The sequence below is a fragment of the Cavia porcellus genome, unplaced genomic scaffold (assembly GCF_034190915.1).
Source record: "Cavia porcellus strain 051 isolate PalLab524CR breed Dunkin Hartley unplaced genomic scaffold, mCavPor4.1 scaffold_20, whole genome shotgun sequence".
Taxonomy (NCBI): Eukaryota; Metazoa; Chordata; class Mammalia; order Rodentia; family Caviidae; genus Cavia; species Cavia porcellus.
The window spans coordinates 50611494-50683582 of NW_026947503.1; the positions used below are offsets into that span (position 1 = coordinate 50611494).

General features: G+C 37.9%; 1 protein-coding gene across 3 annotated transcripts; it reads left to right on the top strand.

Annotated features, from left to right (window-relative positions):
- The first annotated feature begins 3762 nt into the window (after positions 1-3762).
- Positions 3763-53667, top strand: Dsc3 (desmocollin 3). Of its 3 annotated transcripts, XM_063231809.1 has the most exons (17): positions 3763-4283; positions 12709-12793; positions 15150-15349; positions 16528-16647; positions 21143-21298; positions 22075-22219; positions 24178-24344; positions 26636-26770; positions 27454-27639; positions 37910-38166; positions 38273-38415; positions 39431-39655; positions 41796-42020; positions 44127-44248; positions 48128-48385; positions 50275-50317; positions 50401-50587. In XM_063231809.1, exons 1-16 carry the CDS (start codon positions 4215-4217, stop codon positions 50299-50301), a joined length of 2520 nt encoding a protein of 839 aa, XP_063087879.1. In that variant the 5' UTR covers positions 3763-4214; the 3' UTR covers positions 50302-50317; positions 50401-50587. The 3 variants fall into 3 exon arrangements, with proteins under 3 accessions (XP_063087879.1, XP_003474066.2, XP_063087880.1); XM_003474018.4 differs by lacking the exon at positions 50275-50317 and having other exon boundaries at positions 3766-4283; positions 50401-53667; XM_063231810.1 differs by lacking the exons at positions 3763-4283; positions 50275-50317 and adding an exon at positions 13853-14056 and having other exon boundaries at positions 12715-12793; positions 50401-53667.
- Positions 53668-72089: the final 18422 nt, after the last annotated feature.

Below are 72089 nucleotides of genomic sequence, written 5' to 3' on the forward strand. Positions count from 1 at the left end.
TCTCACACAATGGGGTTTTGTTGTCTGTGTGAATGTTACCATTCCTTCCAGCCCAGTAAGGAGTCACTGGAACACTGTTCCTCCCTCCATAAAAGGAGTATTCACAGAAGAGCATGTTCCTAAGGGAGTCCAAGACTTCAGTGGAGGAAGAGGAAAGCCATTGTAAGAGTTCTTGACTCATTCATTAATAAAAGGAAACAAACAGGCACCTTCCTGAGCTTGGTGTGCCTTACCTGGATTGGATTCACTGTCATGCTGTCACCTAGGCTTGATGATGGTGTGAGGCCGATATGATAATCACTACATGACGGAAACCTGCTCACTAATCGTGAATTAGAGAAATGTGCAATTGTCAGACATCTGTATGGTTGTTGCCAAAGCTGTGATGAGAAGCCACTCCTCTGTAGGTAGAAGTGCTTCCTGTAGATGAGAATAGTCCTGCTGTCAATCATTCTGGAGCGAAGCTGATCCTAGAGGATGTGAAGAGACCTGCCCCGTAATAAGGGGGAAGGAGAATCTGTTCACTGGAGGTCAGGGATCACTTTGATCTAGAATAGAGGCTGTCTTTGCTACCAGAAGAGTTTCATGGGGGCGGAGTTAGAGCTGGGGAGAGGGTGCTTGTAGAGCAAAGATTGGAGAGGAAGGAGGCAGAGAGCAACTCTACAGAGGTTCTTGTACTGACAGCAGTACAATATTTACAGGTTGCTCTTGACTTAAGCATTCCAGTTTTCCAATGCTCCAGCAGTTTTTTGGAATGATTATAGTTGAGGTTGTTCTCAGTGGAGCTGTGGCAATTTAATGGGAGGCATCTAGTCATACTGTGACATCTTATTCTAAATAATACTCCCAAAACGCTTGTGAGCCAACATTCCAAGATTAAGTTTGTTTTGTGTCACAAGCACTATTCAAACCCATCTCGTAATTGGTTTCCATGTAAAGTTAGTGGGTTGTTTTTGGTATAGTTTGCTATTTTTTTCCTGGAAAATTTGTTTTAGACATCATAAGGTTGTCCCACAGTCAATCTTTCCAAAAGTGTTTGAGGTGAGCCATGCTTGTCACATCATGACCATGTAAGCCACTAAGGTCAGTGGATGTGTGCCAACTATTGGGACTGAGTTGCATGGCTTTGTGGCCAGAGCTCAGTTCTCAACTCCAAACACAAGTTACCTGCTCCATGGTCAGAAACTCCTCGACGACCCTCCTTAATTTTGTGAAGTTTGCTTTTTGCTGAAAATGTTAAGCAATCCACCAAGATTCCTTAAGCTTTGCACAGTCATCTAAAATCTCTATTTTTGATTCATTTTGCTGCTTTCAAAGTAGGAGTGTCACAAAGAAAACTATACTTCTCTTTCTGTATTTTGGTCCATTATTCTTTTAGTATGGACTTTGAACTGACTTTACAGCCTAAGTGATAGGATAGTAAAATAAATACAAGTCAGAAAAGCTTTTTATCCTTTATGATATCTCATGGTGATTTAAAAATTAATTTTGCACAGAGTTGTCACTATAGGCAAACTCCTATTTTAAATAGATTTTCAACAATATCATTTTAAAGTATAATTCACATAAGAAATTTATTTTCAAGTCATCTCTGTTGTCATTATAACTATCTTCAAAGATTTTTTTAAAAATTGTAAACATATTTTATTTTAGGACTTAGACCAATATACTTATGCTATACTAAAACAGGAATTTCCAATACAGTTATGAATATTACATCTAGTTATTATTATTATTATTTGGTACCAGGGATTGAGCTCACGACCTCGTGGTTACAAGGCAGGCACTTATACCACTGGGCTAAATCCCTCAGTTATTATTTAGTGTTTATATTACACCTATAATTTTGCCATATAAATTGAATGTATTACAGCATTTCTGGAGTAGATTATTACAACTTTTCTTTTGTAGAGAATGAAAGTGGAAGTTTAAAGCAGTTTTTAGTTAGTAGACTTAACAATATCCTCCTCCGTACAATACAGCCGAACCAAATAGTGGTTCTATAGTTTTCAGTACTTGAAAGATAGTTATAATCAGATCAAAATCTGAAGATAAAAGGTGAAATCACAGACAACCCATGATCATAGAATAAAGTCTCTCTTCTGTCTCTGTCTCTGTCTCTCTCTGTCTCTCTGTCTCTCTGTCTCTCTCTCTGTGTCCAATAGGCATTAAGTCATCTCAAGGGATAAACAGATTCATTATGAACTCTCCAAAGGTGATAATTCTGTAAGAATATTTAATAGCCATTTTTTCCCTTCCTATGGTACTAGGTATTGAATCTAGGACACTCCCATCTAGCTGTAATTCCAGATCTATCTTTTTAAACATTATTTTGAGGTAGGGTCTGCTAAATCATTATGTAATCCTTCTGCCTCAGCCTCTCAGAGTGTGCCACAGTGCCCAGGTTAGTAACCCCCCCCCCTTTTTTTTCCACACAGAACGAATTGTTCTTCACTTCTTCCAGGATGAAATCCAACCCTCCAGGCAGGATTCATCATGATCCTGTCTTTCGAGCTTCATTCCCAGCCACAGGCATTCTAAAGGAACAACTCCTTTCTGCCTCCTAGACCCTAGAAGCTGTCTCCCCTGAGCTCCTCCTGTCCTGTTGATGCTGCTGTCACCTGGAACATTCTCCTGCACTTTCCCTGTTAAACTCTGCTCTTATCTCAAGCATCTTTTTTGCAGCCCGATTTCCACCTTAATTCTTCAACCTTTCATGCTAGCAGTGAATCCACAGCGGTGCAGGGAGGGAGACTGAAATTGGCATCTTCTTCAGAACACCAATTCCACTGGCGTTTCCAAAGACTGGCCACGCTTGGAGGAGACTGTGAGACATTTTTCCTGGGGCCATGAACAAGGCCAAAGGTTTCCGGGCACCAGACAAAGGAAAACAAAGCCTAGACAACTGTGGAGCTTTCTACACAGACTCTGAGGCCTCAGAGGAGACTAGGGAATTGAACTTCTGTGTGAGTCCTGAGATCTGAGGCTCAGGAATTCCAGGGAAGCTCCAGCTTTCTGCTTAGACAAGCAATGTGACCTAAAGGGTCACATTCGTTCAGGCGCTGCTTTGAAGGATTTTGAGGAGTAATAACACATTTCAGAGAGTTTCTTCCTGAATCCAGCCTTTGGAAACTTGGAAAAATAAAATCCAGTTTAGAGAGAAGTAGGGGAATATGCCCTGTTATGAATGTCTGCAGTGGACTATGATAATAGCTTTTCTTCTCTCTCAGGGCAGGAAAACAATTCTATCTTTTTATGTGTGGTGAGGAGGGACGGAGGTAGGTGAGCATTTCCTTTCCTCCAACCCTTGAGTAATATTTGATAGACTTTGGAACCTGATAAATGTTGAAAGACATTGAATTTGTTTGCCTGGTTTGTAGAGTAGATGATTTTGTGCAGTAGATTTTCCTTTAACCACAAACTGAAAAGTTTCATCTTACTACAATTACCACATAAATAATTGATCAAAACGTAAGAACAAACTCTTAGGAGGCTCATATAAAATCAGAAAAGTTGGCAATTTAAACTCTTAGTACAATCATTCCCCTTTTTGGATAGAAAAACGGTCAAATTAGCATTTGTTTTGCTCTTTTTTAATTTCTGGCACAGCAAACGCCAGTTAATTTATGCTGTCCGGACTAATTTTCCTTCCGTGGTTTAATCACATTGCTCTGAAAACATGCGTTTTGTTTCAACCTGAAGACACTGCCTAGAATTGGTTCAGGCGCTGCAGGGAGGATCCGCTGATTCGATCCCAAGGGTGTTCCTGGCACCCAGAAGGCCCGAGCTGGGGCAGACGGCTCCGGGTTTGCAGTGGGAACGCGCTGCACAGCGTCAGCGGCCGGGGCGCCCCGGGCGGGCATCCGGCGGGACGGGCGAGGGGCGTGGGCGCGGCGCAGGGCGCGCCCGGGACCGCTCTGCAGAGCGCAGCGCGAGCTTCCCGGCGGCCGCGGGGAGCGCAGGGGCAGGCTCGGGCAGCTCCCGGGCTCCTCCAGCGGTGGTAAAACTTAGGAAATAACTAGGAGGGGCTGCTCGGCGTCTCCGGAGTCCAATCCGGTTTCAAGAAAGAACACGCTCCTGGGCAGACGAGCCCGACAGAGGCCAAAGCGACTTCGGGGCGAGCAGCGGCGAGAGGAGAAGCGCACAGAAGACCGGAGCCCAGAGGAGACGTGCACCTCTGAGCCCGCGCCCCGCGCCCCGCGCCCCGCGCCCCGATGGCCGACGCCGCGCCCCCCAGCCCGCAGCTCGGAGCCCGCTGCGCGCGGCTGCTGCTGAGCCTCCTGGTGAGCCCGCCGGCCTGGGAGCGGGCACGGCGCGGGGTGGATGCAGCGGCAGCGGTGGGGGGCCCGGCGGGCCGAAAAGTGACCCTCGCGCTTGGGCTCGATCCTGCGGGCGGGTCCGGGGCCCAAGGGCGTCGGGGGAAGGAGGGAGGGGGCGCAGAGCGAGCCAGACCTTCAAGGACCTCGCGAGCCCCGTCGTTTAGTTTGGGGACCCTGCACGCAGTTGTTTGGATTAAGCGTCGAGCTCGGCTTTGCTGCGCTTTGGCCGGAGCTGCCCTTCCATGGCCCCGGGGCTGGGCTTGCGATGGGTACTGGGTGGTCTTTGGGTGGCGAATAAAGAAGAATGTTCAGTTACTTAGGCTCAGTCATCAGCATCCTGGAGGATGAAAACACGGACTTGAGTCGGGGCTCAAGCGAGCCTCCCTTGACCTTGGATGGGGCCGTGAGTGGGTGGCGAGGTCGGAGCTGTGGCCCTGGGGGCCCGCGTGGAGACGCCTCTGAGAAACGGGTTTCCTGGCTGTAGTTCCTTAAGGGATCCAGGATCCTAGTGGAACCAATACTCTGCGCCCAGTGGGCTGTGGCGTGGGCCCAGGAACCAGAGGGTGATCCGGGGAACAGAGCTGAGTGGGCCGCACAGGTCAGGATGCTTTTGGATCCCATTTCCTCCGACTCTGGAGAATACTGTGAGAGCACAGAGCCTGTGCCGGAAATCCTGAGGCTGAGCAAGGGGTGGGCCTGGAGTGGACATCAGGTACAGTGACCTGAGAAGCCAGGGGATTTGAACCAGAAAATTGGAAATTCTGACAGCACAGTACCGCGAAGCTTAGGACCCAATCCGGTGTTAGCCTGGGGACCTAGTAGGAAGGACCCCTACTTGATCTCCAGAAATGGCCCTGGGGTCCATTTAGGCCACTTTGTCTAATCCGGCTCTTGGGATTCCCTTGAACCCAAGGAGGGCCAGGCTTCATGCTGCCTTTAAATCAGCACTTAGGAATATTTAGGTAGCAAGTATGGTCTAAAATATATTTATGGACAAGAATTTGTCCCAGAGAAATATCTGAGTTGATGAAATGACTCTGGAGAAGTGGAAACTGTGCCCCAAGTATGTTCTATGGTTTGGTGGAAAACATTTCCACCCTTCTATGTAGAAATAAGGATTTGGAGTTTGATGTATCCTGCAGAAAAGACGAGGGGATGGGAAAAAAGACATTTCTGGTGTCGTGTTCCCCAGATTTCTAGCATTTGCTGGAGGGGAGGGCAGGCTGCAGATCCTGAGGAGCCCTGCCTGAGAGTCGGGGTGCGGTGCAGTTGGTCAAGGTGAGATCTGCTTAGATCTGGAAGGGGAACACTGCTGCTCAGTCTGCTACATTCCCCTGGGAGAATTCTTTTCAAGAATTTCATAGCATTTAGATGAAATACTATCAGTGGAGAGTAGACTGCTGGGGAATGCACCAAGAATGGTAATTTCTTTCATCTGTAACCCCCAGTTTACATACCCTTTGAATTTCAGGCTGGGTGGGTAAGTAAAGATCTCTTTTGATTCTCTCAGGTCTGTCTGCGTGACTCACACAGATGTCAACTCTTCAGTGTATGAATGACGTGGAGTGGTAGAAACACTTCATTTTGTAGAGCACATTGGATCTTTTCCAGAGTAACTGCTCCTTCTAAGGAGAGAGCTTTTCTAAGCAGGTCTTTAATGCTAACTTGTGACTCTCCCTGAGCTGGGGGTGGGTGGGAATCGCCCCACTTTGCACTTTTCCTACTTCTTTCCATTGTCTTTGACTCAGCTAGACCCCGAACTGCTGCCACATACATTTTCTGCTAAACACACAAAGAAAAGAAACCTGGAAAGAAACCCATCAGACCACTTGACGATTGTTGAAAGGTTTTAAGTATGTTTCAGGTTTTTTTCCCTTTAATGTGAAAATTACTAGGAGGTAGTGAAAGTAATTTGCATTGATCAGTTTCCTTTTGCATGTTACAAATGAGAGTCTGTGAAATATGCAATTAGCCCTGTTCTCGTACCCACATTGGGGACTGTGTGTAGCTGCTGGAACACAGTCATCGGGTGCTAAGAAAGCGTTCCTTCCAAAGCAACTAAAGCAGAAGCATTTGCCAGCTTCCCCTCTTGCATTCTGTACTTTTGCCCCTTGGAGCGTATAAACTCTTACCTCTAACGAAGTTGACAAGTGTGTACATGTCATCTTTTCATCTTTTATAACCTTAATTAATGAGAAGGTGACTGCTCCCCCCACTTGTTTTCCCTTTTTTGGTTCTTGGTAACATTTGACAGTAATTTTTTTTGAGCACAAGAGACTGTAGCTATTTATATTAACTTTTGTGTTCATGAAACTTAGATTAAAACAAAGAAAATAAGGAACTGAGAAATGGTTTGCTGTAAATCCAAAACCACAAGAAAATAAGTTTTGGTACCTAATTAGATTCAGGCATTGTAACTTTTTAAAAAGAAGGTTGTTGATGTTCACACTGAGATATAGCTAGATTCAGAAAGAACTGAGTAAGCAAGCGTTCTTCTTCTTCTCTTCTTCTTCATCTTTCCTCCTCTTCCTCCTCTTTTTCTTCTTCTTCCTGTTCTTCTTCTTCTTTCTCTCTTCTTCTTCTTCTTCTTCTTCTTCTTCTTCTTCTTCTTCTTCTTCTTCTTCTTCTTCTTCTTCCTCTTTTTCTTCTTCTTCCTCTTCTTCTTCTTCATGCTGGGGATTGAATCCAAGTCCTAGAGCATGGTAGGCCCTTTTAAAAATTTTATTTTGAGTCATGTTCTCAATATGTTACTCAGGCTGGTCTCAAACTTGTGATCCTCTTGCCTCAGCCTCCTGAGTAGCTGGAATTATAACTGGGTACCACACTAACCAGGGTCCATTTATAACTCAAATTGAAAATCAAGTTTCTTGTATGTTGCATTTTTTATGTGGCAGGCTTCTATAAAGAACCTATTTATTATGTATTTATTTGTCTTTTTGGGACAGGATCTCACTGTGCAGTTCAGACTGGTGTTGAACTCTGTAGCCCATACTGGCCTTGAACCAGCAAGGATCTTCTTGCCTCAGCCTCCTGAGTGCTGGAATTACAGGGGTGCAGCATCATGCCTGGCAAGAAGTGATTTTTAAGATGTCTTCAAAGATATTAGTTTGTTTTGTGAATACAATTGTGCCTTTGCATTTTATTTTCAATAATTTATACAACCTACACAAAATATAGTATCTAATTTCTAATTTTCAGAAGAACACTTTAGTTTCGAGAAGCATCAGATAACTCAAATTATGCTAATCATTTCACTACATGTTCTTTCCCATGATATACTGTGGAGCAACACAGTAAATAAATTATATCTATTCATTATGAGTATTTGACAGATATTATCTTAAGCAAAGTAAGCAAGTTACATGCAAATAGCATGGCTATGGATTTAAAAGATAAAATTTGGCAAAATATAATTGTTTTCTTTGGGTAAACAGATACATGGGATAAATATAAGCAGAAGCAGGGGAACAAAATGCATAAGACAAAAATCAGCCATTAGTGGTTATCTAGGATTTGGGAGTTTAGAGAAGGAAGAAAATAGAAATGGAAAGCAGGGCTTCAATGTGTAGGACTTCAACAGGAATGTTCTGGGTTTTCTCACCTGAGAGTGAGCCTGTTTTATTACAATACATTAAAACACGTGCTATAGGTAATGTATCGCATTTACAGTGGTCTTTTGAAGGACATTTTAAAAAAGAAACAAGCAGTAGAGGGAATCAAGTAAACCAAAACCTGTTATATAGATAAGACAGGGTTAGAATAAAAATAAGGCACCATGGTGACGGGGAAGACACATACAGGATGATTTAATAGGTTATTACAGTTAATTTGAAATATTAAAAATCTAAATAGATTTATAGCCATTAAAGAGATTGAATTAAAAGTCAAATATCTCCATGTACCTTTTCCTTCACATCCATCCTTCACAACTATCTATAGTAAATGAATTATTCCATAATTACATAAAACAGGTGATCTCTGTCTTGTATGGATTGTTTCAGAGAACTGGAAGAGTGGAACTTTCCTCAACTTTGCGAAGATCGCATAAATTTTAAGAGAATATATTAATTTCATCTGTGAGAATCATGTATATGAAATACTAAGGAGACAGGAGCACATCAAATCAATAGTATATTTAAAAAACCATCCTGTCAGCTGGACACGGTGGCCACTCTTATAATCCCAACACTTTGGGAGGCTGAGGCAGGAGGATCACAAGTTCAAACCTAATCTGGGCAATTAAATGACTGTCTCAAAATAAAAAAAAAAATAAAAAGTTCTGGAATTGAGCACGTGGCAAAGCCCTAGTTGCAGTTCCCAGTATTATAAAATAAACAAGCAGTCATATCCACATAAAGTTTGTCCCAGAGAAGTTCAGATGGTTTCATGTTAGAAAATCTATTGCTATATTTTAACAGAGTAGTATACTAAGAGACCAAGACTGGTCATTTCAAAGTAAGTAGAAACATTTTATTTAGTATTTGAAGAGTTATTGGCAAACTAGGAATATAAGAAATGAGCTTCCTTCATCTATAAGGAACTGACTGAATGAATGTCATAAAGTAAAATAGTCAGAACATGCTCTTTAAAGTGTCATTATGGCCACTAGAAGTGTTTATATTCAGTATTGTATTGGAGATTCAAACAAACCCAGAAGATCAAAAATATAATAGCAATAATGAAAGGGGTGTAAGACTTAAAGGAAAGAAATGTAATTTTCATTTTACCATCTAAAGGATTGGCGCCATGACAGATACAGTACTCTCTAGATACGCATACTGCAATCCATAGAATTTCTCAGATTTCCAGACTGTAAGACCAGCCTTCAGAAATTATTTCTATAGGCTGTCAACAGTTAGAAAATACAGGTTGAGAAGAATCTCAGTCAAAGGAAAACTAAATTTAAAAAGGACAGAATTAGTGGAGAGATAACTAAAGGATATGAATAGCAAATTTAGAGAAGATGAGTGGAAAATAGCACACCATGTTCAATCTCACTAGATATTAAAATAAAATCATTAGATTGACAAAATTTTTATTTTTGTTTTTATTTTTAAATTCTTTGTGTGTTTTCTCGAGACAGGGTCTTTCTCTGTACTCCTGGAAGGCCTTGAACTCACTATGTAGCCCAGGCAGACCTTGAACTAATGGCAGTCCTGTTGCTTCAGCCTCCCAAGCGCGGGGATTATAGGCATGTGCCACCACGCCCACCTAGACTGACAACATTTGTTTTCTTTATTTTTTTCTTTTTGGTACTGGGAATCAGACTCTCAACCTCACGCTTACCAGGCAGGCACTTACACTGCTGAGCTAAATTCCCAGCCCGACTGACAAAATTTTAAAACTCATAAAATATAATTGTAAGCAAGTATATAAGATGTGGAAAGATTTAATACTCTAAAGGCAGTAGGGTAAATTAATATTAGTATTTTGGAAAGCCAGTTAGCAATGTTAACGAAACTGAAACATACTCATAGTACATTGATTTCTTCGGAATATATATTTTAACATCTTGCACCTGCAAGCCTGCTCAGTGCGGTGTCAGTTATAAGGAAACAAAGGAATATGAATATAACTGTGACCATCACTATAGGTGAATGACCAAAATAAACATTAGTATAAGAATTTTTTTTTGTCTTTTTCGTTTTTATCGGTACCAGGGATCGAACTCACGACTGCACACTTGCAAGGAAGGCGCTTATGCCGCTGAGCTAAAAATCCCCAGCCCCTAGTATAAGAATTTTTATTATGTGTGTGTATGTGTGGTGAATATTTAAATTTAAAAGTATTCAGTGAAAGACTCATTGTCATTAATCTCTGTCAGCATGCTCTTCCTCACTCTGAATACATTCCATCATTCTGGCCATTTTCTGAAGTCATTTTGGAAGTCCTGTACTGTGAGTGTCTTTGCAAGTTGTCATCAAAAACATGGTGATTGCTGCTGCTGAATACCGTTCAGTAGAAAGGGAGGCTTGTAAAGCATTATGGTCCTCATCTACCTCATACATCGGTTCTGGCATGGTGCAACTTCTGGCACTTCCCAAAGTAAAAATGACCTGTAACCGGAAACGTTTTGAATGGATCCAGGACCTTGAAGCAGCCACAACAGTGCAAATAGAGACAGTTGTGGAGAGGACTTCTGGAGCTGCTTCAGAGCTGGCAGAAGTGAGGGGATAAATGTGTTTGAAGTGAAGCAGAATATTTTGAGGGGGAATAATGCTAACGTAATACATTAAAAAAGTAAACATTGACCCTAGTTTTTGATTATGTCTCTCTCTTACACACATGCACACACATGTGAAAAAATATAATACTGTCATGAGTTAATCTTTTAATTTTTGTGTAAAAGTGTTTACATGCAATTATATTAGAACTCAATTACTTCTTTGTTTTATTTTCTGAAATTATTTTTGTAAATTTCTAAATTTGAAAGAGCTTTTCACTACCAATTTGTAGAGGCAAATATGGAAAGAATCATTTTTCTATCAGTGAATATTCTTTTGTTCTCTAAACAGCTTTACGTAAATAGGTATAATTTGTATTCCATAAGATTTCCCTATGTAAAGTGACAAAGTTCAATAAATTTTAGCAAATTCACAAATGCATAGTTATCACTACAGCCTGATGTAGACCGTTTCCATGGCTTTAAGAAGCTTAATACCTATTTACAATCATTTCATATTTTATTACGAGCTCTAGGCAACCACTAACTTACCGTACCTCTGTGTAGTTGCCTTTTGGGTACCTCTCATATAAATGTAGCCATATAATAAATACAGGCGTTTATTTTTTGTTTTTTCACTGGGCATGTTTTCTAGGCTTATGGTTTAGAGTTGAATAATCCATTTTGCGGATATGTTACGTTTTGTCAATCCATTCACCAGGTGATAGACACCTAGGTTGTGTACATTTCTTGGTTATTGTGCGTAGTGCTGCTCTTTATAGTTGGGTATACTTTTCGGTGTGGAGATAGATTTTCATTTTGTTTAGATAGTGTGGAAATATTGGATCTTATCTTGAGTGTATGTTTAATGCCTAGAGAAACTGAACTGTTTGCCAAGTGGCTGTCACTTTGCATTTCCATCAGCAGTACATGAAGGTTCCAGTTTTTCCACATTCTGCTCAGCCACTTATTTTCTGTCTCGTTAGCCCTCCGAGCAGTTTCTCACTGTGGTTTAGCTTCGCATTTCTCAAGGTCTTAATGTTGTTTGATATCTTTCCATCTGCTTACTGGCCATTTGCCTATCGTCTCTGGATAATGTCTACTTTTGCCTAATTTTGTTACTGAGTTTAGGATATCTTAATATGTTATAGTTATGGGTCACTGTTTTATGGTTTGCAAATAGTTTCTCCTGTGAGTTTTCAATTTCTTTATAGTTTGTAGAGGAAAAAAATTAAATGTTAATTAAGTCTTATTTATCAAATTTTATCACTTTGTATTTTTTGGTGTTAATTGAAGAAATCATTGACTAGCCTGGTATCATGAAGATGTACTAATACATTTTCTTTTAAATTTAATTCTAATGTTTATATGGATGATCCAATTTTGAGTTAATTTTTGTTTAGGTTTTGTCTAGGAATTTATAACTTTTCTATGTCAGATTATTTACTTGTCCTGTTACCAGTTGAATGGGTTTCTTTCTCTTGAATGTTTTGGAAGCTAACTAAGCTTCCTGACATCTATGATTTTAATTTCATTCCAATTATATAATATAGTTATCCTTATACTAATATTACTCTGTGTTGTAGTTTTGTAGTATGCTTTAAAATTGGGAAAGACACATTCTGTGACTCTGTTTTTTCTCAAATTACTTGAACCCTTTGCGTTTCCAGAAGGATTAACTGTTGGTTCTTCAGAAATGGCAGTGGAAATTTGATAAGAATTGTACTGAATCTGCAGACGAGTTTAAGGAATATATCTTCTGATCCACGAAGATAGGCTGTCTCTCCATTTATTTCATTCATTTTAAGTTTCATTCACCAGTATTTTATAGTTTTTAGTGTATAATCTTGTACTTCTTTGACTAACTTTATTCCAAAATATTTTGTTCTTGACACTACTGCAAATGGAATTGTTTACTTGGAATTGTTTAGATTTTCTATCCAGGTTATTTATTGCTAATGTACAGGGATGCACTCTTCTATTTTTCTGTGTTCGTCTTATTTCCTGTAGCTTTCCTAGGGTGATTTGTTTGGGTAGTTCTTTTAGTGGGTTCCATAAGATTTTTTTACATAAAAGATGATGTTGTGTGTGAATAGAGACAGTTTTACTTCTTCCTTGTAAATGGGGATTAGAATTTGTCAATTACTTGTCTATGTCCATTGAGGCAATCATGTGACTTTTGTTCATTATCTATTGTATCAATATGATCTTTTTTTTCAATTCTAGGTCTTCAGTTTGGCTGGTGAAGCCTGTGAAAATGTGATCTTAAATGTACCTTCTAAACTAGAGGCAGACAAACTAATTGGCAGAGGTGAGAAATTTCATAGTAGTCCTTTTATATTTAGTGTAGCATAAATGTAACCATGTGTGCCTTCTAGAGTTGGCTTGAATCTACTTACAAGTAGAAACAATGCTGGATTATTTCAAATGTGTGTGTTTTGCTTTTTATAATTCTGTTGAATTTTGCAGTTGATTCTAGTGCAAATGTTCTAACACAGTTTTTTGCAGTCACCTGTGTTTCAACAATTTAAAAATTATACAAACAATTGCATATAACATGAAGCATTCCTATTATTCTACTGTCTAGTCATTATAGATAAGGAACTAAGAGAATCTGAGCAGTATTTTTCTCAGTGCTATAGCCGTACTGAGGACCATAACAAGGTGAGCTAGTCCATTCAACAACTGAATTCAATCAGCACACTGAGCACTGAAAAGCTGGAAACAGACTTTCCTAGCAGCTGAAAAGCTCTGCCCAAGTGGGCTTTCCATGCAGGTTCAGAGAATGTTGGAGGAAAGTGTCTATAATATTTTATCCCAAAGAGTCATGGTTTATCCTAAGGATAATCAAATTTATCTTTTCAACAAAGTGCTCCATTCTGATCAGAGTGCCTTGGCTACTTTTATTAAACAGACACTTTAATTCCGGTGGAGATGGGTAAACTGAAGGTATGTATAAAGATCAGAAATGCTTCTCCAGAAATTATTATTTGAAAAATAGTAATTTTTCTGGGTTTAGGCCAGAAATTGTTATTTGCAAAATCTAATATGCAGATAAAGGAAATTTATCCCTAAAAATGTTCACTTTTTGACTAAACATCTCCACATGAGACACATTTGGATTAAAACGATAATACTATCTGTGTGGATATGAAACCTTTGAGAGATGATTACCTGAGTTATCAGTGTATTTTCTGACAAAATGCAAAGGTAAAGGATATGGTAGAAAATATTTTGTTACTTTAATTTCTCTTGAATAGAGTTTAATAACGAGCAGTTTGGGTATTGCAAGATCATTGGTAAGGGTGGGATTCTATTAAAGAGCACACAGGGAAACCTGGAACATCTTTCCTGCTGAATCTCTCTCCAGAGGCCTCACCTCTCTGATTCCTGTGAGTTCCTGCTTCTGATTTCCATCCAGTTTTCTGATCTTTCCTCTTGGCTCCTCATCCTCTCTGCCTTCCTGACAAGCCTGTGTCCTCCCAGGGCCTCAGCCAGTTTTTCCCTGGCCTTCCCAACTTTCTCAATCTGCCTCTGGATATCTGTGGAAGCAACTGTTGGCTGTGGAAAGATGGTGAGAAATGAAAACTTCCTGGAATAATCTCTTTCCAATACAGAGACAGGTCAGAAGGGGACTCTGGGCAAGTGTATAGATCCCAGCAATAGCTCGACCTGGGGATCCAGCCTGCTTTCCTAAAGCCGTTATTTTAAAAAATATTTGTAAACTTTAGAGTACTTAAAAGTTTTCCTTCCCTGCCTTGGGGCTGGATTCTCTAGTGCCCCCAGCTTGCCCTGGGTTGCTGGGGCTTCTGCCCTCTTTGCCAGGGCAGAAGGAATGCTAGCCACTGCTCCCGGGGAGATGCAGCTGGTCAGCCTGCATTCTGGCCTTGCTGCATGGACTCATAGTTTCCTCTGTATGTTCTGAGCTCTCAGCCTTCTTCTGAGCTTCCCTACAAAAGGCGGCTTGGCTATGAGTTTGTTGGCGGCTCCTGTGTGGTCACAGTGTTTGCATTTTTGGTTGCTCTTATGAGAGTCAGACACGCTTTGCCTTGCTAGAAAATGCCGTGTTTTGATACTTAAAAAAATATTTTTCACTAGAGGGCAAATTTCTCAAAGAAGGAAGGCTCATGTAGAGTTTCACTGGAGGTCCTGAAAGCCCAGTAATGCAGAGGGAGAAAGTGTACAGAAAAGTACCAGTGGGAAGAATTCACAGATCAGTTTTTCATACTTCACTGCTTGCCTAATTCATTCCCTTCATTGTTTTTTGGGTCCCTGTGTATAACTTCTGGCTGAAGACAAACCCAGAGAGTATTGTTAAGGAAAACTCCGTGTGTTTATTCAGCTGTGGGGAGTGTGTATTTGACTGTCAGGATTGTGATGCCTACACCAATCTACTGGGAAGATCCCATTCATAAGCCTACTAGAAGCATATTAAGTTGTAAAACACCTCTTTCATAGAAATATGCAATCAATAATTATCATTTAACTGAAAAGAAATCTCTTAAAATATTGTGAAAGAACTTAATAAGATATTTGGTAAACGTCAAGTTATTAGTTCATATTATTTTACATTACCATTTTGAAGAAGTTTGTTTAAATCATTGGGGCTTTTTTTTCCCCTTTCTGTACATGTTTCTGCCTAACAACTGGGAAATTTTCACTTGCAGTGAATTGGAAAGAGTGCTTCAGGTCTGCAAACCTCATCCGGTCGCGTGACCCTGACTTCAGAGTTCTACACGACGGGTCCGTGTACACAGCCAGGGCTGTGGAGCTGCCTAGTGAGAAAAGAGCGTTCACCATATGGCTTTCAGATACACAAACAGAGACGCAGAAAGAGCTAACTGTGGTCCTGGAACACCGGAAGAAGGTATTCAGAATATATTGAGTATTTTTAGGCATTTTTTTCATTAAATACTCTTCTTAAAAATTGCAAAGAAGACCAAAGGATTCTAGCCAATGAGCATTTTCCTTCTTTTCCCTTCCTTCCTCTTCCCTCCCCTCCCCTCCCTTTCTTTCCCCTCCTCTCTTCCTCTTCTCTTCTCTCTCTCTTTCTTCCTTCCCTCTCTTTTGAAACTCTAATGTAACACTTGTTTTGGTTTTACTTTTATAAGTGCAAATGATACTTCCTTATAAAGGTTTCTTCCATCTCTGAATTTTAGGGAATGATTTTTGTGTGCCAGAGCCATGTGGTAGCTGTTCCTCAATGTTCTGGATTTTTCCATTAGGGTAAACTGTTGATCATGTGGAATGCCATTGTGAAAGCAGTCACATGGTTTAGATTGGATTATGCCTAACCTGCACTAACTGTACGGACGATAAACTTAATTTAAAATGACTGCTTAGCATTTTTATTAAGTATTTAATAGTTGTCACCAAATCAAATTTCTTCCTTGTTACATTGTGAAACAAAATGGCCATCACTAAAAATGTCTGACAGAACGTATTATAGAGACAGAAATGTTCTGTAACCTGCAGTGTTACAGAACATTTGGTGGTCCAGTGCTAATGGGTCCTGAATACTTGGCTTGTAGCTGGTACAACTGAAAGGTAGAACTCTCTGTTTCATTTAATTAGAGTTGACATAAAAAATCATATGGTTAGTGGTGGCCGGTGGCTGCCATATTGCACAGCGCAGGTAACCAAGGCCATGAAGGACGTACATTTTTTTTCCTTGGTTCACCTGAGAGTGGGAGGCTTTAACATAAAGAAGAGGTAGATGCCTTGTAGAGACTGTTTCAGAGAGAATGTATTCTCTATCTCTATCAGAAGAGAGCAAGAAGAGCTAAGAGCAGAGTGGTGATTTTCCTAACCTAAAAATATGATCAGCGTTGGAGGGTATATAGAAGAAAATCCCCTAGTTTATGAGATGTTTAAAATCCTTTCTTACCTCTCCAATCTCAGAAGACTTCATCACCAGTTTTTGTTTCAGCATAGGAGTTCTTGAGACCAAGCTGCTGGGGAGATGTTCGGTGTGTAAGTGCCCACTGTTTCAGAGCTAAGTACACCGTGATGCTTTTATTTGTTTTTTTCTTTCTCTCAATCTAGATATTGAAGAAAAGACACACTAACGAAACTGTTCTCAGGAGATCCAAGAGGAGATGGGCACCTATTCCTTGTTCAATGCAAGAGAATTCCTTGGGCCCCTTCCCTCTGTTTCTTCAGCAAGTAGGTTTACATTCTTTCTCATTGGCGGGCAGTAGAAGACTAAAGTGAGACAAGGAAACTTACTAAGATACTGATATGAGACTAGACTTTCCGCCACTGAATGATTATTATTTATTACTCTTTCATTTTGCACACAGTTGTTGAGCACTGCTGTATTCTGTGGTAGACACTGCAATAAGTACTAAAGATGGAAATAAACTTAGTGCCAACCCTTGCTCTCACATTAGCTTAGTGAAGAAAATGGGAATGGGCAGATGGTGACAGTATTTAGGGAGGAGTGTTATGAGAGAGCCAGCCTTGTGTTTGCTTTTTTCCTCTTAAATTTTTATTGTGGTGGATACTGTATAATAATGATGATGAAATCCTTGTGGTGCTTGTTTAGTATTCTGTGCAGGGCTATTAGGTCCTTGTTATTTCTTTATAAATATTGACCTTAAACACTAAAGAGATACATTAAGAAATGATTTCTGATTATCAAATTTGTACTGATCACACATAAGTTTCGCTATTACAGTTGCTAAATCAGTTACTGCCTCTCAGGATTCATATGCACATTTGACGTACTTGACTTTTCCCTCTTCCTTGAATACCTTCCTTGCTTGGTTTCTAGGAAACTATGCACTAGAACTTTGTTCTTTTCTTTCTTTCTTTTTTTTTTCTCTTTCCTTCTCAGTCTCTAAACTTTGGAGAGGTCTAGAGCTCAGTCCTTGAATCTTGTTTCTTGCTCATTTATATGTATTGTTCACCAATCTTATTGTATCTGATTGGTCTAAGCACATTTTCCCACTGGATATTTGAGACATCGCAATTCCAGCCTAAACTTAAATGGTGTTTCCACATGAAAGTTTAACAGACATTGCAAACAAATGAAATGCTGTGTTTTTCTTCTAAAAAAATAACCTTCCATTTCAGCAGCTCTTCATTGCTTCCAGCTATTTGCATATTTGAATGTTTCCTAAGGTTTTGTTAGTGCAGAGAATAGTTCTCTTTGTGTAGCTAATAGATATGGATTTATTATATGTAGCATATCAAATAGTTTACAGAATTGTTGAGTGGGCTGAAGAAACAGATTTTAGTTTGAACTTTTTAGGAACAAATTGCAAGCTAGCTGCACCACAGAACTCACAATCAAGGTATGTAGTGTGTGCTCCACAGTAAACCTTGATGCCACCCAGAGTGCCACTGCTATAGACAGGAAAGCACCACAGTAAGAGGCTGCACCTCCTCATGCAACTTTATATCAGCCTCTCAGTTGTTCCAACCCATGTCAGCAAAAACACTAACCCAGTCTCTGTATCTCATCACCTACAAAGTTGGTGAATAATGCTTGAAACTTTTGCTGCTACCCAAACCCAACCCAACTCAACCCAACCCAACCCAACCCAGCCCAACCCAGCCCAACCCAGCTCAACCCAGCCCAACCCAGCCCAACCCAGCCCAACCCTATCTTACCCAATGGGACCCAACCCAAGAGAAAAGAAAAGGAATAAATGCTAGCAAAACAGTTGCCAGAAAAACTGACATTTGCCTCATTTATGAATTCCAAATCTTGTGCAAACACATTTGACTGTCTGTATGTGTATCCTGAACTCTGGTTTCAAGAGATCCTGGATATATAATAGGAAATTGGAAAAAAGACCTTTTAGAGATGGGAAGGAATCTAGGGATGGTGTGAAAGGGGAAGTAGGCGGGAGTGAAGTAAAAAGGATTGAGATGTGACACGTATAGGTACCAGCTCCCCACGATGTATATATTCACTATGTGTTGCAAACATATACTAATAAAAAAAAAAATCCGGGAAGAAGATTCTGGAACATTTTGCACTTTGGGTTTGATTTTGTTTGAATCATTCTAGCGTCTAGGCTGAAGGCCATAGTAGGACATGACATAGTGTAGAGCCCTACTTGCCATGTGCATTTATTCTCACAATTACTCTTCTGTGAAAGTGCGGTCCTGTAATGAGTTTTAATATGCAAAAACACTAGGGGTCCAGCTTTTTATTTATTAGCTGGCCACTGCCATTGTGACTTACCGCAGTGCTCAGAGAGGAGAATGTATTTTTGCTTTCTAGAGCACAGCCTGGATTTTGTTCAGCTATTTATCTTAATTTATACTATTTATTTTATCATGTTTGTGTACTCTCCACCTTCTGGATTTTTAATGAAATCATGCCTAATTGCAAGAGACACTGAAAAATGCTTTTTGGGGGCATCTTTGCAAACAGCTACACATTCTAATACCAAAGAAGATGCACAGAATAGATCTGAACTTATGCTGGTAACATCCAACAGCATTGTCTTTGACTTGTATTTTTCACTGCACATCCAACCATTAACATAGCTTTTTGGCTGAATCTTTAAATTATATTCAGAGCCAGCATCACTCACTTCTTGCCTGCTATTAGGTGAGACTAATGAGTTTCCATTTCTCCTCTCAATGTTTACAGTCACTTTCTAAATAGTCTCCCTGCTCTGTACCCTACGCCAAGGGAAATTTTTATTAAGAGTAAATGGAAAAATTGTCTTTTTAAAATATAAAAGTATTGCTTTCTAAAAATATAAATAAGTAATACCACTGAAATATATGCAAAATACAGTATCTTTTAAAAATCAGCCTACAAAATGAAAATAAAATTGTAAACCATACATCTGGTAAGGAGTTAATATTCAAAATAACAAAGAACTTGCCTAACTCAGTAGCAATAAATAATCAGATGAATGAATGGGAAAGGGAATTTAATAGTAGACATTTTCCCAAAGAAAACATGCAGATGGCCAACAGGCACGTGAAAAGATGTATAACATCATTACTCATCACAAGCGAAAACCACAACGTGATATATCACTTCATACATGTTAGGAAGGCTACTGTCAAAACAAAACAAAAGACAGCGAACAAGACATAAATGCTGGCAAAGCTGCAAAGCAAAGGGAGCCCTTGTGTACTGTTGGTGGGAGTAACCACTATCGGAAACAGTATAGCATTCTTAAAATAAAATTAAAGATAGAACTACCATATGACCCAGCAGTTCCACTTCTAGATATAGATACATTCTTCAATTAATGTCCAAGTTACAGTCCTGTAACTAGGTTATTAATTGAACTGGTCACTAAATGAGGAATTTTATGTACATTATAATATTCAGAAGAAGGAAATGGTCAAAGGAAATTTCCAGCTTGATGACTCTGATTTTATTTGGATGACTCTTACATGTAGTGCTGTAATGTGTAATAGGACACAAAACAAAAATATGGTATAATCGGCAAAATGTACTGTACCATGCTGTAGAAGCCACCATAAGGCCACGCTACTACTGTTCAAATTCCTGTATTATAAGTCCTAAGTGGGCCCTATGTTCCAATAGCACACCTTGGTCTTAGATCGGAACAGTCCTTAAATCGTTAGGTACTTAAACGAGGAATGTCTGCATATTCAAAGGAAATTAAATTAGTCACAAAGACATATGTACACCTACTTTATTGCGATACTGTTCATAATAGTTAAGATATGGAAACTACTGAGGTGTCCACTGATAAATGCTTAAAATCAGTCTCCTCTCCTCTTATTCTTGTTTTCTTCTCAGTCACACACACATATACTCATACATATATATACACTACTAAAACAGAATTCTTGAATTCTTGTCATTTTCAACAACATGGATAAATCTGGAGACCTTTACCATAAGTGAAATAAATACTGTGTAATATCACTTATATGTGGAATCTAAAAGAAGTTACCCATAGAAACAATAAAATGATTATTACCAGTCCTTAAGAGATGGAGGAAGGAGGAGATGTTAACCAAATGATACAAACTTGCAGTTATAAAGTGAACAACTTCTTGAAACCCAGTGTATGATGACTGTTGTGTTAACTTCATTATGATAACCATTACATGGTGAATACATATACACAGATCATGTATATGTGTTTGTATATGTGTGTATATATATACACACATACAGATCATACAATATTTGTTTGTGTGTACTCAACTAAATACTTTTAAATGGAAACATCACACGATGTTACCCTTGTCTAAGTTCTCTAGTGGTTTTGTATCTCTGTTATTTTCCAGGAAAACATGTCCCTGGAATCACATATCTGACATGGCCCATATGGTCTCATTACTCCTCCATCACTTCCTTTCTTTTTGGCTCTTTCTGCTCTAATAGTGGTCCGCTGTGGCTCCTGGAAGATTCCAAGCGCTACTCTCACCTGATTCCCTTCTTTTTCCTGCTTCTCTAGAAAGTTTCCTTACACTTCTTGTTTCTTCTTTCCCAGGAAGAGCCTTCCCTGACCTTTTTCATAGCCTGTCCTTTTTTGTTAGTCCTAGAATTACACTCTAATTTGTCTGTTTGCCTAACAATGGGTTTTGCTGTTTTAGTCTGTTGAAATCTTCCTTTTTAAAATAAAAAACACTGATCTAAAAAAATGCAGCATTTTTATTTAATTGAATTTTAATATTGTTACATGTATGTTTTTCTTTCTAGGTTCAGTCTGATGCAGCCCAGAACTATACCGTCTTCTACTCAATAAGTGGACGTGGTGTTGACCAAGAACCTTTAAATTTGTTTTTCATAGACAGAGACACTGGAAATCTGTTTTGTACCCGGCCAGTGGATCGTGAGGAATATGATGTTTTTGATGTAAGAGTTTCGTTGATAAAAATGACTTTATATTACTAAACTTTCCTACAATCATTTCATCTGTTTTCTGACTTCTTGCACTCTGTTCTTAGAGGATATCTTAAAATCAGAAGAAACTGCTCTTGTGATAATTTTGAATGCTTGCTCAGTTCCATAACTCAACGTGTGTTAGGTGAACCTAAAACTAAGTAAAGAGATTTCAGGTCAAATGTAAACTCCAGAACATTTTTAAGAAACTGGTTTTGCTTATGAGATACTTTCTCTGTGTCTACTCATTACTGTTCCAGGGTATGTTCATACTTCATTGCCAGTATCCTCTTTCTCTACAGCTCTGCTTATTTTTAGTCTTCAACATGTACAATTTTCTTATAAGGAAGTAAAAGTGGGTCACTAAGCCCCAAAAGAGGCTAGTAAGCCAGCATTCTGCTATACTTGAGTTTATAGTCAATAGGGAATAACTCTGATAATTTTCAGTATAATAAAGTAAATTCTGTGGTACCATGTACTTTCTTTGTGGTTTGGGGGAATGATTCTCTATTGGAGAAAGATTCTGTTTCTAGAACAGGGAAGAGATTCAGGATAAGTAAATGGTACTGATGTTCCCTGTGTTGTGTTCTACTTTTGGTTAGCGAATGCTCAGCTTTGTTTAATAGAAATACATTCCATTTGACCTTATACTGCCTTTGATTAATCAGCACTGGGGAAATAGCAATGCATCTTGTCTTCCTTTTGCTGTGATTGGATATTAACTGAGGTTGCTTTTGCCTGCTTTGCAGTTGATTGCCTATGCGTCTACTGCTGATGGGTATTCAGCAGATTTACCTCTTCCACTGCCCATCAAAGTAGAGGATGAAAATGACAACCATCCTATTTTCACAGAAGCAATTTATAATTTTGAAGTTCCAGAAAGTAGTAGACTTGGTAAGAGTACTACTAAATACATTCGTATATGTTTTTTGAGGCAGATATTTTCATTCTCATGGCCAAGTTCTGCTAAGGCCATATGTTAGAAAATATTTATTCCCATCAATTCTTATCAACATATACTGTCTGGGGTATTGCAGGATTTTTTGGCATTGTCAATATGATACTAATTAACTGTGGTGACCTTACATTGTGTGGTTTATTTCATTTTCTCATTATATGGATTTATCATGTTTCGCACCTGCAAGTGATAGCCTGCAGGGTCAAATGAACAGTAAAACTGCAAAGCAAGATAGGTATTTCAATGAAGAGTTACTTAGAGGTGTTCGATGATGCTCATTGAGGATACAGTTCTTTAACCTCTTTTGCATGTTGTCTCTTTTTATAAAACTACTACTTCACTGTGATTTAGAATTCTAGTAATCCTAGAATAACTTTAGAGAAACACATGAAACTCCTCAACACTTCTCCTGTGTGGAAAGTCATACTATTCCAGTTTACTTGAGCCTGAAGAGTGGCATTGGTAATGTCTTCTGAGACTTGTAACATGCAGATTAAGTATCCACAATTCAATGGAGAGACTCGGTCATAAACGGTGACTTTGCTAACTTTCCTGTTAAGGTTTTTAGGAGTTACTTAGATCTTCACTGCATTTTTATATCTGCTTCTCCTTTTTACATTTCACTTTGACAACTTGATGGCACCAATATTAACCTCTTTACAAGTATCAAATAGAGAAATGACTGGTTTGGAGTTTAGAAAACCTGCTTTTTATGCAGGCTCTCTTATTGCTTAACCATGAGAAGTTACACAAGTCACTGAGATCTTTTATCTGTAAAAGTGTTACAGTGTAATTACACTGTTAATTACAGTGACCTATATACCCTTTTTAGATTCAGAATTCTATGACTCTGTTACATTTTTCCTTTTTCAAAGAGGGGTGATTGGTCCTAGAGTTTTTCCTTGAGGGTTCTGTTTTCTTTGGTATCATCAGGAAGGAATCAAGGTCAAACTCATCAGTGCCCCGTTAACCCCAGAGACTGAAGCACATCACATCCATAGGTTCAGATGAGGTAAGGCTGTGATGCTAAGCTGCTGAAGGCCAATAGCTCAAATGAGAACTTAGCAAAAGTAAAAAGAAACTAAAGGAAGAGTAAAAGATCATGGAAAGGAGAAGTAAAGACTGGGCTACTCAAGGTCTACCTGGTCATCTAACAATTATATTCCAAATCAGTCTTGACTGAGCTATTAATTGAAAATCCAACTTAAAAAGAATGGTGAATTTTTTATCCCTTACACTAGATATATTATTGCAGTGTATGAGAAAGTAATTGACATTATCCTCAAATGTTGCTAATTGTTTTTAGTGATTTACTATTAAACATTTTAACTGTGAGCAAAATACAAGTATATCTTGATTCTCAGCATCAAAATGTTTTGTATTATACATTGGAGGGCATCTTCAGCAAACCTATCTAAAGTTGTAATCTCTATGGCAAGAAATACAATTTTTCTACCATCATTGCTGAAATTTGCAGAGTATAGATAGATCAACATCTCTTGGGAGGTTGACCATAGCAAATAAGGGGGATTTTCTTCTCTATCATCTCTTTGAGGGCAAATATTTTTATTACTGTTTTGCTTTATTCTGATTAATGGTACTGCTCTATTCAATATTCTGTTTTGGTAAGTTCTATAATGTTCTGTATTTCATTTTATTTTGATATACATGATTGAAAGAACAACTATTGTAAAGATAACGAAACATACTCTGATATCTATTACCGTTATCCCATTAACCTGCTGCGAAGTTCTGTACCAATTTCACTACACGGTCTCAGTTGGCTTTATTTTGTCTTGCTCTGTTGTATTTTACTACTTTCAAAATAAAAAAAAAGTAAAAAAAATATACTTTGCAATTCTGGCAATTAAAAGTTCTTTTTCTTAATGCATAGGAACTACAGTGGGAGTGGTTTGTGCCACAGACAGAGATGAACCAGACACGATGCACACACGCTTGAAGTACAGCATTGTGGAGCAGACACCAAAGGCACCTGGGCTTTTCTCTGTGCATCCCAACACGGGTGTAATCACAACGGTCTCTCATTACCTGGACAGAGAGGTAACTTCTGCTTAGTAAAATCTCACCCGAGGGCTCAGTCTTCATGGCCCAATGTACTAAAATTTGGTATCTTATAGATTTAAAACTTCTTATTTTTACATAAGACATAAAACAATAAGAATTCTTGGCATTTTTCCTCTTTATTTTTTTACATTATCTCTATTTCTGTATCCCATAAAGACAGCTCAATCAGTGCCTAGAAAGGGTGAAAAAATATTTCTTATGAAAATTATTATTATTGCTGTTGAACATTATTTTATTTCATTCCTTGTGTGATTGGTTCCAGCTCAGAAAAGACTTCGATTCTCATGTAGAACAATAAATTTTGCTCGTTTGGCAAGTATATATCATACCCGATCTTTACCTAGTTATAGATATATGTAGTTTTTATCAGAAAATGATTAGTTGCCTTGCAATTGATGAATTATTAAAAATTGTAATACTATTTGGAAGATAGTAATAGCATATTGTTGTGTGTCTAGTAACTTGTGTTCTTTATGCATAATTTTATTTGGATTTTATAATTTTCTTCTTTCACCCTATATGTGCTGGGCCCAATCTAAAGAGGAGAAATGTAATAGTCAGAAAGACTAATTGATTCACTCAAATGAAATTATTCTACAGAATCTTCTAATATTTTGTCAGTTTCCCTGCCCATTTTGCCAGTCCATATTTAACTCGTAGATCTACATTAATGGAGACAGATGAATCAATTTCATACACACAGAATAGCTTCACTGGAGCACTGCATTGCTCTCCCCCAATAAGAATAATATAAATAGAAAGGTTAGCATGACTGGAAAGGTATAAAAAAAGAGATTAATGGAATTTGATGGCAAAGGAAAAAAGAAAGATGGAAGAATCTGCAAAAAAGGATCAGAAGTAGTATGGGCTTTCATTTATCAATTTTAAATTTTTATAAGACTACAGTATTTTCCTAATAAAACACGTACTAAAAATAGCAAATGGGAAAGTTTGAATGTCTTCATGTCTTTGGAGAATGCACCAAAGATATAGATTCTAGTAAAAACAATTATTTACCCCATTTGTAACAGATTAAAACTAAGTCATTTAGGATTATAAGACTTGCATGGTACATTTTTGAGGCCAAAGCCAGGTCTCTTTGCGTGGTGGAAAAAAAATACCTAATGGGACAATCATGGAAGGTGTGGTGGAGAACAGCACAAAGTAAAGAATGAACACAGAGAAGAAATAGTAGTCAATTTAGGTGAAGAAAAACACATGGTGTCAGTCTTGAGGGCCATGGGCATGGCTGGGAATGTTGATTTACAATGTGAAAGGGAGACCAAATAAAACATAGATTGAGAGATGGGATGGGGCAACAACACATGGAAAAACGAACAACAACAAAACTGCCAAAAGAATAGTACAGTTAAAAAAAAGGCAACAATGGCGATTGTTATCACAAACGAAGGACTTCATTTTACTCCACCACTGCACCATGACTTCCTCTTGCTAAATCACGCCCTTGCCTATTATTGGCCTTTACCTCTTCTTTCTGGTTCTCCTCTGTTTCTCTGATCGATCTTTTGAAAATACACTGTTAATCTTTTTTCCTCCTATGCTTGAAATGCTGTTTTTCCATCTGTTCTCAGCTTTTATCACCCTCCCTGCGAAGTCTGATTCTTGCCATAATTTCAGTTGCCATGTACATGCTGAGGACTCCCAGTTGGGCCATGATCTCTCTGCTCAGTATATTTGCTCTTTCTTTCCGTATGCTTGATACCTCTAAGTCTCTTTCTGGATAGCTTAAAATTCAACATATGAAAAACAAAACCCTTGTTTTCACCCCTCCTTGGCAACCTATGTAGTGTTTTTGCCTTCAGAAAATCCTCTAATTTTGCATTTCCTAGGTTGGTTGGCGTTATCCCTATCTACCTATATGCCTAGGGCCACTGAGGGTCACAGTCAGCTCTTCTTTGTCTCTTAACGTGAACATGGTATCTATTAAGTCCTGCTGTATTCCCACTCCCAAGTAATTTTTCTGTCATCTTTTCTCTTTATCCTCTTCGCTACTACCTCAGACATGAGCCACCTGCCTTAGACTATCGTAGGATCTCTGTAAATGGTTGTTTCAGCTCACTCCAAATTATTCTCAATTTCTTTAAGAATATTCTTTCTAAAATCAAATATATGCAAATCAAGTATATGCAAATTGGGAAATCAAACAAAAGCATGTGTACACACAAATAGAAGAGTGTGAAACTGGGGTTTCATTTATGAATCTAAGCAAGTGTCTAATATTAATTAAGCATTTACTGTGCCTTCAGGTTGTAGATAAATATACATTGATAATGAAAGTCCAAGACATGGATGGTCAATTTTTTGGCTTGATGGGGACATCAACTTGTATTATAACAGTAAAAGATTCAAATGACAATGCACCCACATTTAGACAAAATTCTGTAAGTATACAATCTCAGAATCTATCCTTGTCTATTTTTATTTATTAATCTGGATTTATGAAATGTTTATTGCAGTTTAAAATCTCTGTTTATATCATATTCAAATCTTGCTGCCTTTCTGGAGTAGCTGAGATTGAATCCAGAGCCTTGCCTCAGCCTTTTCCTCCCTTTAATTTTGAGACAAGCTTTTGTTAACTGGCTAAGTTGTCCAGGCTGAGCTCGAACTTGCAGTCCTCCTGCCTCGGTCTCCCAGAGTGCGAGGATCATAGATATGCTCCACCAGGTCTGGTTGAAACTTTTTCATTTGTTCATAGTAGTGTTTTTGTTGTCTGTGTCTCTTTAAAGGTCAGTACCAATAGAGTCTTCACTCGTGGGCAAGTTGTTTCATTTAAAAGATAACAATTAATGAGCCAGGCATGTTTGTGCATGCCTATAATTTCAACACTCTGGAGGACAGAGGCAGAAAGATCACACAGTTCAAGCGCACTGTAGACAACTTAGTGTGACTTTGCCTCAAAATAAAAAGTAAAAAAAGGACGCAACACTATTTGTGATTCATGATTTTAAAATAATTTACGTGAAAACTATAAGACAAAGTACTTTTGGAGTGAAAGAAACATTTTACTGGATTTAGAAAAGCTTTCTTTGTAAAGGCAATTATTAATGAGTTTCTTTTCATTAAGTATGAAACGTCAGTGGAGGAAAATGCATATAATGTGCAAATCTTACGAATTCCTATAGAAGATAAGGATTTAATCAACACTGCCAATTGGAGGGCCAATTTTACCATCTTAAAGGGAAATGAAAATGGATACTTCGAAATTATTACAGACCACGTAACTAATGAAGGTATTCTGCGTGTTGTGAAGGTAAGTAAGAATGAACAATAATAATAATAATAATTTAGTAACAACATATTTTCATCATCTGATGATTTAATGAATTGATTTCAGATCATGCACACTACAAGTTGAAAGAGAATGTAAAACCTATTGACTCTGTTCCCGTCTAATGCCCATCTGTGATTTTATGAGTTCCTGTTCTTCTAGTGATGCTTGCACATTGTTTTTATCCCCACAGCATTCTTACTTATATGCCTATATTTCCCTTGGCACCTTATTTCATATGGGAAGTTCTGATTCTTAGAGGTTCTTGCTTCTGCTGTTATACAGGTTATTCTCCTTATATTTTGTGTTTTTTTTTGCCCTGATTCTACTGGTACTGCTTATGTAGAAAAGATACAGTTCTTTTGAGACTACATTTTCTAGGATGTATTCTCCATTTCCTTTAATCCTTACATGATATAGTTGAGGACTCCATACTTTTCTTGTTCTCTTCAGTGTATGTACTTGGTTGTATTGGTTCCTTCTAAAGATAATTTTGAGGATGAAATGGTATTATGTCAGACAGCAGTGAATAAATTCATTCTTTGTTCTGTATACTAAATATGGTTGCATTGTTACATCCTAGGCTTCAGGCTACGAGGGAAGGATGATATTTGAGGAGGACCTTTGATTTTATATTTCTAAACCAGAACAAAAAATAATATTGTCCTGTGGGCAAGCATAGTGTTCATTCATGGAATAAAAGAGAATTATCTGTCAGTGATAATATAGTGGCATCTTTGGTACCTCGGCCTATTTGTGATTTCCCCTTTTGTAAAGTTTTCAGAGATTAAAAGTGAGGCTTTTCACATTCCATTCAGATGTTTATAGTTAAATATAGAAATCTCTGTATCAAATGTCTATCTATTTCAGTATCCTATAATGTGACCTGCTTGAATTGTACACTAAATACTAGCTACGAAGGAGAAAAGAAGAGGAGGAGGAGGGGAAGGGAAAGGAGAAAAGGGACTTGGGGGAAGTCAGAGGGAAGGCGAGGCAGAGCTTTATTACTGAGAGTTAGAGGAAAGGGAATAGTACTGATTATAGTCTGTCTTTATTGGTCCACTCTCCATTCCAGCTCTCCACAAAATCAAGCCCAAGGGAAGGACCTCAGTGTAGCAGATATTTAGGAGAGTAGATACAAGAGGCCAGAGTAAAAATTGGGAAGTAAGACAAAAAAGGATGAAAAGCCAACCATGTGTGACATATTGGTTGTTCAGTTATTGCAGGGGCCATGTAGCATTATCTCTTCAAAGATAGACACTTCGGGTATTTATCTGTCAATTTCCGTTCTTGATACTCGCGCTGCGTTGCTCTGTCTCTCCTGCACTCCTGAACTGGCAATGCCTGCTGTCCATCAAATGACCTCTGTAGCTTCAGAAAAAACCCTGAACCTGAAGAGCTGAATCTTTGGATAACAATTAGCATATGGTTTCCTGCTTTCTGTCTGGTTTAGTGTATCTGATTTTATTTGTGAAAGATACAAAAATACAGAATTTTTCTCTCCAGTAAAACCTACATACATTTATTTTCACTATTTTAAAACATTGTATAGTTTCCTTATGTTTAAAATTTTGAGGCTGAAATTGTAGCTGAATGACAGAGAGCTTATCTAGTACCACATCACACACGCAGACACACAGACACACAGACACGTACACATAGATACACACACACACAGAGCACTCCTCCTGTTTTGTGGTGCTAAACTCTGTGTCTCATTTATGCTAGGTGAGAGCCCCACCACTGAGCTATAATTGTAGCCATAGTTGTCACGTCTTAGGATAAAGTATCATTATCCCCAATTTATAATGACCCCAATAATAACAACAGCAATCACCAGCCTAGGACTTAAGACTGATGGCGGTATATCATTTATCCAGAATAAAGCATATTACTACATTATTTACCCTGGAATGCAAATCTAACCTGTGGTCATAGTCAGCTATCTTTCCCTTACATCACCCCATGTCCCATTAATCACAGACAGCAGTTCATATTCAGTATCTCATGGTGTTTATTTGCTGCCTCTTATCATAGAGTTCAATTATACTTTCATGTTCATCCTGGGATATTCAATCAACATGAACGTTAATGGGGCCCGACATGATGGCCCAGGTCTATAATTCCAGCAAGCTAGTGAGATACTGTGTCAAAATAAAATAAATAGAGTTGGGGATGTAGCTTAGTTTAAAGGCTCCAGTATAATCCCAAGTACCACAAAACAACAGCAAAACACAGTAATGGCAAACATTTGTTATTTATTGAATGCCAGATATCATGTCCAATGTTTAACCTCTCTCTCGCTTGATTGTTTCAATTTCAATAGATTATTGTTTAATTTATCAATAAATGTGTTACTTATTTTTAATTTAAAGTTTACCTTAGCCACCTGTTAATGGTTTAGTTCTAGGATGTCCCTCTAAACTCTCATGCACTCAGAGACAGGATTTTTGGAAGTGGATTTTTGGATTGGAACACAGGGAGGGTGCTGTGACTGACTGTGTTAGACTACTGGTTGGAAGAGGTGAGTCACAGGGGGTGTGATGTGGAAGGCCACAGATCTCTGCCTGGCTCGTCCTTTCTCTGCTCTGCTTGATGACCACCGATGTGAACACTCTTCCTCTCCCTCAACCCCCCACCATGCCATTTCTGTCTTGGAACTGGCAACCATCAACTGAAAACATGAGCCAGGACAAATCTCTCCTTTATGTTGTGGATGTCAGGTATTCGTCCTAGTGAGGAAAAGGTAGCTGGCGAAGTTCAAAGCTATGTAGTAAAAAGTCTCACCTCCACCCTGGTCCTCAAAACACTCAGTTTTTCTGGGAAGAATCAATAAATGTTATCATTTTCTCATTTCCAAAGAATTTCATGTATATAAAAATGTGCTTAAGTAGTTTTTACCATGCTTATTTTTTTGAACAGTTATACTGTCTTCATTTAATATATCTCTAAGATTATTACATGTACATCTGCAGTATTTTACAGTATGGACCTATCATTTTTTAACCTGTACATGTCTTTGGACATTTAGACCCTATTATTAGGTTATATCTCACTCAATAGCTCGCTTTCTCTGTCTCTCTCTTTCTCTCTCTCTTTAGTACCAGGAATCAAACTCTGGACCTTGCACTTGCCAGGCAGGCATTTGTGCCATTGAGTTATATTCCTGGCCCAACATTTTATTTCTTATTTTTAATCTTATTACATAATAGATGTAAAGATTTTCTCATTTTCATAGCTATGTAGTATAATACTTATGGTATGCAGATAAAATATTCTTAATCATTTCTATATAAATGAAAATTTAGGCCATCTCAAGAAAATTTAAATTTTTTTGTAAAAATTCTAACCTGAAAAATATGCTATAATGAATAACCATGCATATGCACTATTTTACAATACACAATTTAAATGTATGACAGATTCTAGAAGGGAATTGCTTTGTCAAGAACATAACTATTTTTATGTGGTAGATTTATATTTTAATGCTATTTCCTTTTGAGTGTTTTTTGATTTATGTCTAAGGTTTACATCTATATCCACAAAGGAGATTTGTCTATTAATTTCTTCTTTTGTACCATTGCTGTTAATTTTTTTTTTTTTTTTTTTTTTTTTTTTTTTTTTGGTACCAGGGATTGAACTCATGACCTCGTGCTTGCGGGGCAGGCACTTACAGCACTGAACTAAATCCCTGATCCCTGCTGTTAAATTTTAATAGCAATTTCATGCTTGCTTCATAAAAATAATTTATTTCCACCTGGCATGGTGGTGCATGCCTATAATCCCAGCACTTGGGAGGCTGAGGCAGGAGCCTGGTTGCAAGTTCGAGACCCACTTGGGCTACAAAGTGAGCCCTAGGCCAGCCTGAACTGCACAGTGAGACCCTGTCGCAAAGAAAATATTTTTTTTATTTTCCCTTAATCTGTTCATGTTTTGAAACAGTATGCAAATACTCCAAAACCACTGAATTAAAAGATTTATTTGATCTTTATGACAGCCAGCTGAGTGAAAATGATGTAATGGGCCAAACTGATTTAGCTAATGGGTGACTTGCCCTCCTCCACTCTACACACATGTTCAGGCAGTTGCCTAACTGTCCATGACGGACATCTCTGTTCATCCAGTGGACCAACCCCACCTCCTGGCACGGAACCTGTGCTGTTCTTCCCACTTGGTACCCTTGGTTCCCTTTCCCTTCTTCCGGTAACTAGCTTATATGGATGGATAAAGCAAGGGCTTCATCGGCACAAAGGGCTCTTCTCTTATTAAACTTTAAGTTACTTCTACTTTTCAAGGCTTAATCTTACTTTTTCTAAGTCACTCATATTATATATAAGGATTTTGATAATACAGCATACATTTGCCATGCATTATCTTCCTTTCCATATTTAATGCCAAACCTTAGAAAACCTGAAGTTGTCACATCGCTTCTTTGCACAGGTCTTTGGAGGTGTCCTATTCTTTTCCTCAGAAAATATTTCTGATTTAGTAGTTAAATACTTTTAAACCTCAATATGGCATCTTGTTTTAAAATCAAATACAGAATTCACCTTTGTAACAGATAGGCTATGTACCCAACAGTGACTAGAGTCTGTCTGGTAAGAGAACAGTGCATTGTGCTGACTAAAGGAATTCTACTCTTTTGGTATCCTGCCATTCACTATCTGTCAGAATCATGGTCAGGAGAAGAGTTCACTCTGCTCCTTCTTGTATACCCTGAAGGATTAAATGATGAGTAAGCTAAATCAAGAATTGTTCCATTGTATTTCTTTTAGCTGATGAGTAAAGCTTGTAGATACTGTCTAGTTAGTTGGTGTCTCTTATTGTTGGGTCAGTTTGGTTTTTAACTAACATCACTGAGTCCTTATGTGACAGCTTGAAAGACTACTAAGAACTATGGTGTAAAAAACTTACTGTATAATTACAGTGCTGTCTCATTGTTATAAAATTGTACAGAAGATTTTCAGGGTGATAAGCAAGTGTTTATAAACCACACAGTGAGAATCCAGTGCAGAAAGTATTTGAATGTGTGTCTCTTTGATTCCAAGGATATGTTTTTAAGTACTGTGTTAAATTGCTTCACTGAGCCATGTGACCTTGGAAGGTTGGCTTCTATTGTCTGTAAGATGGGAATACTTCTGTCTCCCTCCCTAGTAGCTCTTCACGTATAATAAAAGTGAAAGTACTTGGTAAGCTATTACTTCATTTTTAAAAAGAGATACAATACTCTTGGGACTAGTGTTACACTTTTTCATAACAAATTAAATTTTCTGTAACCATAAAGTTAGATGATGGGGCCGTTAGCTGAGTCCTAAATAATCTTTTCATCTCAGTTTTTGGTCGCAGCCGTGGTGCCTATAGGCCTGAGAGAGGCCACTGTTCTTGGTCATTTGCAGCCCTCAGGTCCACCTCTCTGACGGGACACCTTCCAGGGAGTTGTAAATGGCTCAATGCAGGTATGGGGATCTCTGAGTAGTATTTTCAAGGGAATGAAACAAACATTTACCTTGAAGTGAAGAAGAATTTGCATCCATTCATCAGTCATTGGTATTTCATTTTATCAGATTTCTGATGGTTTAAGAGTTTTAATCAACTTTGGCAGTATTTACTTTAACTCTTGAAAAACCATACAAAGAAACTAAGCCTCTTATAAGTTCACCTGAATCTCACAGCTGTGTCCTCTCCACGACTGCAGTTGTACCCTGTGTTTCCATCTGGCCAACCCTTGGCCTTCCGCTCTTCATGGTTACCAACACATGTAATTGGAAATGTTCATGAGCATCAAATAAACAGATATTAATACTTGTTTCTTCTTGATGCTCCAGTTTCTGGGATAGTCATAAAAATAAAAAGGTCCAGATTCCTTTTGGTCCTTTGATTCCTTCCTGCTCCTTTGTGATAGACTTCTCCAGGTGATTCCTGTGTGTAGCCAGAGTTGAGAAGCACTAAGCCAGATACTCCTCAATGGTACCACCCACAAGAGACCTAAGTGAAGACTTCCGGGAGAACATGGCAGATAGGTAACAGCAGCTATGGGGGCTCTCTGCAACAGCCAGCTTAGATTTGAGGAATGGTGCGGTGTGGGGAGTTCTAAGCAGGTGGAAATATACCCTGCCGACCCAGGAATGAACGAAGTGGAGAGGAACTAACTGGAAATGCAATCCTGGTGCTACAACTGGAACAGCTGAAGTCTCAGTGCTGAAGCTGGAACCCGCGCTTCTGGAAACTGTGGTTTGAATTTCCTGCCGCCACTGCTGCATCTGAATTGGCACAGCAGGGATAGAGATGCGAAAGCTCTGAGAGCAGGAATTGGTGTACCGAATTGAGAGCAGAGCTGGCAGGGAGCCCTGCATTGACCTGCGGTGAGTGAGAAGAATGGGGACCCTTCCATAAACTAGGAGGCTCCAACAGAGGACATTCTGGGAACAGGCAGACTAGCCGGGACAGGTTGCTGCAGTAACTTCAGTCACATATTCCCCTCTCAAGCAGGATTGGTGGGGAGTGCTTGACCTGGGTGATGCCATGGACTGAGACCCAGTAGGCTAGCCCAAACCAGGTCCCTGCACCTGGCAGTGCACCCTAAGGCAGTGAAGCCTTCAGCAGTTTGACTGACCTGGAGGGACGCACCCAGCATAGGCCGCCCAGGTCTGTGCCTCCCTAGTACACTGCAGTGGGTGGGAATACCTATCTGATGCGATTCAAACAAACTGTAACTGACAAAGAAAGAAACTGGGTCTCCTATATACGCTTGTATGGAAGGAACAAAAAGTATGGGAAGAGCGAGAAACAAGAAAGGGTCCTCAGTCCCCAATCCTGAGAACACTTATCCAGGAACGGTAAATGTAAAGGAGAATGAGGACAGAAAACATGCAATATCAGGCACATCACCAATAGACATAAAGTGATAGTTCTGGGACCTCATAGACAAGTTCAAAAGTGAAGTATTTAACCAAGTAAAGCAAGATATAAGTAGAATAGTTAAAGAAATGCTAAGCACCTCCCAAGAAAAAACAGATGGTGGGATGGAAGAACGGGAAAAAAAAGGGGGAAATTGTTTGATGGAGAAAATAGAGAAAACGTAGAATACATGAAGCAAGTTCAAAGAGATTACCAGGAAATGAAACTATTGAAAGCTGGCATAACAGCTTGAAAGAAACTAAGGATAGATTGTCTGAACTGGAGGACAGATTTGCAATGTGGGAGAATGAAAGAAAAAAACTTCTTAAAAATAACAAGGAAACAAGCAGTAACAATATAAAGGCTAGAAGATGATAAGAGGATCTATAACTTAGGAATTAAGAATGTAAAGGAAGAAGCAGGGATACAAACAAATGAACTGCAAAGGCTATTCACAGAAAAAATCAGGGAGAATTTCCCTAATATGGGAAAAGGTAAAGATACTCAGATCTATGAGGCATACAGGACCCCAGCCACCTACAACCCAAACAGAACTACACCCAGGCATATAATAATAAAAATTCCAGAAATCCAATATAAGAACAGAATATTAAGAGCTGTCAGAGACAAGAAACAGATCACTTACAAGGGAACATCCATCAGAACTACAGCAGACTTCTCGGCACAAACCATCAAATCACAAAGAGTGTGGGGTGAAATAATCCAAGCTTTGAAAGACAATAACCTCCAGCCAAGATTGATAGATCTGGCACAACTGTCCCTACAAATTAATGGAGAAACAAGGTGTTTCCAGGATAAAGAAGAAGTAGGGGAATTTGCCACCACCAGTTCAACTCTACAGAGAATACTGCAGGACATTCTAAGAGAGAAAAATACCAACATTCCAGAAACAGTGGCAGAGAGGCCACAATGAATGGAACAGAAAGCGAAATGAAGAAGACAAACTGACAACTAATGACAGAAAAAGGGCTCAACTAAAATGAGACAGAGAAGGTTGGATGGTATGAACAGCTATTTTGGAGAAAACAAAACATCATAATAGCTAGTGCTGATTTAATATCATCTTGTTTTGAAGTTCCATTAAGCTTTTGTTCTTCTGTCTCCATCGGTCTTAACATGTGGTATCTTATTGGATTTTATTATATGTGAGAATATAAACAAAAACTTTTATAGACAAGGAGATTATACAGAAACCATTGTTCATTTTCTGTTAGTTGGTTCTAAATACCCTGTAATACTGTCATTCTCTTGAATGGTTTTACATTGTCTTGATATGTTTGATGCTACAGTATATGAAGTATACTCAAAGATTTCAAGGAAAGAGACACTATGGTAACTACTTTTATGTCGGGATATCTTGTGGTGAAATACTATTTTGCTAAATGGTTATGTTATGAGCTATGCTGTTTTGTTGTTATGTCCTCTTTTATCTCAATCTCCTTTTCTATTATTTATTTTTTAATTTTTATCTTTTTAATTGAGGGAAAATAAATAAAAAATAGGATATATTATAGTAACCCACTTTGATTTCCTATTAACTTGATTTGAAACCCTGTATTGCTCTCACCATCTTGTTTTGACTGGTTTTCCTCTATTCTGTTTTGCTTGATAGTACCAAGTTTGAGAGTATAGGCAATAACTGTGAAGACATTAAGATTCACTATGATGCCCATTCTGGTTTGACTATTATCTTCTTTTGAAGTCCTGTAATGTATCCAGTGTTTTGGTTTTATTGGTTTTGTTCTTTACTGTTTTGTTCAATTTTATTATAACTGATGATATAGGCAATTCTTTTTAAGATAGCAAGAGGCATTATGGTATCCATTGTTGATAACCTTATATTCTGTTTTTACATCATGTATTACGTCCATCCTTTTGGTTTGACTGACTCTGTTTTGTTATGTCACATTTGGTTTTATTCTATTCAAAAAAAAGTAATAAGAACTGTGGGAGTAATAAAACTCAAAATGTGTAATTGTCATTTTAAAAAAGAGAGGAAAAGAAAGTGCTCTAAAGGATATAACTGCATGTATATTTAAGCGTATAAGATAGAAAACCATATTACTGAGTTTTTGTTGGATCATTGAACAGAACTGTTTGCAGTCTCACTGTTTGAACGTCCACTTTATATGCTTTAATTTTGTAACTTGAACAACTATTTCTAAGATGACAATATGATTTCCTACTGTTTATTTTTTTTCATTGAAATTCTGTTTAACTTGTTCCCTTTTTCTGTTTTTTTTCTTTTTCTCCTTAAATAAAATTTAAAAAAAGATCCACATACATTTTGTAATTTTGAGAGTCAGAAATGCTCTTGACTTCTTAAAGAACTCATGATTATTTGTATTTTGATTTTCTCAAACCTACATTTAAGGACAGGTTTAAGGCAGTTTTATCCACTTTGATTTCATTTGTGTCAAGAAGCAGAAAGTCTCAGAAAACACCCTTCTGCCTTACAGTATGTGGAAATAGTGCTGAGTTTTGTGCCAAAAATTGAGTATAATTAAATATATTGGTTCTTGTTTTGTGAAATGAGGCTTGTTATGGTAACATCTGCCCCACAAAGATGGGGCGGGTTAGTGAATTCATTCTTACTGTGGAGAGCAGATCTGTTTATCCAAAGATAGTTACCATTAAGCGCATCATATTTCTCAGTCTCTACTGTGAGTTTCCTTGGATAAACTGTGGATAAAGTATCATTTGCAGATTGTTGGAAATGTGATTTTCATAACAGTAGGCAACAAGATTGGCTAAAAGTTTTACTTACCAAATTCACAAAGGATCCAGCAAAAAGGCCTAGTTGATTCCTAAGAAGTGAGACCTTGGATGGATTTTGATTAAACAAAAAGTTAAAATGAGATGGCTCACAGAGATGTTAGAGGATAATTAAAGCAGATACCTTGGACTGTCTGTTTTATTGGACAGAAAAGAAAATCACTGCACTTTCTCCACTTTGAAGTCTAATATCTAACTTTACAAGAGTAGTGAAATGCTTAGGCCATAAGTCACACTCAGTAGTTGTCTTTCCATAGAAAGTCAAGTGACGCTTACCCAGCCTGTTCAGGATAATTTTCCTTAGTAAGAATGAAATAAAAGATATCTTAGGAATTTCTTTTCCATCACTCTAGAAAAACCATCTGCAGAAGGTTTTGGGGCAACTCTTGCTAAAGGCCTCGTAGTGAAGGATCGCCTTTATTTTTAGTAAGGAATAAAATCATCAGTGATGAAATGTCACTGTGCTGTATGCCAGCTTCTTCATACTGACAAATTTCCTTGCTGCTTGAAATGTCAAATAGGTTTTATACTGACGTTGTACCTATCCTTTGTTTTAAAGCCACTGAATTATGAAGAAAATCGCCAGGTGGTCTTAGAAATTGGAGTAAGCAACGAAGCGCCATTTGTTAGAGATGTAAGCAGAGTGACATCCATGAACCGCGCCTTGGTTACAGTTCAAGTGAGAGATCAGGATGAGGGTCCTGAGTGCAACCCTGAGGCTCAGTATGTGCGGATTAAGGAAAACTCAGCAGTGGGGTCCAAGTTCAATGGGTATAAGGCGTATGACCCCGAAAATAAAAACAGCAATGACCTAAGGTACAAAAAAGATATCATCACATAATAACGTCCTTATCATAATGGAGTTGCTCATTTTAAAATGTAGTATGATGCCAAAGACTACTTTGTATTTTATTATTAACAGATACAAAAAATTGCATGATCCTAAAGAGTGGATCAAAATCGATGAAACTTCGGGATCAATCATGCTTTCCAAAATTCTGGACAGAGAAGCTGCAGCTCCCCAATATGACTTATATAATATCACAGTTCTGGCAATAGACAAAGGTAAAAAAAAGTTTTAATCTGGTATTTTATGAAGGGATGGGAAAAAATTGGCACTATTTTTGAGCAGAATTTTACTCTTGTGATGTGTATGGACCTCTTGGGAACTACAGGGACTCTGTTCCTCCCTTTCTTAACCGTCTAGCAAGGTGATTGGCAACCAAGGGGCTATCTCTTGTTTATCTTTATTTTTCCAGCATGGAGGGCCTCAAGTGCTTCTGTAGTTCTTTGGTAAAGGGCAAAGATAAAACAGAAATATAAGACTGGATGAAATAGTCTCATCAGATGCTTCCAGGTCTCTCTGTGCCTCTTTCTAAATGAGCCTTTAAAAAATTCAGCTAATTATTAGGTGATTCTTTTCTTGAATTTTGTTCCTTAAAGTCACTCAGTCAGGCATGCCGGCACAGGCTTGTAATCCCATCACTCTGGGAGGCTGAGGCAGAAGGATCAAAGTTTGAGTTCAGCATGGGCAATTTAGCAAAGTCGTTTTGTTTATTTACTTATTTTTATTTTGAGTTTTTTTAAAAGATGTAGCTCTGAGTTCAATCCCCAGCACTTCAACAACATCAACAAAGTAACTTACATTTCTCATCCTTGGCTTCATGCTAGAATAAGAGTATCAGTGCGTGGACACTGCATTAGAGTAATTGAATCAGAATCTCTGGTTGTAAACCCTGGGCATCACATATTTAAACAATCTCCCTGAATGGTTTCAATGCACAGTAGGATTGGATAACTTTTCCACAGCCACTTCACTCCCCAAGGGAATGGAGAGTTTGCATCGTGGGCATTTATGTTTATCATTTGGTAAAAGATTTGTTGCGATTTATGTCTGATATATCACCAGCAGCATTCATCTTTTAAGTATCTGTAGATCTTACTCATCCATATTCTTTCTCACCTTGCTCCAATAACCAGTTTATTTTTAAGAAAGCTCACCTATCATGCAGATTTCAATTGTTTCACCTAAGAGACTATAAAACAAAAATTTAGAAAACCTGTTCTTTTCTTTGCTTAGATGGTAGATCATGCACTGGAACACTTGCAGTGAACATTGAAGATGTGAATGACAACGCACCAGAAATACTTCAAGATAGCATTGTCATTTGCAAACAGAAGATGGCGTACACTGACATTTCAGCTGTTGACCGTGACGGACCTGTCTACGGAGCGCCCTTTCATTTCAGCTTGGCAAACCCGTCCCCAGAAGTCAATAAAATATGGACCCTCAGCAAAGTTAACGGTATTCAATAAAAAAGTGGTATCCATGCTCTGAAACAACAGAAAAACTAGAGAATAGATTTACTTGTTTACATACACAAAATATAATGCAAGATTGATTTGGGGACGTTAATCTTTTATATCCAGTGGTGACTGCATTTATGTTATAAATAAAATGAAGGAAATCATAATTTTTCTTCAGGCAAAAATCTTTGTTAAATATTGGGAACTTATTAAGATAAATTTTTTGTCTTTTTTAAAAAACTCATAACAGTAAAATATAGAGAAACCAGATGTGTATTTAAGTGTACTGCAAACAGGCTCTTGAAGTGGGGAACCCCCGTGTATGAGAAAAACATGCTCTGTGTCCTGGAAAGGACCATGGTAGGATATGGAAAGGGGTCTAGCATTGGAGCTTTCTTGGGTAGTTTCCTCTGATAGCAGTTTTGGGGGGATGTAATATTCTACATTTTATCCGCACTGCACTCCTTGGTTTTTTTACAATGTCATACTCTTCATGCAGTTAAAATTTTGTGCATGCTGCCCCCTTTTCCTAGAATACCTTTTACATTTTATTTTGATATTCATTCGCAATGTTTATGGAGCGGTCCAGATCCTTAGATGTACAGAGAGATGTGTAAGACAGCCCCAGCTCAGCTGTTCAGCCTGTGGGAAGTTTTCTTGAAGTACAAGGACTAGCAGTGACCTTTCGATGCCTGTATCCTAGTACCCTTCATCCTGCACAACCAGCTGTGTGCTTTCTCCTCCAACACAGGCGTTTCTCAGGACATTTGTAATTCTTCTCTTTCCAGTGCTTAGTGCCAGCAGATGCTGCTTAAAAAGTGTTTAATCAATACTTGCTTAAAAGATATGTGTAGAAGAAGACATATTAGAGAAAAAGTAACTTAGTGCAATGAGAATTTAGCAAGTTTCTGTAGGAATATTGAGGGTTTGTGTAGGAGGAAGTGTGGAATCTCTCGGTAAATAACCTCAAGGGTAAGACCGACCTGTGCCCTGCAGGAGACAACAGGCCTGGTTTTAGAATCCGCAAGGAAGGCCATCCTGTGTGTGGGTTTATGTGTGTGAAGGTAACGTTGGTGACAGGAGAAAATATGAAGAAGGCAGCGTTGAGTGATAAGGAAAATGAGAGAGTTCTGCACTGTTATGAATAAATCAGGCAGCTGTGGCTCAGCTGGTGTTCTTGAAGGAGAAATGGCGCTTAAAATCTTACCCGAGACATTTATGGTCCTGAAGGGTCCCAAGTGAACCCAAGCAGTGATTTGCATTCCTCTATGGGGCTTTCAGGTATGAGGCACAGCAAAAATTGTTTGAAGTTCTTCCAGCCTAACAGTGCACTTAATCACAGCTTAGAAATTCCAGATGACTTGCAGTATGTGTGTGTTGCTACCTTGTCATTTTATTGAGCCTATTACAAAAAGTCAAGGAGGTTGTAATTGCCACTGAAAGTCTGTGGAACATTTGGTTAGTTGAAAATAATGACATCAAAATAAAGTAGCAAGACTATTGGGGAAAGTTAACATCACAGTTAATAAAAACAAAGTATTGCAATATCAGTGGATCTGATTTTTTTTGTAAGCTTTACAAGTAGCCTGTGTGATATAATTAGCTTTCTGGTGTTGAGATTATTTCCAAATGCAGGGCATTACTCATAAAGAACCTATTGGGTGCTTTGACAAATTTCCTTATCCATAAGGATAATGGACAGATACCAGAAGCTAAATGGATAAGAGAATTTTAATAGAAGACACGCTTTGTGTGTACCTGTAGGTGTTAAATCCTTATGTGTATGTGAACTGGTCCTGAAGAAAGATATGTGACCTGTCTGTCAAAAGCCAGTTTAGCCTTGTTAGTTTCTGTATGAAAAGGAACAGTAAACACTGCTGGAATGCTACTGGATTTCCAGTGCCACATTCTTTCTTTAAGCCTCTTTATTTCTAGAGTTGTATGGAACAACATGGATAACATAATGTGTGTGGTTTAAAGGGTGGGAGACAGTCCTCCGTTTGTGATTATTTTCTTGTAGCAAGCCATTCCTTGAGACTAATGCTTTCTAAAGCTGAGATGAAGTAGACAAGATGAAATACATACCTGGAAAAGAATAAATGATCTTTTAAAAATAAAAATATATTATTTTGTTTCAGATACAGCTGCCCGTCTGTCATATCAGAAAAATGCCCAACTTCAAGAATACACAGTTCCTGTTGCTGTGAAAGACAGAGGAGGCCAGTCTGCCACCAAAGTGTTGAGAGTCAACCTGTGTGACTGCAGTCACCCGAGTCAATGTGTCTCAATGGCACGGAGCGCAGGCGTGGTGCTGGGCAAGTGGGCCATCCTCGCCATATTACTAGGCATAGCCCTGCTGCTTTGTAAGTCCTTTCCCTTAATTGGAGTTAAGATGAGAAGTAAAAGAGTTGAGTCAGGAAAAGATCTTTAAAAAGTAAACTTGTTCAAGCGCACATCAGGTGTGAATTCCCTTTGTGAGTTCCTTTGGAATCTGAGATCTGTTTGACTGTTTCTATGGGAGGGAACATGATCCTTCTCATGATAGAAGTTTTGTATCTGGACAGAATTAATGAAAATTCCTTAGACTGTGCTGAATCTGCCTAAATATAGCTTTTATTTTTAATTTTAGTGCTACTCCTTTTAGGGTAAAACAGAGCAAGTTAAAACTCCTGCATGTCAGAGTCCACTAAAAAAGCAACTTTTATTTATTTTTCACTTTTGCAGCCGCAGATTTGTGGGAAATGTTCAGATCATAACAATGTCCCATCTTGGATATAGATTGCTCATTCCGAATTATTAACCTCCTTCTTGCCATTTGTGTGGTTCCCAATGGTTCTCTGTCTTTGTCTCTGTCTGCCTCTGCTTCCCTCCAGCCCTCTGGCTCAGATTTGCTTTGTTCTGTGGTAGGCGTAATAATTAAGAGCAAAACCCTGGAACCAGATACTTTATCACCTGCAAGCCATAGTACTGGGGCAAGTTACTTAAGGGAACTTCATTTTCTTCCTCCATAAAAGGGGACAGTTCTAGTAGTCTACTCTATGAGGCAGGTACTCAGGATTCAGTTAATGTGTGTGAGGTGCTTGTATTAGTGCATGATAAATTTCCAGTAAGTGTCCATTATTTTCCATTATCTCAACAAAATAAATATATGTTAGACAAAACTAATTGCCAGAAACTGCTCTATGTGTTTAGAGTTTATCATAGAAGAAAATTGATAAACCAAAAAATATGCCTTTTGACATTAAATGAGTAGTTTAAATGCTTTGATGGGAAAAATAGAGCAAAATAACTAAGTTTTCATGTGCTATAGAGTGTGTGAGAACGTTGAGACTAGTGTTTGCAATTTTTGATAGGTGGCTAGGTCAGGCCTAAATGAGAAAACTATCTCTGATGAGTTTTGGAACAGGTGAGAGAGGCCACCTTGTGAAATACCTGGGAGCAAGAGCTTTCAGTTAGAGGGGGAAGTCAGTGCAAAGGTCCTAAGGTGGGGTCACAGACGAAGAGATCAAAGACTAATGGCAAGACCAGTGTAGCTGGATAGTAGTGGCCAGGGGCAGTGGACTAAAAAATGGAACCAGGAAGGTAGCACATTGAGTAGATGGAGGTTAGCACACGTTCTCTGTAAAGGACCACACAGTATATATTTCAGGCTTTGCAGACCGGGTGGTTTCTGTTGAAGCCAATCAAATTGGCTCTTGAAAAAAGCAAACAGCCATAGAAAATGGGAAAATGAAAGACATAGCTATGTTCCAGTACAACTTTAGAAATGGATGCTAAAATTTGAATTTCATGTAAATTTTCTGCCATCAATTATTACTGTTGTTCTTCTGCTTTTTCTCCAGCCATTTGAAAATATAAAATGTTAGCTCGTGGGCTTTATCAAAACATGGTTGGCTGGATTTAGGGCCATGGTTTACTTATCCTTTAGTGTCTTATAGAATATTGTAAAGAATTGTTACCATTGTTGGTTTTATTATATATTTTAACCTACCATAATTATGATATAGAATGAACATTCTCAAGGGGTGAGAGACAAACTAGGTTTAATTAACACTCTTGGAGATAACTCTACCTGAGAAAAGAACTTATTGTGTCATGTTTCTTTATAGACAAATCGTCCTTCAGGGAATCAGTACATCTCTTAAAAATGTTCATCTTATATAAATGTCAGTGATTTATTAAATAGAGTAATTAATTCTGATTATAAATATTTTAACATTACGGGCAGACTTCAGCTCCTTAAACAGAGAGGTAAATTACAAAAATATACATACATACTTTAAAATCTATCCTAAACTGTTAATTAAGCTAAACTGCTAATTTACCAAGGCCAAGGTAATTCATAGGAAACTATGCTTTAGTGGCTTAGTTTTTATCCTGTAGCACTTGGATTAATTATAAGAAATAAAGGAAAATTATTTTATTTCATCCATGCTAACGTAAATATTTTTTCTTTTTTTTAAACCCAGCTGTACTGCTAACTTTAGTCTGCGGAGTTGTTAGTGCTAGAAAAGGAAAACAATTTCCTGAAGATTTAGCACAGCAAAATTTAATTATATCAAACACAGAAGCACCTGGAGATGACAGAGTGGTGAGTAATTTTTTGATGACTATGTCTCTTGCCTAAGATTTTTAAAAGCTCATACTTCTGAAGTTTTTTTAAAAGTTCAGGGTTAAATAAATACTTGACACATCAGTATTTAAATTTTTTAAAAAGTAGCTTTCCTTAAGTTGCTTAAACCAAATGCATAATTATGGGTTTTTCTGCTCTTTAGCATTCTTACTTAAAACTTGTTTTCTGACCTTGCAAACGTATTGGGACAATAATTTTTGGCTGCTCTGTACAATGTGTGTTTCCAGATATTATTTGTTTATGTAACTCTTGGACTATTTATAATAGGAAATATGAAGCTTGCTATACGTTTTCAAGATAACTAGGAAGATAATAAAGATATGTATGTAACTGAAGGGTGAGAGTTTGGAAAATTACTGCCATTCTCTTTTGTTAAATATTTCAGGATCTTGGGGGCTCGGGATTTAGCTCAGCAGCATAAGCGCCTGCCTTGCCAGTGTGTGGTTGTGAGTTTGATCCCCGGTACCGATTAAAAAGAAAAAGACAAAAAAAAAAAAAAGAAAAAAAAAGAAAATATTTCAGGATCTCCGAGGCTCTTGTCTCTGTGCTTATTGTTTTGTGGGAAAAGTAGAGGAGTGTCCCTCTTCAAAAATATTTTAAGATCTTTGTGGGAAATAATATTCATTTTTATGGAAAAAATAAACAGTATGATGGTAAACCCGTGTAATAAAGCACTATCAAAGTTCAAAGACACTTATAAAATATAAGCATACTCTCAAGGTTTGGATAAACGAGGAAGGCTTACGGCTTTCTCTATAAGAAAAATGAAAGAGGTACAGTTTATAGCTTTAAAAATAAGAAGAGTCTGAAAGTGAAGAATTGGTAAGAATAGCTAAAGTGGAGCAAAATAGCCTAAAGGATAAGAAAGATGATGACTGAGTTTAGGGGCCATTCAGCAAATAGTGAATAAATTGCTTTGGAATGGAAGAAATTGGGTTGAGGGGAGGCTTTGAATTAACTCTGGTGTTGGGGAGATGATGTATGAGAAGGTGGGGAGAGGGCCCCCTCACGCCCAAACCAGGGGAGTCCTGGATGTACTCTCGGGTATGGGAGAGTCAGTCACAGTTCTTGCGGGGCATCCTGCAGCTGCCGACGTGATGGAGTCAGAAGAGGGCAGGGACAGCAGGGACGGAGGAGGGATGGAGAAGGGGAAGCCTTAGCGCCTTCCAATAGTTTAAGCATGAGATGGCCTCCATGGCTGAAGCAGCAGAGGCTAGGGACAAGGATGACTTATCTCTCCTTTTCTATATCTCAGCATGAAGATGATTTTACATTTACCACTTATCTCTTCTGACTCTTTTCTGCTGTGCAAAATGATAGCCATCTGTGCTTGTTATGCTATCGTCTAGAATGCTATGATTATCTCTATAATCAGAAAATAGATCCGAAATGAGTCCAGTCCTGCTACCCCTGACCTATAGGAAGTTCCTACTTTACATCTGAAAACCAGGTGAATGAACTTCACCTAATATCGGTTCTTTGCCATTTAAAGCTAGAGCTGATGGAATTTATTGGTCTTTTCAGCATGTTCACTTGTTCTCTGTTAGGAACACTTCAAAAGAGGCTTTTAGAAATATTAATTTATACCAGGAAATACCTTTACATAAGTTTTAATAAACTATGATAAAATTGCCTAGTGAATATATAAACTTTATTTAATTTAATTAATTTATTTTTTCTTACTGGGGATCAAACCCAGAACCTTGCACTTACCAAGCAAGCACTTGAACCGCTGAACTAAACCTCTGGTCCCTGTCTCATCAGTTTTAGTTTACTTTTAATTCTCCTTTGATTATCTTAGAAATATGTCTCTGAATATACATGTATTATGATAAACTAATACCATCAAAGAAATTCAATAATTGGGAATGTGATTTATTTTTCTTGGTAGCTGAATTTTACTGGACCAACCGCTTAAGTAAATATAGGGTAGTACTGCCACCACATGGCTACTTTTTAGTCTTCTTTTCTGATTTGTTCTTTTCTTAAGTACTGACCTAGTATGTATGCCTTTTGTAGATAGATTTTGGGCTCAGTGAAGTATCTGAATTTGACAATCTTCCACTTTAGTTAGAAACTCTTCTAACTCTTAAGTAGGAGGAGCATACATTGACAGCACAGTGGAATTCTGATTCTGTGGGAGGTTCCTGGGAGGAGGTACTGCAGTGGCTTATCCTTAGGAGACCTGCTGAGGTTATGTTGTAACTAAATTCTGACAGACAGGGCCTGTTGTGAACTCCCAGGGTCGAGTTAATATTTAATCAAATCCTTTGCATTTTAAAACTTTTCCCTGGCTCTCACCCACTCTAGTTCCCTCTGCATATTTCTTTTGCTTTCAAGCTGAACATTTGGGAAGAAAAGCTTATATTTGATTTTTCTGTAGCATTACTCCCTGTTCACGAGCCTCATCTTGGAAATTATTTTTGACAAGATCAGCAAGGGATGCTTTTTCCTGGAATGCAGTGGGCACTTACTGTATTTGAACCAGCTCTGACTAGGCTCCGTTCTTTTCTCCCACCATTGGCCATTCTCTGCCCACCGAGATCCTATCTGCAGGACCTGGTTAGTTCCCACTGTTACCTCAGTGGCTGCTCCAGATCAATCGTGTCACCATTGTATTTTTCTTGTTTACCCCTTAAAACATGAATCTTCTTTGTGTCAGTAGCTCTTTGTTCTTCTGGCCTGCAGTTTCGGCTGGATAGCTCATCTATGCCTGAGGCCCTAACAGCTGTCTGTCTGTCTGTCAGTGAAGTCCAAAATTGTGTCTCCGGCCTGATCTCTCCTCTGATCTCCAAATGCACTATTCACGAATTCATCCAGGGAGGCACACATGTGTGTCAAGTCCCTCACTCCCAAGCTGCACTGCTTATCCTCTACTCTCCCACGAGCCCTATTTTTCTTCTTACTTTACTGAATTCTACCTTTTATCTAATTTCCTGGGTAGAACACCGAGGCTATTCCTTGACTCTCTGCTTTGCCACCCATGGGCTCTCCGAGGAGTCCGCTTACTTGCAGTCGTTAGGACTTCTGCCTAGGCTCATTTCCCACCAGGAGCAATTCGGTGATCGCATCTGATCTCCGCGGTATGAATTTGTCTCCACTTAGTTTATTTTCCACGTAAGTGACTAGAATGACATTTTCTAAAAATATACTTCTCTCCATAATAAGGTATAATTCTTTATTGAGTCTGCATAACCTTTAGGATAAAATATATACATAAATATATATATATTTTTTTCCTCTCACTTTTTATAGCCTCTCCAGCTTTCTATTCCTTTCTCTCCCTCTCTCCTTCTTTTTCCCTTCTTTCTTCCTCCTCTCCCTCTCTCCTTTTCCTCTCTATGCGGCTCTGTGTAGTATGCATTCTGAACTCAGCCAAGTTCAGGAGCTTCGATATAACCCAATTACCTTTGCGTGCTGACCCTCCTGCAAATGTTGTGTTTTCTCTTCCTATTTCCACTGGTCTTTAGTTCCTTATCTCAGAGTTTTCTGTTCCACTTCTCCTTTCTGGATTTAAATTTCACTGCTCTTTTTTGTGCTCTCTCTCCCTCTCAGTGCTCACTTACACAGCAGAGCAATCGCCTTTGTAGAAGAATTCTGATTCTCTGCTTGGTTGCAGTGAGAGCTTCTTAGAGCCACAGGGTCCATCTTTGCTTCCCTGTGGTTTTGCATCTGGTACAGAATCCCAAGCTGATAAATGTCTGTCGAGTAAGTGAGAGGATGAGTAAAAGGTTGGATGGATGATTTCTCTTGGTTGCCTTCTTGTGACTTTGTCTGAAATCCATTTTCTCCCAACATGAACCATATTGTGTTGTGTTGTGTTGTGTTGTGTTGCAGTGTTCTGCCAATGGATTCACAACCCAGACTGCCAACAACTGTAACCAACGGTTTTGTGGCACAGTGGGATCGGGAGTCAGAAATGGAGGGCAGGAGACCATAGAAATGATGAAAGGAGGACAGCAGACCTTGGACTCCTGCCACAGTGCCGGGCACCACCACACCCTGGATTCCTGCAGGGGAGGACACGTGGAGACCGAGAACTGCCGCTACACCTACTCCGAGTGGCACAATTTCACCCAGCCGCGGCTCGGCGAAGTGAGTTTCCCTAGGTGTTTAACTCTCAGATTTAAATATTCTACTGAGAGCAGTAGGAAATTGAAATCACGGTATATCTGTTTTTCTATATTGTCCCAAGTTTCTTCTCTTCCTTAGTAATTTTTAAGTTATTTGATTTTATTACATTATTTAATTTAAAATAATTTAATGTCCTTTGTTCTATTTCTTTAGTTTCTAAAGCTCCATAAAATTAGAGATTTCCAATATCTATCATTGTGGTTTTATTTTTAGGTGTTTGTTTACTTCTTGAAGTCTTCTCATATTGAAAAATGTGAGAAAAATCTAGTTTATTCCTATCATAAATTTCCCAAATCAAATCTGTTTTTCTCTGTGAAATACAATTTTAGGATAAAGATTAATGTGACTTATGTGAAATACTTATTTTTCACTGGTTTTTATTCAAATTGACAAAGTATAATTTTATCTATTTACTCACATGAAGAGAATGGTAAGTGATGTTATAGTATATGTATATGATGTAGAATTATTAACTCACATTCAAAACTTTTGGGAGAAGGAATGTTTGAAATTTACTTAGTAATTTTGGAATATACAAAAACTGGTTAAAGTCATCATTACATAAAATATTTTTAACATTGAAAGCACCATGCAAATATAAAGTGTTTTTATCTAAAAGAAAGCAAGGACACAAAAGAAACAAGGATTGAAGTAAGGAATTCTTGGCCCATAAAAAACTTTTTGACAGATTCTAAAAATGCACTGTCTTCACCTTTAAAGAATTTAATTGATTTGGCTTTTTTCTAAAATTTCTTAGATGATTCAAAAGTGTATTTAGGATTAAAAAGCCACTGGACTGAATATTCTTGCTGGTAAAAATTTTACCTTTTTTCAGAGAAAGCAACGCAAATGTAGCAAATTCTGGGCCAGAGAACCTCCATCCTTGGATAGATGGCCATTGGGCTGCATTCTGTGAGAGGGCTGTAGGTTGTTTTATGTCCATAGCATCTTTTGTGTCACCTTCAAGTGTTAATCCTTTTTCTGTTTTTAGGTAGTCAGCATTCACATAAGATCAGGTTGGGAAGGAGCTTAAGCCTAAGACATATTCTTAGGCTTGTTCTTCAGTGTACGCATCTAACACTGGGAGTCGTGGCTGGCGAAGGGTTGGTCCAGCATTAGGAAAGACTCTTAATAATGTAAGCCCACCAGATGAGCTCTGGCTTAGAGGAATGGGCACACAAAGGAGGGGGCACAGAAGCTTGACAGGTTGGTAGAGAAGATAGTGACGGATAGCAAAGAAGATAGATACACTGAATGCTGGATTTCTTCATTACACAAGCTCAGATTTTGCAATGTGGGTTATTTTGATTATTTTTTAATTTCAGTGGTTCATTTTTTGTGCATGTATCTATCTTTTTTTGTTTTGACTGTCTTGTAAACTTGATTCTGAAGCCAATATAGTGATTATCCTTATAATTGTATATAATAATGATTTTAGTTAACATTTTTGTACATTTAGTAGGTTTATTTTCTCATGCATTATTATTTCATCATTAATTTGTAAAATAACACCATGAGACAGTTACCATCAGTATTCTCATTTTAAATTAGAGGAGAAAGATACTTACAGGTGCGTAGAGATTTGCCCGAATTCATAGATCTAGCTGGTAGAGCCAGAACTTTTGCTCCGAACTGCGGTATTTGCCACCCAGGCTCAAATACTAACTACTGTGCAGTGAAAGAGCCTGACCTCTGGCTATAAAATTGAAAGATAAGTATTTCATAACTTAAATGTGTGTAAAACCATGACATTTGTATAAGATTTTATTTGTATAGATGATTAGAAGTTGAACACAGATTTTATGATATGGTTGTGATGTAGACCAATCATGTGCATTTTTTGTGTGTAGGAACCCATTAGAGGACACACTGGTTAAAAATTAAACATGAAAGGTAAATAAAAAATAAATTTTATGTTCATATGTTGAAGTTGTTTGAAACAATGATCCAATCCTGTCTTAAAAATGGCTTTGCAGAAGTTGCACGTTTGTAACCAGCACGAGGAACACATGCCCCTGCAGGACTACGTCCTTCCCTACAGCTACGAAGGCAGGGGCTCTCCAGCCGGCTCTGTGGGCTGCTGCAGTGAAAAGCAAGAAGAAGACGGACTTGACTTTTTAAATAATTTGGAGCCCAAATTTCTTACCTTAGCGGAAGCATGCACCAAGAGATAATGCCACAGCTGTTATAATGAGACAGGTCCTTTACCTGTCGTTCTAGAGGTTTCTAAAAATGATATTGTGAAATTCAGTTACAACTTGTATACAGATGGCCTCTGACTTAACCCTTAGTGGACTTACAATTTTTCGTTTTTACCAATGGTTGAAATTGATGCATGTTCAGGAGAAAATACGTTGAGTTTTGAATCTGGGTCTTTTCTTGAACTAGTGATGTGCTGTATAATATTATCTTGCAAAGCTGTTGGAACCACAGCTCCCACTCAGCCACAGGAATGGGAGGGGAAATAATTTATACCATAAGGTGTACTGTGTGGCTAAGCTATGGTGCTCAGTAGGTTGATTTTATTAAATGTTTTCAAGTAACCAGTATTTTAAGTTTATGATTGCTTTAATGAGACATACCCCATCATAAGTAGAGGAACATCTGTGTATAGAGAATATTTGTCTAAATTTATAATTATGCCACTTACGAATTTGTGTTTTTAAAATTTTTTGCTTATCTTTTACAGTAAGTCAAAATGTTAAAATATACAACTAGCAAATTGCATCCCACAGGACTGGAATTAGGGGCCAGAAAGGATCTGCTCTTCTTTACAGATATTTTCCTAATATGTTGAGTAAATACTAGTCTGAAAATAGCTTAGCTATGCTAATATCTCTTTATGATATATTCACAACATGTGCCAGTTGTAACACAGATAAGAAAGTACCATTATTCAAAGACAGTTTTAGGAAAGAGATAAAATTAAGTAAAACATTTCACAGCTCTGAAAAACTGATACAAGCCTTACCTGCCAACTCCACTATCAAATTCTTCATTTGACTTTGAAAACAAGGTTTCTATAGGAACAGGACTGGAAATAAATGTGTATGTAACCTTATTGTATAGTTGTAAAATTACTCTGTTAGTGTATAAAGTCATTAATCAGTGCAGCATTTGAAATGAAAACAAAGAGGAAAATGGCAATGATTTAAAATAAGCCTGGATGTGGTTTATCCCAGAGTAGAAATCCAGAGTTTAGGAAAGACGAAGCTTCTTGTACCTAGTTCTTATGTACTGAGTCATAACTCAACTTATCAGAAAGTAGTTCGTGTCCATTTGTGTCATTTGTTTACACTCAGAAACAAATTACACTCTTGTTGTAAATGGGAAAGAACTAGAGAACTAGATGAGTGGATGTCTTGATTACTTTTCTCTTGTTGCTGGGACCAAGCACCCGAGGCTCAAAATTAAGGAAGGAAAGGTTTGTTTAGCTCACAGCTGTGGAACTTTCAGTCCATAATCAGCTGGCTCCCAAGCAGGACGGCATGGCACAGGGGCGGCAGTTCAAGGCAGCAGAAGACAAGCAAAACCAGCAAGAGCAAAATGGGGAAGCAAGCCTCTTTTCCTCCCTTATGTGCAGACTGCCTGCCTTTGGGTAAACATAAGCACTCACACCATCTCTGTGTCCTCGTCTTGCACAGACCCAGGCTGTTTACAGTGGAAAGACCCTGCTCTCTTGCTAAGTCACTTCGCTAAGCTTCTAAACTTCTCAGTTCTCAAGTTGACCCAATGTATCAACCATTACAGATTTGCCTTGCTATTTAGATATTTCTGCATCTACAAATTAGAAGCAAACTGGGGCATACAAATCACACGTATGAATCCTTGCTTGCTGAGGGCCAACTTCTAGAGATGAGGTGTCTTTCTTAGGAGCTAATACTGAAAACACTTTAAAAAGAATCTCTTGTATCTGTTGAAATTAAATTCTCTATTGCCATTTTCTTTCTCTCCTATCTGTGAACATGTTTTTTATTTAGAACCAAGTAGGCATTTCTTTTCAGTTAATATGGAGGCTCCATGGGGCAGGGAGGCAAATTATAGTGAAACTATTGGGGGGGGGGTGACTGTCCTTAGAACAAAGTCCGCAGACGGACCCTGCTCACCTTGTGTTGCAATCAGAAGCTGACAGCTGCAGAACGGCCTTTCTCTCTTCTCATGCCATTTTACAGTGGCATTGCCTGATTCGAGGAAAGCCAGCCTCCTTGGCCTCTGTCTTCCATTGTTCTGTCAGCATTGTCACAAGACCCCCAGCAGCGGTTCACTTAGTTGGCAGCTTATTCCAGATGTTCAAAAATCCTGCAATGTGAATTAATTATTTTTGTCAATTTGCCTTGTTATGAGGAATTTTAGTTAAGAGAAGAAATAGGAATTTAAAATACATGAAAGAAAGCCATCAAGCTGTCATTTAAAACATGAGAAGATGAGCCTGAGAGATCAAATTGTCATTTTAGAAGAGGGCACACTCAGGGCGGGTATTTGGACAGTCAGGGAGCAACATGAAGACCCAGGTGTTGAGGGGCAGGGAGGGAAGCCCATGTGAGTGGTGCTGAGGGCGGTGTTGCCCCTGCTTCCTACTTTCTAGGCCTGGCCCTGCGTTGGCTTTCCTTTCTTAAGCAGTGCAGCTGTCCTTGGATTTGGATGAGGTACCAGCCAGCCCCTGCTCTCTGCCTCTCCTAATTTGGAGTGCGGAATCAGGAAAAGGGCTGGCTGCTTGATGAGTCTAACCGGGGTGGACCTCAACTGAATACAAAGCGTATTCAGGAAAGCATCTCTCTTTCTGTAGTACTTTGGGCACTAAGACAGTCTTCCATTAAATGTGTATGTAAAATTCTGATTTGATTCCACATATTTTGTTTATTCATTTTTCCTGAAATATAGAGTTTTTTTTTTTAAGATTTATACTCATTTTCCTGGAAATTCTTCTAATTTTAATAATTTTAACATGTGGTATTGTTCTTTCCTCATATGTATAAGGTAAAAGTTATATGATTTTAGTGTGTAAGAACAGGTCTTTTCAAAGCTTTCAATTTTTTATCCTGGTGAATGATCTTGGGTTTTATATGTAAATATACAGTTTTTTTTCTTACATTTATAAAGAAGTAGTTAAGTGTTTAAAATGCGGTAGGGTTTGTTTTGTAATGTTTTAATTTTTCCACTAAAAGAAGTTACTTTGCAGGTCAACATAAGCAAAAACTGTATGTAAAGTAATATACGTATAGAATAAAATAAAATAATGTCAACTTGGTTTCTTGTCTTGTGTCTGAAGATTAAATAATATAAGATACACATTGCATGGTACTGATTTAAGCTAGCATGAAATTAGAAATCCCCAGAAGATCCTTTGTCCTAGTAGCAGGAATATTTTAGAGAGTGGGTCATTTTCGAAGTGTCGACATCATAAACATACACTGTTTTGAGGCACAGCTTTCCAAACGAGTATCTATTAGTGTGTACCTTTATATTGGATTGTAATTTGGTGTGAAAAATGTCACAAGGTGTTTGTAAGTTCAGAATGTTACAGAAGTACAGTAATACTGGAGTTTTATCTGAGGTGTAGTCCAGTTAAGGGAAAATGTTGGACATAAAAAATAAGAAATGGAAAACGAGCAATAATCCAATTTTGGTTCTGCTACTTACATGACAGATGATGGCTAAATGTTAATCATCAGATGATCCAATCAAATATTATAGTATATGCTTTGCAATTAAGCTTTACCCCCTGTGTGGAATGTGTCCCCTAAGGTAAAAGCTCTGTACTTAAAAAAAAAATTTATTAGTTCTGTCAAATGTCTTAAATTTTAATATAAAGTGAACCACAATTTCAATTTCAGGGAGTTTTAATATGACCATTTTTTCATGTGTTTGGCTTCAAGAATATTCACTGGAATTTTGTTTTTAGCAGAAAAACTCTGAATAGATTCCAAGCATGCAGTAGTATTGATCTGGTTAACTATGGGGTCATAAAAGCTGGAAACAGACCCCAGAGCTAGAGTGCTTGACATAAATCCTAGCTCTGCCAATTCCCAACTCTGTGACTAGAAGGGGTGTTTATTTATCTGCCTCAACTTCATGGGGTTGTTGGGATGATTAAATTACTTAATATGTTTGAAGCACATAAAAGCTTGTATATACCTAGTTAATTGTATTAGATATATAGTCAGTAAAATTATGAAATTGGTTTTACTATAAAACAACATGTAGCTTCTTTTTAGGGTAAAAATGTTTGTGCTTATACACAACAAAAAAGCCTGAGCAGATTCTTTCCAGACAATGGAATTATAATTGATTTAGGTTTTCTGTATTGTTTTCTATAATGAACATTAATATATCAAATTTGATAAAGAACCGAACTCCTTTTCAGATATTATATAGAATTAGAGTTGGTTGTATAGATGGAAAACTTCATGGTATGCAGAATCAATTTGCAGGTGTTACTCTTCTGACAGCTTACTCAGTTTAACCATTTGCAAGGGTATAATTCAGTTGCATTTAATATATTTCAAATATTGTGCAACTATCCTCACCATCTAGTTACAAAACATTTGTAATCCTGAAGAGGGAAACATTTTAAGCATGCATTCCTTAATTTTTCTGGTCCTGGCAGCTGCTTATCTATTTTCTGTTTCTATGATCATTCTGTATGTTTCACATAAATGGGATCATGCGTAGGATGTGACCTGTGTGCTTAGCTTCTTTCACTGAAATTAAAACCATTTGTGGATCCCTTGACCTTTGAAAAAATTCCTAGAATATCTGAAAAGACTCATTCAAGATTTTTGCAAAAACATGATATGACTGTTATTCTTTCATGAAATTCTAAATTATAGGATATTTTGAAAAAATAAAATCAAATAAAAATTAAAATAAGAAAAGCAGTAGGTGCTGATATTTGTTATTTGTGCAGACATCTTGTTAAGAATTTAGAGCTACAAAAATGGTCATAGTTAATAATCATAATGAAAACTGATAATGAAAATGCTATAATTGGTAACATTGGATATAAATAATAAACAAATGCATTTTGTGTTACAAATGATGAACAAAGTTGATTTATTCCTATCAAAATAACCTAAAATAGATAAAAATAGAAAATGGGAAAATTTTAACTTTGCTGTACAAGAATTTGGAAAGTCAAAAAGACTTTATGTTATTTGGGCTAGAAAGTATTTCCTGTACAGAAATTTATCAATCTTGCCATAATTCTAACTACAATATCTCTACACAGAAGGTAAGGTCTTCTAAAAGTTTAAAACTGAGGTTGTTTTCTTTATCCTTTCTGTTCTTCTAATCAAAATCATCCAGGCAAATCTGTGTTTCTGTCTGTCTGTCCTCCACACTAATCAACGCGTTGTCTGAAATGGTCATCTCTGGAGCCTAACATTTGCTGCAGACACGCACCACTGTACATTGCTGGGCTGGACTATTTCCTGCGTACCAGCCCTGGACACTTCAGGAAGTCTTGGTCTAGACTTCACATAGCCATGATTGAAGGACCCATGATAAAATAACAGCCCCTATTGAAAGTAAATTCAGCAATAAAGTAGTAGGCCCATATATCAGTCTGCTGTCAGACTTGCCAATGTATAATATGCTGCTTCTTCCAGATGCGCCTTACTGAGGGCGTTTCTGCAGACCTCAGCACCCCCACCTATCTGGGTACTGGGCAGTATTATGCTTTGAGGATACAGAAAAGCCACAAGATTCAATTATGGGTGACAGGAGAGAGGCGGGAGTGGGAGAGAAATTATTAGTATTTTTCTCTCAAAATGTAACTGTAATAGATGAAGAAAAAAGTTCCATGTCATGTTTTTCTTTCCTTCTGACAGTTTAATCACTTTGCAGCTGCCATCATTTAAGCAAAGTCCTTGTATGTTTATTTGTCACTCTTTTGGGGTACCATGGAACTGACAGAATCCAGGTCTGCAGCTGCCAGGTGACCACGATGAGAGGACAGCTGCCTCAGCGGCATTGGGAGTAGTCAGTGACCAAGCATCATATTGATAATTTGCTTCTCCAGCACATTCTCCCTCAGAGTAGGTCAGAGAAGCTGAGGTGCTGGCAAAATCCCAAATGACTGACATTTGTTCTCTGTCCCTTCATACAAGAGTTTACCAATAGGAAAATAAAATGATTATATTTCTAGAACATACAAGATATGCACAAGAGTTCTTGCCTACTCTTCCAACAAAGAAACTGTTAGAAATAAGCAAAGAGGTAAACTAGTATTTTTATTTTTTTCCCTAGGGCAAGTTCCATGTCAGGCTTTGAGGTAGGAGGGGCCGTTTGTGGCACCTCTGTAAGGTGGCACCTTTGAGGTAGGAGGGGCTGTTTGTGGCACCTCTGTAAGGTGGCACCTTTGAGGTAGGAGGGGCTGTTTGTGGCACCTCTGTAAGTGTCTGTGGGAGACTGGGGTGACACCTTTCAGCAACTCACACCTCTCCTGTGTTAACAACAAGCAGGAATGAGCTGATGTCTATAGTGCTGGCAAAGCACGCCATGTTGTTATCACAAACTTCAAGTCTTCAGAAGCCAAGGTGAAAAAAGCAGAAAAACTTGTAATCTCCCTCTTCTCTAATCCTTCTCTGCTTCTGGTGTACAATGCAGTCAGTGTAGGAGGGAGTTATGCTGTGGATACTGTGAACCAGTATTGTCTTTTTTATTTTTTTTTATTTTTATTTATTTATTTATTTTTTTAAATTTTATTTAAGGAGAAAAGAAAAAAAAAAGCAGGGAAAGGGTACAAGTTATACAGATTTACAGAAAAAAATGAACAGTAGGAAATCACTAGTTAATGGATTACATATTGTCATCTTAGAAATAATTGTTCAAGTCACAAAATTAAAGCTTGTAAAGTGGACATTCCATCAATGATACTGCAAACAGTTCGAACCAGTATTGTCTTAATGACCCAAACCAACAGACTCCATGAGAATATTTTGCTACTGAATACTCACATTATTTCTACTGATTTTATTATTTTCTTTCCAAAATGTCTTAAAGTAGGTGTATATCATGTACCATAAACATATACACATTTATTTTACTAAAAGATTTCGGTTTTATTCTTAACAGGTTGACTTTCTGTATAAATCACATTACTGGTTATAGAGTCCTTTGACTTTGTCATTCTGGCTCGTGGATGGTGCAAATTTCTTTGACATGATGTGATGAGTTCCAGAGTAAAGGGCAATTTCCTACTACAGTGAAGTTTCTTTTTTCTGCTTTACATGAATCATCACAGCTAAATTAAAGCAGATGTATAATAATAGGGAAATGCTAAAAACTACCTTAAGTTGCATTAGGGATAGAAAGAGAAGACACAAAAAAAGCAACATGAATTTTATTGGAATGAAGCAGATTTAGTAACATTGACAATGTGAGGACTAGAGGTAAATCTGAGTACATTCCTCAGTGCAAACCTTGAAATGCCATGTTTTCTAAAGGGGAATCCTATTCACCCTACTCAATTCAGAAAGGTCCTGTCACTCAGAAGAAATTATAAAGTATAGGGTAAAAGCTTCCATTAATATCCCCAATCACAAAGTCAGTTGTAGAAAATACATCTTTAATTTCTTCCTAACTTAGTGGACACATACATTTAGGTAGGAAGCAAAAATGAAATAAAAATGTAATTTTATTAGCCAGTTTTAAACTCAGATTCTCCTTCTTTCTTCTACCAGATTGTGTCTTGAGTTTGCAGGTCATGCCTTTTCAGATAATTGGAAAAGAGTTTCTATTTCTGAGATCATTAGATGCAAGACTCCCCGTCCATTATTACTACTATTACTATTACTGTATTTGCTAGTGTTCCGAGAGGTTGTAAGTGCAGTCACAAAAGCTAACTTCTTACTCCTGGGTATCTATCATCATGCATGCCAGTCACACAGAATGGGGTTGTTATGTTGATGAGTGAGAATAGAAAACCTAAAATTGGAAGAGAAGGGCAAGAAAACAAAAAACCAAATATCTATATGTATCCAGAAACACAAGTTTCAAGTCTGAATGCAATTAATGTTGTAAGTAGGTGTGATGATTGTTTGGTCTAGCATGGAAAAATGTTAACTTTCTAACTAAACTGGATAAATACTCCATTTCTTTGTGCTTCAATTTGTTGTTCAAAACAAGGCTCTTTGTTTATTTGTTCATTGGTTTATTCAGTCACTGAATTTTTGGTCAACGTTCACTATTTTAGTTTCTAAAAATACAGGAATGAAAGAAGCCAAAAACTGTGTTTTCTTGTAAACATCCTCTCAGGAAGGGAGAAGAGACAGATACTAAACACATGTAGAAATACATGCATAGGACATCATGCAGCAGTAATGATAGGCACAAAATAAGGCGCCTTGGAGAGAGATAGTAAGAGCGGCCGGGGAAAGTCCTTATGATAGGATGGCGGCACAGATATCTGAGGGAAGACAGAGAGCACGCCACAGCAGGAAAGGAAGGAAATATTCTGGGGAAGAAAGCAGCTAGTACAAGGCCCTGCAGTAGGATTTTGGGGTGTGTGTGTGTGTGTGTAACGTGTGTGTGCGCGCACGCATACGTGTGTACATCCAATGAAATAAATGAAGCTAAACTGGAGGGGAAGAGAAGAAAAGTAATGGGATTGAAGGGGTTGTAGTGGGAAATGATTGTTACTGCCTGTTTCCTTGTTATTGCTAAGAAATTTTTCCTTTCATAATCCCACATTGCAAACTGTCCTCCAGTTTGCATAATCTATCCTTAGTTTCTTTCAAGCAGTTATGCCAGCTTTCAATGGAGTTTTAAATTTCCTGGTCATCTCTTTGAATCTGCTTCATGTATTCTATGCTTTCTTTATATTCATCGAACGATTCTCTCCTTTTTTTGTGTTACTCCATTCTTCTATCTGTGTGTCTTCTTGAGGGGTGCTTAGCATTTCTTTTATTAATCTATTTATATCTTGCTTTACTTGGTTAAATATTTCACTTTTGAACTCATCTATGAGTTCCCAAAGATATCTCTTTATGTCCACTGGTGCCGTGTCTGATATTGCGTGTTTGCTGTCCTCAATCTCTTTTGTATTTACCTTTCCTGGATCAATGGTCTCAGAGTTGGGAGCTGGGGACTTTTTCTTGTTGCTTCCTCTTCTCATATTTTTTGTTTCTTCCATGCAGGTATATATAGGAGGACTATGTGTCTTTCTTTGTTGGCTATAATTCTTCTGAAGCCCACTGGCTAGGTGATCCTGCCCCCTCCAGTGTGCTATTGTGATGCAAACAGGGGCGGTGTATGCTGGCCCCTCTCCTACTCCGGGTCAGTCAACCTGCTGAGGCCTTCCCTATGTTAGTGTGCGCGTACCTAGGGAATTGGTTTGGGACAACTTATTGGGTCTTAGCCAGGGGCCTGACCCAGGCCAAACACATCCCACCAATCCCATCTGCGAAGGGAACAACTGACTGAAGTCTCTGCAGTACCTTGTTTCTGCCACTCCTGCCCGGTTCCAAAAAAATCTAGTGGGAAATTCTCACACAGCATTCTGCGACAATAATGGTGTGGGATCCTATTTTTTTTTTAAAAAGATAAGGGACCATTGGAAGGCTTAAGATGAGGCGAGATATCAATTTTAATAGTGCCTGCATGGTCATAGGCTAAATGAGGCAGTACACAGCCTCCTCCTCCACTTTTTCTCTTCTTCCTCCTCCTTTTTTCTTCCTTCCTTTCTTGATGACTTTCACTTTAAATGTTATTCTCTTGCTTAGTTCCTCTTTTCTTCCCATTTCTTCTCCTCCTTTTGTCTTTTTATTGCTTTCTGAGCACTAATGTTGTGCTCACATCTTAGCTTTGCCCCTTGCCAGATCCTCTTATTTGCACCCAGAGGTTTCTGTGTGAGTGACTTTGGAGTACCACAACACATTCATGAGAAGGCCTGCACCAACAGGCAGAGCTTGAGAACCTAAGCTGCCAATATCAACATTTGGCATCTTGTTCCTCCTCAAATAATGGGATTCTCATATGTTTTTCAACGTGTCTTTACGGCCATGAGCTTAATCCGATTTCAGGTCTCATGTTTGCTCTCCAGCAAGCTGAGTTACCTCTTTATGTTTTGCCTCCACCCCTAAATCAGTCCACTTTACTTATAATGCTTGGAAAATACCCCCTTAAACAGAGCCCATGTGTTCTTATTAATCCTTACCATATCTTGGTCCATGTAGAGGCCGTAGTTCTATGGTTAAAAATCATTTCTGAACCAACATTACAAATGTTTTATGCATTAATAAGAAAGGTAAGAGATAGAAATATTTATACTTAAAGAGCTTATCAAACAAACATACAGAACGTCTTTTTTATGATTAAGAAGATTATGATAAAGATCTCAAGGAGATTAAAATTGGTGATTTATGTAATCTTTTATTACAAAAGTCCCAGAAGAGTGTTTATTGAGAGCTGAGGATACTTGCAAATTGTTTTAATGCAAAGCTTTTTACTTCTAAATTTCTTCCTGTATCCAGTAGCACATTTTAGAAACTTTTGGAATGCATCGAACATGACTAGTTTATGATATGGTGACTATTAATCCATTTTATCTATTGTTAATTACTCTAGTTGTACCTTAATTTATAGCCAACATATTGTGTTTATTTCCCCTTCTCTATTTAAAATAAAATTCTTTATTTCACACACTATAAAACTTCAGTATAACTCGTGTGGTCAATAGCTATTCACATACACCTTCTTTCTATTTCTGCTTGTACCAGTCATGAATCAATAAATGCCTAGTGTCTTAGTTACTTTTTTGTTGCTGAGACAAATTACCACACCCTATCATTTAAAGGAGGAGAGATTTACTTCAGATGACGACGGTTCATAGAAGTTTCAGTCCATAGTCATCTGGCTCCACGACATGCAGCATGGCAGGGAGAAACAGCTCACAGTGTAGCAGGAAGAAAGCACTAGTGCATAAAGGAAGCAGTGTCACCATGCCACACCCACAGTGACCCACCTCTTCCCACCGTGATTCACTTCCTATCACACTCAGCTACGAACTCATCAGTGAACTAATCCGGTATCATACACTCGTGATTTAGTGTCACACAGTCAAGATCCAGTCACCTTCCAAAAGCCTAACCTATCAGCCAAGGAGGTTTTGGGGAACATCTAGATATAAGCTATGACATGCTACTCTTAGCCCAAAAGACTCATATGCATCCTTTTATGCAAAATATATTTAGTCAATTGCTAAGTGTTGCCGAAGTCCTGCATTGCTTGATTTCTTGTCTCTTTGTTTTTCTTTCTTTCTTTCTTTCTTTCTTTCTTTCTTTCTTTCTTTCTTTCTTTCTTTCTTTCTTTCTTTCGTCTTTTTCTTTCTTTTCTTCTCTCCTTTCTCTCTCTCTCTCTTTCTCTCTCTTTCTTTCTTTCTTTCTTTCTTTCTTTCTTTCTTTCTTTCTTCCTTTTCTCTTTCTTTTTTGTTGGTACCAGCCTTGTGCTTGCCAGGCAGGAGCTGTGCCACTGAGTTATATCCCCAGGCCAAGCATTGCTGAATATCTTCTCTGACATTTAAGGCAAATTCTTAGTTGTAAGCTGCTTAATGACAGAGGTAAGTTAAACACTTTCAACATAAAATGGCACAACATAAACATTCTCATCCCAGAAGGGAGAAAAGGGGGGATAGAAAGGAATGGGATCAGGGCAAGACCAAAATTCACCAGGGCAAATATTACATCCCATAGCAATTGTGGGAATATTGAACTCCAAAGAGCTTGGGAGGTATCCCTCTGTCACTCCAGGTGGTTGCAGTCCTCAAGGCTTCTCTCTTGAGCTGGCTTTGCTCACTTCTTGTAGCTTTCCTCACATGATCCATGTTTCTAGCATCTCAGTCCTCTGCATATTTGGCTTCATACTCACAGCTTCACGCATTGACCTCTCTGGAGCCCACTGCCTGGCCTTTCAGGTGTTCTGAATTCAGGTGGAAGCCTTCTGACCAAACAACTCTGGCATTCTGCATTCACTAGCACAGCACGGATGATGCCACTATCTGCCTCCAACAGGTAAAGTAAGCAGGATTTTTTTCTCTCTTGGCTATTGGGCTCAAATGTCTGGATTGGTCCGCACCATGAACCAAATCTCAACGAACAAGTTCCTTAGGCTGGCACCCATCTGAAGAAATTCTGAAAAGAAAGATTTTGTGACAATCATTCAAAGATCTGGTCTAGAAGGAAACATTTCCAAAGTGATAGCAAGTTTTGTTGGTTTAACTTGCCTTGCTTCCTCCCTGGATCACTAGAAATCTTGGTTGAGCCACAGTAGTTTCCAGCTCCTAGATCCCCCATCCTGAAACTAAAGGAGTGGAATATTCCTTATTTGTAAATTATTGTGTGTTTCTGCCACACAGTTGTTTCAGAGAGCTGCCTGTTGTTTTTTCAATATTTTCATGGAGAAAGGCTTGAAGATTCCTTGTCTGCCATTTTCCTAATATTCCTAATGAACTCTACAAAGCTCTTAAACATCCAAACATTTCCTTTTTTTTTTTTTTTTTTTTTTTTTTTTTTTTTGAGACAGCATCTTGCTATGCATTCAGATTGCTCTTGAGCTTACTTGGTAGCTCAGGCTGGTCTTAAACTTGCAGTGATCTTCCTGTCTCACTCTTCTGAGTGTTAAGATTACAGATATGTTCCACCATGCCTGGCTCTGGAATTTTATGTTTAAATGATGTAGTAGGGAGTAAAAATAATTCAAATCACATACTATTTCTGTAAAAAGTACAACTTTTTCTTCATTGGGTCACAGATGAGATCATAAATTTTAATGACCCAGGTTCAATGATAGTAATTGCCACAAAAATTATTTGTAAAATGTATTCTGAATCAAATAACACTTACGTGAAACACCTTATGATGCTGTGCTTTATTTCTCTGTAGAGTTGATAAATATTTTTGTACTTTAATTGTTATAATGCATTCCATAGTTGGTTATTTTTTTTAAAGCATAAAATCAGCTGCTTTCAATTTAAAAGGATATGTTTTGGTCTCTCTTTCTAAAATACAACATAAAATAACTTGTCTCATGTTTAAAATTCTCTTAAAAAGCTTCCATAGATTTATTATATTTACCTTTCAAAATAAATGACACTTTTTCCTTCTGAAAAACCTTTATATGTGGGCCCAGGAACTGCTTTGTAAGGGTAATTTTTAATATCATGTTGATTTAATCAATCCAATTAATGTTGTGATTATAAAATATCATCACAATAGGCTTTTAAGTTGGTTTCAGCTTCCAATTACCTTTTCAATTAACTAAGAAGTGCTTCATGGATAAAAATTTATCCAAATATGACCTATGAGAATACTAGGGTCATTCTGAGAGAATGTCAATGAAGGGTTATTAAGGAATTATTTTAATAATGAAGCCAAGGTAAACACTAGGGGGGGATGAGCTTTTGTATGGCGTTAACCTCCTATTAAGGATGCCAGAATTTCAAGTGTCCAAATGAGCCAATAACTACCTTATATCACATTAAATCTGGCACATATGACTTGTAGATATCAAGTGTCCAAATGAGCCAATAACTACCTTATATCACATTAAATCTGGCACATATGACTTGTAGATATCAAGTGTCCAAATGAGCCAATAACTACCTTATATCACATTAAATCTGGTACATATGACTTGTAGATATCTTTGATGATCTCATTACATCATTTGATGGATCTGATTTTTATAAATTAATGTTATAATAAAATGATATATGCACATTATTAAAAAATATTAATACTGAAACAAAAGTATAATTTTATTAAATACATATAATCTCTATGTTTTACCAATTCAAACTATTTCAAATAAGGAGCTCTCCCATTTCTAATGGCACTAATGTTTCGCCCTGCACTCATCTCGTGCCCTGGAGGATGAATGGTAAGATGCATGGGATCATCATCGTTCACTCAAGCTGAGTCTAAAGGTGAAACGGGAGAACTTCTGTTTCTGGTAGGTTTCTCCTCACAGAGTGTTGGAGACTGTTAATGCTGAATACACATGCAGGGCTGTGGCATGGCCGAGACATGTTTGAATTGAGAATGAGGAGATGCCTCAGGGGGCATCTGAGGCCACCTAGCGACTTTCTGGGAATAGCTTTCCTTAATTAGCATCATTTGTTGCTCTGAGGGATCTTGAGCCCCTCCCAAGATCCTGTTCAGGTTTCCTCCATTGTTCACTCAATTCCTTGTTTGTTCTGATTAAATATGGGCTGCTCAGTGTGTCAGTCGGCTTCCCCGGCCAGCAGAGTTATGAGCTCTGCAGAGGATTTCACTCCTCCTGCAGCCCTGAAGACCATGCCGTGTTTATCATTCTTTTGAGCCTTGGCTGTGCACCCATTTGGGGAGTTGGGGGCTAGGCACAGACCCCAACAACAGAAGTTTTCCCTGAGGATTATTTTAGAATTGAAATCTATTAAAAGGAATACTCAGGACTTAAAAACTAATTGATAATTTTTTCTCAATACTACTATTTGGTTGGGGTGTGAGTCAGAAGATTTGCAACATCTGAAACTCTGGATATTGTTTCTTTATTTTGGCATTTATTACTTTTCAAGGATTGAGAGCATTATGATTAAGTTTCATCCCCTGATTGATTTTAACCACTGAGTTTATTTTAATTCATTTCTATTTACATTGTGGTGAGACAGGTATGAGGAAAGACCATTACAGATTTATCTAAATGTATACACATTGAACTATCATATTATAGTTTTATTTGCCACTATAAAAAAATCTGATGGTAAAAGCAAAAACTAACCTTTACCCAGGTGAAGATTCCAGATGTTTTTAGTAATTGACATTAGAAATCATTAGTCATTAGTCCATTAAAACAATGATAATGTATAAATAGAAAAATATCCTAATTAAAAAAGAATCAATGATTTTATCCTCAAAAGCGTGTTTGAATAAGTTAGCACATATTTAATCATTACTTTTTACTTCTTTTCTGTTTAATTTATACACAGATATTCTAGATGAGGAAAAATGCTAATCCCCCCTTTAGTATTTCAAATGGCAAATATTTTTTTCCCAAAATTAATTGCAAATTTAGGTTTGTTTTGTTTCCATTAGAGAAGGTGCCAAAGAAAAGATTTAAATGACAAAGATAATTGTAACAATTTTCAATACCAAAATTACAAGTTCTTTGTGGGGATTTACTTTTCTTTGGAAGTATAGATTTTAAATTCTGTTAAATAATGACAAGGAGAAAATGTCCAAATTATGAGATGTGGAAAGCCCTAATCAGTCATGGACATTTTTCTGATGCTTGGTATTAAGTGGAATGGTTGCGGTCAAAGAATTGAAGGATGTTTGATGAAAAAGAAAATATATACAAGGTGATAAAAGGTAAGTTTGAGGGCATGGTCAAGATATTTGGAAGAAAACTATAGGCTGAACACAAGAGAAATGCTAGACAAAGCTCCTAAAAAGTTCCTTTGAAAACAAGCCTGGAGTCAGGAGTTATTAAATAAGCTAGTACAGAGAAACAAAAGCAAAATAGTCCAAGTTCTTATCTAGCATGTACATACTCTATGCCAGAAGTTAGAGAAAGCAAACAAAAACTAGAACTCTGGAATCAAACAGTCTTCAAATCAAACAGTCCGAGAGACCACATTTAGCCTGAAAGTTTAGACTATTTTATATCATAGAAAAGTATACTGGAAATAAGGAGTATTTTTATTTAACACAATGACATAGAAGAAAAATTTTCATCAAGAGACACTAAAAGAAAAAGGTAGGTGAATGAGAGACAAATATGCAGCTACAATTAATAAATAGGTGAGGTCCTCCAGATAGCTTGAAATGCTGTGAGTCTGGGCTCATGTGTTAGTGTGGTTGTACACTTGAAAGGTGACGTGTATTAAAGCATTTAAGCAAGGTGGGAAGAACCATAGGTATCTGCTGTAGCATCAAATACAAAAAATAAAAATCCAGTGTTCATTAGCAAGACCTTGAATAGAGCTGAATAAGAAAAGGAAATGAAATTCATCCAGTGAGCAAATCCACTCAAGGTGCTGCTCCGTATTTTATGCCATTGGTTTATTGTGAACACTTTTTCAGTTTGTCCCTTAGGTGCTAAAAGACAAAATCCATATCTTTATATTTGCTCATTACCTTTTCTCTAAGTAATATGTGATTTTTTTCTTGTAAGGTTGCAGAAAGCCAAAGGAACAATTGCAACTGCCTGTAATAGGAACAAAATACAATACTTCTTATTTACACTTTAAACCTGAACACTAATTATTAAAGCAGGGAAAGCTTCCACACTGAGCAGAGATGGGTCTAGCTCAGGGGGAGTATAGTGTTGTACACTCCTCTTTCTTACTATGCCTTGTACAGATGTTGATCATCCAACATCTGCTCCTGGAATGCAAACCAGAAAATGGAGTCAGAAGCTGCACAATGGTGGTGTTAAAAGATGAATTTAGGCACATTAACATTTTATAGATTTTATTTGAGGACTCAATTCATGAATCATGCAGCACCAAACAGCAAGTGGTTTGGATTCTAGTGAAGGAGCTCGAGGGCAAAATTTTTGTCAGGTGTCTGTGGAAGCAAGACAAAGAAAATATTTCTACAGTGGAGCAGTAGCTGTGACGTTCCTAGTTATAAGCAAGCTGGTAGTTTCTGCTTTGTTTGAATTGGAACTGGTTCTGGAGCCGCCTCAACCTAATGGCCTCCCAATTAATTATTTGAATCCTGGCAAAGACACATGGGGCCACACACTTCATTTATTGTGTCCGAGAGTTCCTCTGGGTCAAATTCAAAACCCTGAAAAGCTGTCACTCAAATTGACCCAGAACCTCTCAAAACTTTTATTGTCTCTGTTTTCTGTAGTATATGAGCCAGGAAGGCAAGTTACACTCCTTGGCCTCAGTTGCCTTTTGGAGTATGGTTGAAATGATGGATCCATCAATCCAATGTTCTTGTACATGGGCTTGAAGGTGTAACTGATGCTTCTGGACGGTAGCTTTGTCCGACGGTGGTCAGTTCCTAATTGTGGCAGAGGAATAACTCCTGGAGCCAGTCATTCTAGAAGTGCCTCCCATAATGACCTTAACCTTATGACTCTGTGTTACTTCCTACATATACAACTTCAAGTCTGTTTCCTAAAGCTTCTCAACAAGCCTGTACACATTTAATTCTTTTAATTAAACTTTTTGCTAAAACTAGTTGAAGTGTGTTCTGTTCTTGAGCCCTGACCCATAAGGCTCCTTATTTATTGATGAGTCCAAATAGCCTACGTGATTTTGGTCCTAATTTATATTAGGCCACATATTGGCTTGATACTTGGTGGCACTACATGTGACTGTTGAAGTGTGCACATTGGTGGGCTTCACTAGTGTGTGTGGCTTGCTCTGATGCAAAACCATAAGTGAGCCACTTCCCCATTCCTTCTTTTGTATTGAGATTTATTACAGCATTGTAAAACCATGGCAGTTAGAATGCCATTCCAGTTAGAACAGCTGATTCTAAGCTTTCATGTACATAGTGTGTTGAAAGGAGTTAAAATGATAGCCAGGAGTTAAAATGATAGTAGGATAGCCAGAAATCTCATCAAGAAGTGTATTGCTTTTCTGGCAGGGAGATCTTTAACACAGACCACCAGTTCTTGATATTCTAATAGTCTCACTTTTATGTAATCTTGCTTTGAGGCTGGATTGGGACAGTGGGACTCTTTTAACCAATGGTATACAACAAAGTTGATGAGATCCTGTAATTTGTCTACAAAATATTGCAATGCTGTTCTTGTTTGCAGATGCTATTGCTGTCTCAGCTGATGCTCTTTGATGAAGTAAACTTTCAGGTTGGTGATGCTCATACAGCTGGTGATTTGCTCATTGATGAAGTACTTGACATTTTTTTTTTTTTTGCTGGAAAGCAGGGAGTCTGATAACATCTAAACATTTCAGTCTAAACTTCCAAACAGTTAAAGCATTAGAAACATTAGGAAGACATTTCTGCCATTTCATCCAGTCCCTGTAAAAACTGATAGTCTATTGGCTAGAGATTTATTAATAATATTTAGTAGAAGACACTTCTCTCTGTTTCTCTGTCTCTCTTTCTGTTTCATTAAACATCCAAAACTTTAGTCAGTGGTCATGTTAACACCACCCCTTGTCATGATTTTATTATAATTCTGAATTTATTCTTCTTTTACTTGGTAATTGATGCTTATATTTTCTCAAGCACTTTTTGAAAATTTTCCCAAATGAACAACCTATACAAACTCTACTTGATTCTCTCTCTTTCTGGTTCTCTTGCTCTATGTTCTCTCCCCATCCCCTCCTTCTCTGGCAGCAGAGAAAGGAAATATTTAGTGAATCCTTGCAGGGACGGTGATGCTGTAGGACAGGATGCAGGCATCCATAGCTGGTCAGCATCATGTTGAGTCGCACCACTATCAGACACAGGCCTTTGGATGTTGGCTGGATGTTGAGATGGATGTTGAGACACTCACTTGCTAGCTGTACACATCAGATGTCACATGGTTATATCCACAGGCTCATCTGGTCAGTTCCCATATAAGTACAGATGTCATGCTTCTCATCTCTAACACTCTTAAATCCAATGAGTGGGATCAAAAAGATCTTAACCACCATCTTGGACTGTCTCATGAAGATTTCTGTGGAATAGTGGCCCCTAAATCTGAGTTATCAAGGGAAATACCTGGCTGTGGTTGGGAATGTATTCTCAAGTATAATTTTGAGGTTAAATCAGGTAGTTTAATGTACTCAGTTGGGGAAATTGGGGAGTAGAATAGCAAGATATCACAAAAACATAGACTGAATTCCACTAATTAATGATTTGTTACATGTCTAACACAATTCCTTGGAGGAAATAGATATCCCCAAGTTTTCAAGTGGAGGTGGAATGATTAACTGCTGAAGTAACTACAGCATTCATGAATGACTCACTGGGCCTCATGAGGTCAGTCCCATTCTCTGCCGAAGCTTTTCTTTATGGTTTTACTTCTAATTGGAATTCTTCACATTTCTTGTGTTAGTGTAATTTCTTTTATTGAAGCTCTGTCTTAGTTACTTTTTACTTGTGACTGAGACAAATAAAATACCTGATGCCCAAAGATGGGAAAGGAAAGGTTTATTTCTTACAGTTTTTGGAGGTTTCAGTCCATACTCAGTTGGCTCCAAGGCAGGGTGGCACGGCAGGGCCACAGTTCATGGTGGCTGCCAACAGCAAGGCAGAAACCAGCAAGAGAAAGAGATGTAGCTTCTTCCTACCATTAGGTTACATCCTGGCTCCACCCCTAGTCGGGTGTAGCACTGACATCATCAATCCAAACTCTAGACAGTGAACCAATCACAAATGCATAATGCAAATGCATGAGGCCTGGGGGCCACTGACATAAACTAGGACAAGCTCATTTCTATTAATTATTCTGTAATCATCCTAAATATCCTGGTCTTCTGAACCTCATATCATAGATGAGATTTCCCTGGTAGCATTTATTCTATATTTGGGCAATTCATCTACTATTTCCTTTGATAACATCACTGTCTTTGTTGGAACTAACTTTCTGGTATCACTTGGTGTAAAGATCAAAAGACATTTACTCTTATTTTTACATGAATGATCAAAAAATGACTTGTTTATATACTGTCCTGTCAAAGGGGGAGAGCTCCTGTAACTTTAGTTTTAAGATGTATGCTATGTCTTTGTGTGGCAGAGATAGTCATCGAAGGCTACATAGTCCTGAGTGAACTAACATTATTTGTTTCATGTACTACTGGAAGCTCTGGGACATAGGCTTATGCAGAGAACTAGAAACACGAGGAATCTGCCACTGTTGTGAAGACACAGAAGGACGTTTGTACTGTAGCCAAGACATTGTAAGGGAATGTGAATTTTTCTGGTGTGCATTTAAACTGCATTGCCCTTGAGAATTGTATGTGTGTGCATGTGTGTGCATGTTTGTACAAGTGCGTGCATGCATAAGGCACCCCTTGCTAGTTTAGTTGGTACCAGCTGAATGGATAACTAGGAAACCAGACATCTCACAGGTAATCCTGACTCTACTGAAGCTTTGCAAAATCAGTTTCCTGAGAGAAATATGAACTTAGAAACAGGATGGCACTTCTTGGAATTTGAGTTCTCCCAGAGAGTCTGCTTGAAGGTTAGCACTTTTCTCACTTATGATTATTCAGTGAATTGCCATAATGATCATTGACAATGTATACTTTTTCTTCCAAATTCTTTAAAAGTTTAATGCTCTCTTACATGGCCTTATAATGTTTCATTCTTGAATTTTGATGTATAAAGGAACAACCAAGTACAGGGAAGAATACCCTCCTGCATTTGTTGAATCATGTAAGGACAGAGTAAGACCATTGTAAGGTGAGAGTGGCGTGGATGTATGCAGTGATTCACAGGGAACAGGCTGGGATGAGTAGCTGCTGGGTGCTCTCATGCAATATGAAAAAACCTCTTCCCCAGTGTGTTACAAGACAATGACCCCAGAAAGAGGAGTGGCACTCCAATTGAGAGGTTTTTGCATGTAATTTTTTTTTAACATTTTAACACTTGTTTTCCACTTTAGATGCCCCATTTGAAAGAATTTAGATCTTTTATTACTTATGTCTATTTGCTAACATATAGCAATGTACCAGCTAAATATTTTAAATGTATTTGTTAAAGAAATAAAAGTATTTTATATTTGGGGCTGAGCATAGGCCCATTCAATAACTTGGGAAATAGAGCATCAGCATAATTTTAGTTAGTTGCAGTGAACTGATAATACAGCTATTATTTCTTCTGAAAGGAAGTGTGGCTATGATTAACCTCATGATTGAAAAGCTTATAAATTAAATTATAGGTAAACATCCAGGGGAAAATACCTGTAAGCAGACAGAACAAATGAAGCCTACCTCTTAGCTCCATAGAAATCTAAACATTTGTACTTAGATATTCTTAGTAAATTTTTAAAACATGGATGAATGATATAAAATTTAATACACTATCATCACAAATGAAACTCTTATCAAAATGGGATGATAAGTTAACCTGAGTGCTCTAGAATTCTATTTCTGAATGTAATTACCATTTAGTCAAATGTTTCCTCCGAGGTGCAAAATGCTGTTTAATAAGTGGCCACTAGATGGCAACACACCTTGATGAATTGGATACTTTAGGTCGGCGCTTTCTTTGTAAGGTGCAGAATTTTCACAATGTTTAAGACAAACTGAGAAATTTATACCAGTTAGGACACGTGAGACACTTGAAATAGGGTGAAAGCAGTGTTTTGGGAATTCAAATTCTGGTTTCACTTCTAAGAATATAGTGTGTTGAAACTAAGTAGACCTTATATTCAGTGTTTGTGTTGCCAGAATGTCAGTGGTGTATGCGATACATTATGGTTTTTGAAAGATAATATGAATGTTTTAAGTCAGTATTTGAGTTCATGTTAATAGCTGTATTTAAAAGTCTGAGCTTAAAAAGGTAAAATAGTTCTTTTCTGGGGAGCTTTTCAGAGGCTTAATGTCAGTTTCCACTCCCTTATAGGCAAAATAAATGTGGATTTTCCCAAATGAAAATCTTATAATACAGCCTTTCCTCAGGGAGTGTTCCTTAGAGAATACACTGTTCTAAGTAAGGATTTATAAGTATGATGAGAACAAGTGTAGACATGTGTGAAAAGAGGAATTAAA

Bases quoted from the DNA above. Each gene is read 5' to 3' on its own strand.
- Dsc3 (XM_003474018.4), top strand. From the start codon at position 4,215: ATGGCCGACGCCGCGCCCCCCAGCCCGCAGCTCGGAGCCCGCTGCGCG. The intron at 21,299-22,074 runs GTAAGAGTTTCG...CCTGCTTTGCAG, and splicing joins AGGAATATGATGTTTTTGAT to TTGATTGCCTATGCGTCTAC. The intron at 38,416-39,430 runs GTAAAAAAAAGT...TTCTTTGCTTAG, and splicing joins AGTTCTGGCAATAGACAAAG to ATGGTAGATCATGCACTGGA.